Source organism: Hydra vulgaris, chromosome 12 (genome assembly GCF_038396675.1).
Source record: "Hydra vulgaris chromosome 12, alternate assembly HydraT2T_AEP".
Lineage (NCBI taxonomy): Eukaryota > Metazoa > Cnidaria > Hydrozoa > Anthoathecata > Hydridae > Hydra > Hydra vulgaris.
Window position 1 is genome coordinate 79777094 of NC_088931.1, and position 72089 is coordinate 79849182.

The 72089-nt window shown below is 27.7% G+C and overlaps 1 protein-coding gene and 3 long non-coding RNA genes across 6 annotated transcripts; 1 reads left to right on the plus strand and 3 right to left on the minus strand.

Moving 5' to 3' along the window:
- Nucleotides 1-14325: 14325 nt before the first annotated feature.
- On the minus strand, nt 14326-21394 carry LOC136089051 (uncharacterized). Of its 3 annotated transcripts, none has more exons than XR_010642747.1 (3): nt 21295-21394; nt 14773-18842; nt 14326-14508 (listed from the first exon to the last, which is right to left on the minus strand). It is a non-coding gene; the product is annotated as an uncharacterized LOC136089051 (long non-coding RNA). The 3 variants fall into 3 exon arrangements; XR_010642746.1 differs by lacking the exon at nt 21295-21394 and having other exon boundaries at nt 14773-14841; nt 14911-19940; XR_010642745.1 differs by lacking the exon at nt 21295-21394 and having other exon boundaries at nt 14773-19990.
- Nucleotides 21395-24358: 2964 nt separating this feature from the next.
- On the plus strand, nt 24359-39921 carry LOC100205937 (guanine nucleotide-binding protein subunit gamma). The gene is made up of 3 exons (XM_065814596.1): nt 24359-24470; nt 24612-24770; nt 39289-39921. The coding sequence occupies exons 2-3, from the start codon at nt 24646-24648 to the stop codon at nt 39395-39397; spliced, it is 234 nt and encodes a 77-aa protein (XP_065670668.1). The 5' UTR covers nt 24359-24470; nt 24612-24645; the 3' UTR covers nt 39398-39921.
- Nucleotides 37037-39293, minus strand: LOC136089052 (uncharacterized). The gene is made up of 4 exons (XR_010642748.1): nt 38990-39293; nt 38026-38104; nt 37823-37907; nt 37037-37631 (listed from the first exon to the last, which is right to left on the minus strand). It is a non-coding gene; the product is annotated as an uncharacterized LOC136089052 (long non-coding RNA).
- Nucleotides 39922-41724: 1803 nt separating the features above from the next.
- LOC124816713 (uncharacterized) lies at nt 41725-43641 on the minus strand. Its single transcript, XR_010642749.1, has 2 exons — nt 43505-43641; nt 41725-42137 (listed from the first exon to the last, which is right to left on the minus strand). It is a non-coding gene; the product is annotated as an uncharacterized LOC124816713 (long non-coding RNA).
- Between the last annotated feature and the right edge of the window lie 28448 nt (nt 43642-72089).

Genomic DNA, 72089 nt, shown 5'->3' on the forward strand with positions numbered 1-72089 from the left:
AGCTAGAAGAAAAAGAGTTTATCGAAAAATTTGCATTTCTAGTAGACTTGACCCAACATTACAATATACTTAACAAAGAACTCCAAGGAAAAGATCAATTGACCCAACATTACAATATACTTAACAAAGAACTCCAAGGAAAAGATCAATTGACCCAACATTACAATATACTTAACAAAGAACTCCAAGGAAAAGATCAATTGACCCAACATTACAATATACTTAACAAAGAACTCCAACGAAAAGATCAATTGACCCAACATTACAATATACTTAACAAAGAACTCCAACGAAAAGATCAATTGACCCAACATTACAATATACTTAACAAAGAACTCCAACGAAAAGATCTTATTCAAAGAACCTTATTTTAGCTTTTCAGTTGAAATTAACTTTGTGGGAGGAGCAGTTAAGAACTTGAAATTTCAATCATTTTCCAACTTTCGATGAGCTGAATCCTAACAACACAGCAAAATTTGTTACCTGTATTGCTGAATTGAAAACAAGATTTTCAAAAAGGTTTGCAGATGTTAAGAATCATGCAGACAAAATCCAATTGTTCACAGTGCCATTCTCTGCTGATATTGAAACTGTACCAGATAAATTCCAAATGGAGTTAATTGATCTTCAATGCAGCGATGCTTTGAGAGAAGCATGTAATAAACAAAATTTATTGTTATTTTACAAAAATCTTGACCAAACTAAGTACACCAACTTAGTCAACAATGCAAAAATGATGGGTGTCTTGTTTGGTAGCAAATATTTGTGTTTTTTCTCGTATGAAATTTGCAAAATCCAAAACAAGATCTGTACTGACAGATAATAACTTGCAGAATACATTAAGAATCGCAACCAGTCAGTTGCCTATTGACATTAATATATATTGTGAAAAAAAGGCAGATTCGTGATTACCAATAAACTATAATTTGTATTATACCTAATAGCCTTGTGACCAGCATATGTTGTTAGCTAGTAAATATGAGTGTTTGAGTGTTATTCCTTTGCAAATCAATATTTTTAAAGCGAGAGGTTCCGAGATCGATCCCTGCCACGTCCCTGGTAGTACAGCGCTCAACTTGTTTCTCCACGCAGCGGCCTTGTTCGTCAAGGTTCGTGTTTTGGAGTAATAGAGTTGAGAGAGGGTTATAACCACAATTAATTAGCCTCCTCATCTGTAGTGGCCTTCTCGGCCTTCAGGAGGTAAATAAAAAAAAAATAAAAAAAAATATTAAAAAAAAACTATATTATTAAAAATCTGCGGCCCCATTTAACAGTTGAAAAGCTTACTTTGGCCCTTATCAAAAAAGTTGTGGCCACCCCTGTAATAGAGGTGTACCGTATATTTTTTACATATCCAGCCGGATACAGATAAGCCGGATATATATTTTAATATCCAGATTTGCCGGATATAATGAATATTGTAGGGAATAGGAGGGCGGGGTCTAGTGGTGCCCCCTCCCCTTCTAGAGATAAGCTGTTACCGTGGCCGATATTCTTAAATATCACTTATGTTTAAGTTTACCCAGTAAGTTTTATCTGAACTTAAGGAGTTGTTTTAAAATGTCTCTTTGTAAAAGGCATTTTTAAAATACACGAATCTCAATATGGCTGTAAGGGATCGTCCATAAATTACGCACGTTAAAATTTACTAATAAACAAAACAAAAAAGATCAAAAGTTTTTTCTCGCACAGCCTTGCACAAGTTAAATAAAAAAATCAAAACAGCGCATTAAGTTTAATAAAAATCACCGCGTAAAAGAGCTTAAGATCTCCTATTTCTGTTTTTAAATAAATTTAGCGTTGTGTAATTTATGGACGATCCCTAACTAAAGTAGCGTTTGCTACTTTAGTTAGGCATAAAAAACTTTTTTATTTAAAACAATTTAATTGAAGATTTTAATAAGCTTTAGGTTGCACTTATTTTTTTCTTTGCAAAGTTTTTTTTTTTTTTTTTGTTCTTTATTACAATATTTATGATACAGATACAAAAATATATATATAAAAAAAATAGATAAGTTAACAAGTCAAGATATCGTTAAGAAATAAATAATAAAAATAAATATAAAGAACGCGGATACTCAAAGAAGACCATCAGGTCTTGTCACAGAGAAACCGCTATCGAAAAAATTAGAGCGTTTTATTTTTTATTTTTTTTTATTTTTCAATCCAATCCACGAATTACAAACCCCACTTTGAATGCTTGTTCAGGATCATTGATACTTTTATCAGCAGCGGTCTTCCCTGGCATAAGTTCTGTCTTTCTGAATCTTTTTGGTTTGAAGTTGGTGTCAATATTACGGAAGATACAAAATTCTATTGCGGATTTTTTAATGTCACGGTAGAGATCATCAACATTATTTCCCATATTTGTCAGTTTTTTTACACAAGTATTAATTAACTGTAGTTGAGAGACTGACTTGGCAAAAATACGAGAAACTGACCTAGTTACATCAAATATTGATTTCAAAAAATACATACACATTATACAGCTTATATCTTCTACTTTACATAGCAGCTCATTTGCTGAATTTGTTGTCTCTGAGTCCTGACTGTTTGTTGAGAAAATTTCCGAAACATCAACAATGCAGTAATAACAATCAAGCATGGTTTTAATGCCGTCTTCTGCTGATCTCCACTTTTGGATAACAATATATTTATAATGTTGAAGTAATTTTTGAAATAAATACATCCTTACATTACCATATTGTATGGAATATATTAAAAATATTATTTATTACTAACCTTCCAAATTTGTATGTGTGTTTCATTTTGCAGTGACCTTTCCATTTATCAGAACAAACTAAGGCATTACGCATAATCTCCTGACATTGGTACTGGTATCGCATTTTTTCTCTCGGCATTATTTTCAAAACTTATAACCCAAAATTTATAATTCATTTATTTTTTTAGGTCCGATAGTAAATGTATACTGTATAATAAGATATTATATTATAAGAAAACGTGCATCCAATGCACTAAGTAATAGTAAATACTGTCAATTATATACATTTTATCCCCACGAAAAGTATGTACCTGAACAAACATTTTCCCCGTAAAATATATTTTCGAATAAACAATCCGGTGGGATACAATATTTCTTCCCCTCCATAAATGTTCCCCCTATAAAAAGTTACTAAAATTTTTGCTTTTTAAAAAAATTACGAGAATTAGAAGGAGAAGAAATCAAAAAATCGTTTTTTGAGAAAACATTTTTATTTATTGTAACGCTATTTTGACAATTAACAAGCATAAATGATAATTATTCCCTATACCAGGGGTCGGAAACTTATTTTAAGAAGAGAGCCATTTTTCCTAAAATAATTTTGAAAATCCTCGAAAAAGTCAAAAGGATAATAGTTTAATGTGTTTTAATGACATCTCTGGATATATAATTAGGACAGCCTGGAGAGACGCAAAGTTTAGATAAAAGAACAACGTGCGGCTCGCGAGCCGCGGGTTGCATACTTTGAAACCCTATACAAGCTCAGAATAGGTAGAGATAAGCGCAACCTGATTCACTGATTTTGAAAGAGAGGCTGTTGCGCATATGTTTAAATCAAAACAAATATCAAAAAACGTATTGAATAATAAAAATTGAATAATAAAAATTGAAATTGAGTAACTGCATAAAAAACCAAATAATAATAACAAACAAAAGTATGATTTTTTCTATCCAGTTTTGTACAACATAGTATTATTATTTTTACAAAACTTTACAACTCAAAACATTCGTAACTTTCATAATATTTTCTAAAAAAATAAAGATTTAAAAAGGTTAGTTTGTTTCGTAATGGTTTTTATAACTCCAAGATATATAAAAAACAACCATTGTAACAAACTATAAACCAGATCTTAAAACTTGACTATGCTGTGATTCTCATATGATAGATTTTTCAAAACAGTTTTAAAATTTATTTATTAATATTAATAGACTATTATTAACTTGGTATAATTTTTTTCAAATTAAGTTCCAATTGATTCTATCATTTAACAAGAAAAGTATTTTGAAAAAATTACCAAATATCTTTTCAGAACTTTACACTTATTACTCCCATATATAAATTATATACAACACTAAAACATTAAAGTTGTTATAGCTAGACCAGAGAATTTGCAACACTCGAAAATTAAAAGCAATTGTAAGCAAGAGCTGATTTAGATTGCCTTTGGTAATGTTTAATAATAATAGATTACAAATCATTGTAGCATAATAAGCAATAAGAAAAAATCTATAACCTTATGTCTACAAGTGTGTTTTGATATTGTAAACTGATTACCAAAAGAAATAACTCTTAACTTACCACACCTTTATGAAAAACTATGTGTAAAAAGGTAGAACCAAGAAAAATTGTTAACATCCAAGAACATGTTGTTGTTTATTCCAATTTCAAAAGTCAATACATGTAAAGCACATGTTTGTTGATATATAGCTTTTAACCTGAACAAAATATTGGTTATTGTATTCTATAAATGGTATAAAATGTTTACCTTTTAATAGCAACTGATGGTAAATAATACTAAATAAAGCAACAAACTTTGATAAATTTTATACTTATTATGCTAATAATATATTTTACATTATATACTCCTGAAAAAGAAAAAAAATTTCTGCTCTAGAAAAATGAAAAAAAAAAAACTTAAATAAAACGTATTCCATATTTTAAAATTTTATGAATAGCTTCTTTATGTAAATTTTGGTACAACCAATAAAATCATTTGAATTTCTATGAATATCTTTTGTATAATAATATAAAAATAAATTTTTTTATTATTATACAAGAGATATTCACTTTTTTAAATGTAAAAGCTTGTTTTGATGAAGTTTTTTTCATTACAATAATTCATCTTCACTTGGTTAAATTTCTTGACTTCAATACTCTTTGATAGCTTTTTATATCAACGCTTATATGTAACTGTTCAAAAGAACTGTTCAGTAGAAAAACAAATATCACTTTTTTGTTAAACTTTTCCGTAGATTATTAATACCCAATTTTCATCCTATTTATATATAAATTAAAATAACCTGACAAACTTTTTTTTAATTTTTCACATGTTTGAATGTGTAAGAGTTATTTATTTTTTATTAAAGTTAAGTAAAGAAAAATATTGATGTACAAGGAGTACATCAGTCTTCTCAAAATTTAGGTTAAACAGCAACTTCTTCAGAGCTTGAAGATTTACATGGAACATGTAAGCAAGTTTGATAAAACGTCTGTAAAACTTTTCTTATTCCAAAAACTTAAAAGTTTAACTATTTATAATTAACAAGTTGGTAATAAGAAGCAGTAAATAGCTTAGAACAACCTCTGCCTCAGTTTAAAATTTACACTTGGCATACTTTAAGTACTGTGCAATATATACATACTTTAAGTCTGATGCAACCGCCTATAAACTTTGTATCAAGCATGCTTTATAGAACATGGACATTACATTTGACAAGAAACACATTTAGAAATCTTGCAAAATTGCAAACATGCAAATTCAAGTTAAATATTTCAAGAGTTTATACATACAAAACACATTTTATAATATAACAAAAATACTCATAGCATGACAACTAATTTTGTTCTTTTTTTTTGTTGTTGATAATTTTATCGTCTTTCCTTTAATATTCTTTTTTCATTAAAACGTTTAATTTTAACTACTCAATTTGGTTTTTTTAAATCTTGATTTGAAAAAAATGCCACAATTGTTTGCATTTTTTTGATGCCATAATCCACTTTTATTTGGTTACCTTATTTGATTTCAATACTTTTTCTTGCTTTAAATGCCAGTGTTTATATGTCGATGTACAAAAAATTTATGTTTGTTAGACATACATAAACTTTACTTCCTTTGTTAAATTTTCAAATAAATTATTTAATATTAAGGTGACTTTACGTACGCGTTTGGCGTGTACAGTATGCGTTTGACGGTAGTTTTGCGTGCTTTGGGTTTGTAAGCGTTTGTGTACGCGTTTATATATTAAAAAAAAAGTAAATAAAATTCTTCCAAAAAAAACTATTTGAAAGACTTTTAATGAATGAATTTTCTAAAATATAGTTAAAAAACAAAATGAATAAAATTCCAATATTAAAACTTAACTATAAAACACGAAACTAAATGAATTAAATTCCCGTAAACATTTATAATAAGAAGTTTTTCAAATTCCCATTAGAGAAGAAAAAAAGTTACCTCAAAAGATTTTTCAACTACGACAAAGAAAATGCGCTCGTTTTACGCAAATTTTGTTTGCATTGGAATGTATTTGTTCCCTAATTATTGTAAATAACGCTTTGCGCTTTATTTTAATAAGAAGTTCATAAAAATAAAATAAAAAAAGTGTTCATAAAAAAGTAGTTTAAGGTTTTTATAACTATCTATACATCAAATTCAAAAAATGTAGGGCTACCATAGTCCTGATTTTTACGGAGCCCAGCGCTAAACAAGTTAAAATTAAAACTTTTATCGCACTTTCCTGCGAAAAGATCAGGACAATGGCAGCCCTAAAAAAATGAATAGTAAGAAGAGAAGGTTAAACACATTTAATGATAATTTTAAAAAAATGCTTCCTTTTTTAACGCAGAGCAAATTCCTCAAATGCACTATTTGTCAAAGCCTATTTGACATTAGCAGTTGTGAACGGTCTGCAATTGAAGATCATTGCAAATTTATCAAGCACAAAATGGCATTGGGTGCTTCTTCATCGTCAAACAAAATCACAAAGTTGATGAAGAGTCAGAGCTTTGGTCAAAATGAAAAAATATTAGCCATTCAAGAAAGAACAACTCATTCCACACAATCAAACACAATCATAGCTTTAGAAGTGCTGATTGTACATCAAAGCTAATTAAGAAATTTTATAATCCAAGATTTGCTTGTGCGCGTACAAAATGTGAAGCAATAATTGTAAACGTGTTCAAGAAATATTGTGAAACCAATTTAGAAAATGCTTTATTAAAAGAATCATATGTGTCAACTCTTTTTGATGCATCAAACTACAAGGATGTTAAAATGTGTCCAATTTTAGCTCGTTATTTTGATGTTAAAGAGGGAGTACAAATTCAGCTGATTAACATGGATTGAGTAAATGGAGAAACATCAGGTATTTTATCAAAAGTTATCTTTAAACGCATTAGTGATAACAATATTTCTTCATAAGTTTTGGCTATTTCTGCAGACAACACCAATACCAATTTCGGAGATTTAAAACGAAACGGTAATAACAATATTCACAAAATGTTAATAGTTAAGCTAAACCGTGAAATCATTGATATCGGTTGCAATGTTCATATTTTATCAAATGCAATAAACAACGCATCTGGTTGTTTATCTATTGATGTGGAGATAATTATTCCGCAAATTTATTCATTTTTTTACCGTTTTACTGTTCGAGTTTCTAGTTTAAAAAATTTCTGCGATAAGGACAGTGTGGAATATCAAAAATTTCTAGGATTCTTAAAAGTTCGTTGGTTGGCCTTACTTCCAGTAATCGAAAAAGTGCATAAATTAAATCAACCACTAAGATCATACACTTTTTAAGCTTTTTGTCACTTTTTAAGCTTAGAAAATTGTCCTAAACTTTTATTTGACTTTTTCAATAACGAAATGGGTGAAATAGTATTGTTTTTTGTTCACAGTCAAGCCAATGTTTTTTATAACACGGTAAAAAAAATTGAGAAGGATGATATTTCTGCTGCTGAAGTTGCCGTAGTATTAAAAGATTTGAAAGACCAGATAAAATCTAGAAAAGAAGAAAAATTTCTACCGTTCATAGCAAGTCAGCATTTGCAAGTAACCGAAGAAAGTAGTCATTATTTGAAAAACCAATTTCTGAAAGAAGTATACATTTTTTACAGTTTCTGTCTAGAGTATATAGATAAGTGGACGCGTCACTTTAATCAGGTTGAAGTTTTTAAATGGTCTTTACTGGATTGAAATTATTAAAACTATAACTTTTTTGAAAAAATCAATAGAAATCACATTCGATGACAATGAATTGTTTGACTAAATTCGGAGAACTAATTTATATTGCACAAAGGAAAAGTTTTCCTCTTTACAGTCTGTTGAATGTGACAAGCGATAGGTTAAAATTTTTTCTCATTTCGAAAATAATCACGTTCCTTATAACAATTTGTTAAAATTGGTGGAAGCCGCTTAATGTTTGCCAGGTACAAACGCTTCCGTAGAGCGATTATTTTCGATTGCCAATGATATTTGGACGGAAGTATTTATGTACAAGGCCAATTTGGCATGTATGTATTTATACATGCCAAATTGGCCTTGTACGCGTTTGGTATTTTTCAAATATGGTCACCTTATTAATATCTAATTGTCATCTTATATATATAAGTTAATGTAGCCTGTCAAACATTTTTCTAAATTTTTAAAAAGTGTTCAATGGTTTAAGACAACGGAATTATGTAATAAAAATATATACTAGTCTCCTCAAAACTACGGTTGAAGCAAAGCATGAAAACAAAATCTCCTCAGAGCTCATTATTGGCATGGAACATATAAACTAGTTTTGCAATCAGTACAATTTTTTTTTAAACTCTAATGTTCAACTCTTTATAATTAACAGTAGTCTGTTAAAACTGCATATAAACTTTTTATGCAAAAATACTTCACCAGTAGTTTCGTACGACTGTATATAAACTTTTTATTTGAGTATGCTTCAAGGCCAAGGACATATTTTACGAGAAACACATTTTTAGATCTTTTCGAATTTACTTCAGCACATACATTTTTTTCCATTTTTTAAAATTAACAACAGATAAAATCTTCATCACCAAGATAAACTTTATTGAAATTTTGAGATTTTTACGAGTGAAAATTATCTTGTACAAATAGATTTTGACACCTTTTAAATACTCTGAAGAGTACTAAAATAAAATGAATTTCCTGTGTTAATAGTAACACTATGTAACACTAAACTTTATTTTGAAAAAGCTAGTTGCTTTGATTTTAATTACATTTTTCTCTTGCCTCTTTTTCAAAATCAGCAAATCAGATTGCGTATATTTCTGCCTATTCTGAGCCTATACAAAATATGTCTGCGTGTTGCCGAACCTATACCAAGGAACGTTGATATGCATGACAGATCATAATGCAGAGTTTTCAGAGTTTTGTATTTTAAATAAATTAATAAAAAGCAGAACAAAATAAATAAAAAACCTAATTTAGAACAAAAAATGCACTTGAAAATAATAAGTAACATGTTCTAAATGTTTATAATTTACTTCTCTTTCTTTTTTTCCTGGGATATATAACCAGAACGTCGCTTTCTTCTTTTTTTCATACTTTTTTTTTAAATAGTTAAACAAAATTAAAACAATTTATATTTGCAAGTTTGTACTTCTAAATAAGAAGTTGAATAATAAACATTCGCAAATATTCTTGTCGTTACTGAAAGCAAATAACTATAATAAATATAAAATGCAAGTTGTTTCATAAAAATTATTCGCAATTTTATCAAATTATTTTAGTAAGCTTAACAAAAGACATCCATAAAAAAATTGAAAAACGTTCTAAACTTGCACGTGGTGTATTTTTTTAACAATTAAAAGTATAGTTTTAGCAATTTGTTTTCAACTTTTTAAAGAAACCGAGTAGGGATGGTAAAAATCCCGGAAATTTTCAATCTAGAGATTTCGGGATTAAAAAAGTGTTCCCCGAGAAATCCCAGTATGTCCAGGGATTGAATAGAAAAAAACGCAATTGTAGAAAGAGAAGCATAAGAAGAACTAATGTTTTAAGTACTTATCAAATACTTAAAAGTGATTAATTTAATTATGATATAAATAAAGTACTTCATTCGTTAATGAACCTAAGTAATTTAAATTATAAAACAATACTTCAGAATGATAACACAGTATGAATAAAAATAATAACTAAAAATAATATAGACATGCATGAATATACATGAGTTATATTTGTTTTTAAAAGTACTACCCTAAAAAATCAAAGTGTCAATCATTTCATTGCTTAATCATAGAATATATTATAGATAATCTGAGAATGCTTTTTCGGAATTCATACTTGTTGGCCATATAGATAATATATAATCTTTTTTTTTTAAGGTGATCTAATCATAAGCAACAACTTTCAAACAAAAGTATTTCTTTTTGAATAATATAAGTTATTTTTTACCTTTATATTTTGTGTTCGTATTGCTGCCAATCTTTTTTCGATCATTTCATTTAATTTGTTCATTTTAATTGTTTTGACATTATTCTACTCAAGTCTGCTGCTGTTATTATATTTGTCAAGTAACAACACTTTATCAGGTTTATCATAATTATTTTATTTTTGGTACTTGTATTTGGTAGAAAAACTTCTGGAGATTTTTATAAAGTGACCTGGCCACGAAGATATACTAAACTCCTTAACAGTGTTCTCCACTCATAAATTCGGTAACTCAAAGCATTATACAATTGTTTTCCGATTTTAGATTGTTGTTCATTTATTTTTGTCAACATAAACTTTTATGCATTGTCAGAAGGAATTAAAGTTACGTCTTGTCGACAAAGTGCTACCACAGTTGCTTTATTGGGAGTAAAAGTACTACTAAATCAGATATCGTTCTACATTCTTTCTTGTTCATCTTAATTGAATCATCGATGTTGGAATCTAGTTTTAAATTTAGAAGTGCCTTTTTAGCACAATATTTTTTTTAATTTTAAGTTCTCATTTAAGCTGCTACATCGGATTTTGCAATCCGATGTAGCAGCTTAATGGATTATCTTTCTAGACTCATTTTTTACGTACTTTTGTAAATAATTTTCATTTCTGTTTGGGAACTTTTTAAACATTTTTACAATTTTTCTGACGTTTTTGTTTTCTTCAACTTCAGATGTTTCATCAATTAACAATGAATCATTTGAATCTCAAATATAATCTTTCTCTTCAAAAACAATTTCTACTTAAAATAACGATAACTAAAGTTTCTTTAATAAACCTTATGTATTTGGATAACTTCATCAGTTGAATGGACGTTAAGTAAACTTTTGTAGTTTAATAAACCTTCCATATTTTGATAACTTCATTAATTAAACTTTTTTAAATCACGCACATATTTGTAATTAAATTGAGTGGACATAAAAATGAAATTAAAATCACGCAAACATTGGAATTAAAATGAATTAGAAAATTCAAAATAAAAAGGTATTCCTTTTATTAAAAATGTTTAATTTTCCAATTAGCAAATGCTAAAATTTTATTTATTTTTAATAATATATTAGTTTTAATATTATACTATATATACATTTTTTATATGTTTAATCGTACAAAATATGTACGATTAAACATATAAAAAATGTATATATAGTATAATATTGAAAATAAGCAATAATGTTTTTAGTTTGCATTTTCTATAAAATACAGAAAAAGGGAGAATAAAAAAACATTGCAAAGAGGATAAACAACTACAAAACCAAGCAGCTATAATTCCAAAGCCTATATTTACATTTTATGTCTAAATTTCTTAATTACAAATAAAGCTGAAACTTTTTGTACTTTTACTTTTTTAAGACAATCCCGAAATCCCGGGAAATTTCGGAGACTAATCCCGGGATTTTGGGACGAACAATTTGTACGGAATCCCGGGATTTCGGGTTCCCGGGATCCCGGTATTGCTATCCCTAAAACCGAGTAAAGAACTTTGACATTCGATTTTTTAATGGTTTATTTTCTACATTGACTGACATTTGACTTTTTTATGATTGGTGTGTTTGATTCAAGTGAACTTTTTTTTTATGTAGATTAATTTAGCCTTTAAACTGATTGCATATTTATTTAACCCCCCCCCCCTCCCCGAGTTTTGAGTAAAATTTCAATTTCCCCCCTGTTTTGATTTTCATGAAGCAGCTGCCTCTTGAGCAAACAGTGGTAGACGCCCATGTGACTAGTATATTATTATAAGTTATAATTATTTTGTAATTTATAATAAGCTTACATATTTAGATACACATTAAAGTTGTTATTTGAACTTATGCATTTATTTTATTTATGTTAAGGTTGTTATTGGTATGTATAATATTAGAGCTGCTATTGGTGAAAATTATATTAAACAAAAAAAAAATTAGAATTTTTTATGTTGTTATTATACTTTGTTTTTACGTATTCAGTTAGTGTTATACAAAATATTAAGTTCTTTGGTGTCTTATTTGGTGTCTTATTGATGATGGCGATGAAGGCAAAAATAGCGACAAAGAATTCAGATAAGTAAAACTAACCTAATTGAAAGTTTATAGGTATGTAGTACGTGTCTTACTTTAAACTGATTGCATGCATTCAGTTTCAAGTATGAATTTTTTGTTTGTTTAAATTAGTTTCCTTTTTTCTAATATAAATTTGTTAAATTTTGAAGAACTATCGAAAAACATCCGAAGTATTGTATGTCTTTGAAATCATCCTTCTTTATGATGTATGACCGAATGCGAATGTAGTCAAAACTTTCAATAAATTGATTGCAATTGTTTATCTAATAATGTAATTTTTGAATATTACGTTGTATAGTGTATTTTAGTTGTATAAACAGTTATAAATTGTAAAAAATAACACATTTTTATAATACCAGGTAAATAATACATTCGTATATTCTGAGGGTTATAGAACAATTTTCTTTTTATAAAATTAATATAAAATCCATGATTTATTATATTATAAAAACCATAAAATATATGTGCATATTAAAAACGTAACAATATAGTTTAACGAAATTTTTAAGTATAAATTTGTTGTTATTATTTTTAGAGTCAAAACTTTCAATAAATTGATTGCAATTGTTTATCTAATAATGTAATTTTTGAATATTACGTTGTATAGTGTATTTTAGTTGTATAGATGTAGTTTTAGCTGAAATTTCATTGATGTCTAATAACATCTGCGCAAAAATTAAAGATATATTACAGATGTAGTTAAATCTTTTAAATTATCAAAGTGTAATAACACCTGTACAACTACATCTGTGGATACTACAGATGTAGTTACATCTTTTAAATTATCAAAGTGTTATAATATATGTGCAGCTACATCTTTAGATTTTACAGACGTAGTTACATCTTTTAAAATATCAAAGTGTAATAACATCTGTGCAACTACATCTGTAGATTAAGATAACTTTATTTAAGATAAAGTTATTTTTAAGATAAATTATCTATTAATGCATTATTTTAACCATATCTAGTTACATACAGGATTTCTTTCAGATTTAATTACATCTGGAAAATTTTTTTAACTAATATTGCATTATTTTAACCAGATGTTATTACATATAGGATTTTTTTCAGATGTAACTACATCTGAAGAAAATTCGTCCAGATGTTATTGGACTTGGAGAAAAATTATCAGATTTAGTTACATCTTTCTGAAGATGTTGTTAGGGGTCATTGAATTTTCAGATGGTATTGGACAGATGTTATTCGAGTAAAAGAAAAATACAGATGATCTTGGACAAAAGTGTACAGTTGATCTTGGACTACTCCACAGATGTTGTTGGACAGATGAAGTAATCTTTTACCCATTTTTATATGTTTCTAAAACATATTTCTGATACGTGTTCTACTCAGTAAAATGGCTAACATATATTTGTAAAAAACGCGTAATATGGAAAGTTTTAAATGCGCATTTAATACCAAGAAAACATTGTACTGAATAACATCTAATTACTGTGATTTATGCGTATTTCAAAGAGTTTTAAATGTGGGTTTGATACTCTGTATAAGTCGTTTTGCACATTAGTTTTTAAATGCATATGAAGCGTATTCCCAGTGAAAAAGCGCACATGGGATACGCGTGGATTTTTTCCATATGTAACCCATGTGGGGATTATTATTTTGTCCCATGTGGGTTTCATATGGTAAATCCCACATGGATTCCATATGGTAAATCCCATATGGGATACGCGTGGGTTTTTACCATATGTAACCCATATGGGGATTATTATTTTGTCCCATGTGGGTTTCATATGGTAAATCCCACATGGGTTTTATGTGGTAAATCCTACATGGGATATAGGTGGAAAATACTACATGTTATAGATCTTAAATGCCACATATTTTAATCCAAATGGTATAAAAGTAGTCAATACTAGACAAATGAAAGTCCGAATGCTTCTATGATTTTTAAAAATCTTTTAATTTAAAAATAACTTAAATAGTAATTTAAAATTAATCATCGAAGCTTTCAGAGAGGCTTAACTTAACCTGGTATTTGCTACTTTATCCCATTTGGTATTCAAAATGTGCAGCATTTTTGATCTTTTACATGTGATGTTTTCCACCTATAACCTATGTGGGATTTACCTTAAACTATTGTGACGAAATTTTATAAAATTAAAAATCGTGTTGCAAAATGAATTTATTTAAAAATAAATGCTATTAATCAATACATCCAAAATGAATATTAAAAATATTATTTTTTCTTTTGCGATTTACACGCCGTTTTTTGTCGATTGAATTAATTAAATCACTTCGGCTTGCATAATACCAAGGTTTTTAGTATCTTCTAACTTTCTTCAAACATTTTCTAAAAAAAAAAATATAAATACAAATATATATAAATATAAATATATATATATACATATTTATATAAATATATATATATATATATATATATATATATATATAGAGAGAGAGAGAGAGAGAGAGAGAGAGAGTGAGTGAGAGAGAGAGAGAGAGAGCAATTTTAATAAGAAACCTTATTAGTCGAGCAATTTTAATTATTAGCCAGGTTGAAGTCATTAATGACTACAATATTACACAAATAATTATTTCCTAATTTATTACTTACAATGACTAACGTATTATGGGTAATTGAACACATATTATGCGTAATGACCTTGAACCCATGAGGAGAATCCTGAAAAAAAGTGATCAATTAGAATAAGTTGTTAAACAAAAAAACAAAAACAAAAATGTAAAAACCTACTTTTTCAATGATGTAGACGTTGGGTGCAATAGCCACTGGATGCAAAAGTATCCTTACTTTTTCGTCACACACACGGCCTTCTATAATAACAGGCCTTGACATCGCGCATAATGCCGTAAAAACTGAAGGCCGATTAAACTTTCACTTTTACTTATATTGATATATTTTTATATTAGGTAGGGTGTAATGGCAGTCTATGTTTTCTAATAATAATCTCTAGTAAAGTCGGAAATATAAAAAGAAAACCAAAAAATTGTTAACAGATAATCATATTTTTCGTATTTCAAATTTCATTAAGAATATTTATGTAATATTAAATAGTATCAATAACAAGCAGAACCATATCAAAGTATATATCTATATATTAGAAAGATAACTGTATTTTTAATTTTTTTGCTAAAAATGGTAACAATAAAAATCACCAACAATAAAAAACACCAACAAAAGTTGATTCAAGCGAAAAAAAAGTTTTATCAATATATCTCAACAGGGTAAATATTTACAAATCCAAACATTGAGAGACATATAGGCTAATGAGAAAATAAAAAACATTACAAGTAAATAGCATAATAAATTACAAAACTAATTTTCACATAAATTATGATAGCTTTAGTATTTTGGGAGTGGTAATTAGTGAGTAAATCTTTAGCAGATATTAGAATATACTCTGCATTGTTTTTTTGTGATTTTAAATTTATTTAGCAGCAATGAACTGAAACTGAGTAACACAAAATGTTCTGCATAAAGGGTCAGTAGCACCTTGAAAAAAAGCAAAATATTGACCATTAGAAAAGAGTATCAGAAGGAATTTCAAGTCCGCCTCTGTTTAGGCTATACAGATAACTTCCATATTTATAATAATAATTGGTAGAATTATCATAAATTTTTATTTCCCTTTTTTGCACATAGCCAGCTATGTAAACTATAACCACTAATGTAGATTTATTAACTGAGCTTTCAAGATCATGTATATTATCCAGAAGTTCTTTTTCATCAGTAGAAATATCTCTAAAACATATGTCACAAGTATGACCATCGATACCATCAACAGGAATGTCAAGTTGTAATATCAATTTAGTATGTTGAATATTAATTTTTTCAATTACAGATTTAGCGTTTATAAAGTAAGTACCTCCAGATCCCTGTTGAAGCTTAGAAAAAGCTTTTTTCAAGTGGATCTGTTGAAAACCAACCTAATAAGACATACTTTGTTCCTTTTCTCAACAAAGTTTCTACGAGATCAATAAAGCCATAACATGAATGCGCTATTGCCTGTAGGTTTTATAAAACTTGACAGTTCAGCAATATCTCGTAGCAGTTGTAACTGTTGATCACCAACTGAGTCGATTTCTCCGCATAATTCATTTCTAAACCGAATGCCAGCACCAGGTGCTTTGACATTAACAACATTCGAAAAAAAATTATTTTTTCAATAAATACAGCAGTACCTTCAAATGCTTTATTTTCAATCTCTGGATGCGTTCTTAATGAAGCTACTGTTTCTTTGCAAAAAACAGACAAACAAAACTTTACAGATTGTCTCTCTATTGGTTTTGGATAAACTGATTTAGCTGTAAATTTAGAGAGTTTAAAAAGACTATTGCACTCAGTTTTATATAAAGTTTCTAAATCACTCCACTTAGCCAAAGCCAGTTCTTTATTGTTCAAAAATTGAAGTTCCCCAGTCTTTTTTGTCAACCAATTGTTTCGTATAGATTTTAAGAGATGCACATAATCATACAATAAATATACAGGGTGACCACAAAGTATCCGCACAGATAAAGAGCTTAATATAAAGCATGTAGAAAGTATTTGGAACACAAATTTTATTTTAAAACATTTATTGAACTATAACAATTATGATTCAAAGATTGAATTCGAATTTTCCTCCATCAGCAAAATAACAGGCCTGTAGGCGTCTCAGGAATGCTTCGACGGTGGCGAGCAAGTAGGCAGGGTCCAGAGAATCCCAAGCTTTCAGTAGTGATTTTTTTAAACTTTCAATATTTTTATGCGGCTTTTGGCATGCCTTTCCTTCTAGGACGCTCCAGACTGAGAAATCCATCGGGTTAAGATCGGGGCTCGATGGCGGCCATTGAGAAAAGTTGATAAAATCAGGAAAAGTTGCCGCACAAAGGAGAAACGCGCACCATTCTAAAAAAACCAATTTAACATAGTTTACAAAGTATATAAAGTAAAGTATATAAAGTTTATGACATAATATTAACTAAAAACAACAAATAAATAAGAAAATACATAAGTGCTTTTATGCTTATATTTTCACAAGATGAAACCGTCTCGTGTGCGGATACTTTGTGGTCACCCTGTATACCTGATGTTGATAACCATGGTTTACTATCAACTGTTTTAAAAATTCTAAAAAATCTTTGATTTACACGGTTACCATCAGTAATTATTACCAGTGTCTTACTACTTTCAATATTATTTATCGTATCAACAATTTGTTGACATTGAGCAAACTGAAATTCAGAGGAAAGACTTGAAACAGGTTGAGCTCTACATATAAATTCTGGACCTCCAAAAAGACATTTAATCATAAATGATAAAATTGTTTTAGCTAACTTTTCAGGGTAGTTTACTACTTGACCAAACAAAGCACCTCTTTGGTAAAGTAATGAAGCTTTGACATAGACCTAATCAATTATTAGTATGAAAGTTCTTTTCAATGGATTTAAATTCATAAAAATACTATTTATGAAACTTAGGTCCTCCATTGAGCTTATTTTTGAACTCAATCGTGTTAAAATCCTTATACTTGGTAACTTGTAGTCAATACACAAATAATCATATAAACTTCGTTGCATAGCAAAATACTCATATGCTCTACATATATTATCTGAAGTATATAAAACTTCACCAACATTAACTTTTCTCATAGCATTAAGGTGTTCGAATAGAATATTTGACTGAAGTGAACTTTCTTTATTTTTAAAAAATCTAACTGCTTCAAATAAAGCTGATTTTGTTTTTATTAACTTTAATTTGTTTATAGCTTAAGATGAAATATTACAAGTTGTGCGATTATGGTTAGCTACAAATGAATAATCATTGAAAATTACTAAAATAAATAATGGAACACCAAGTTTGTACATTTTTGATTGTATGTGTAAACTTTTTTTATTAAGCTGGAAAACAATAACATCATTATTATCACTTAACAAAGATTGAATATCGTCAAATATAAGTTCATCCTCTTTTAGAAAATCATTTAACTCATCTGGTAAAATGCTTCGAAAACCGCTTGAAGTTACAGTTTTTCTAACTTTACTTGCTGGTGTGGCTAAACAACTAGGTGGAATATTTTTTTAAAAACAGATGGTGGGTTTAAAGGTCGTTGCTTCCCATATTTGCTTTCAAAAGGTGCTTCATTTGGCCAATGCAGTTGACATACTGCTGTATAGTCTGTAACAATAAAACCAGTTCTTGGGATAGCTTCACTACATCTTTTTCTCTCCTCTAGATTCTTTGGGAATTTATAAATTGATTATTTTGTTGTAGTTGAGTATTGATATTTTTGTTGTAGTTGCAATTGATATTGTAGTTGTAGTTGTATAAATTGATATTTTTGTTGTAGTTGAAATAGTTCGACTTGCAAAGAGTTACACAGCATTTTAAAGGCATTTTAATTATTAAAAAAACTTATCGTTAGCTTGACAATATTATTACCTTACAATGTTAACCCCTTGAACCTTACAACGTTATCGTCTTGAAGTTGCGCTATCTAATTTATAAACCAATCAAATTTTAAAGATTTATTAAAAAAGCGTGAACACAAACTTTCGTCTAATGTTAAAAGATGAAAATGTAAACACAGTATTAGGAATTGGCCTTCAGTTTAACAACTTTGTTGCGCGATGTCAAGGTCTGTTATTATAGAAGGTCGCGGTCACACATAATATAATATTCTGAAACTAATAAACAAACATCTAAATTTCTATAAGTAAATTTATTCTTTGATCATTACCTTCATATCCTATCTTATTTTCATATCATAATCTATTATGGTATTATTTATATAACATATCACAACAATATTATTAAATTTGTGATGTTCAAATATCATATGAACATTCTCTAACATGTTCATATGATATTTGAATATAGTTCTTGAGTATATTATCTGCAAACAATTGACTGATGCAAGTTCAAATGTTGTCAAAAACCAAGCATGCATGCATGGGACACTGCAGTGTCCCACAAAGAAATGCTGGTTTGAAAGTCAAATTTTCTTTATTAAAAAAAAATATTAAAATAGGGGGGAGATAGGGGAGGTTTCTGTAACTTTTTTTAGGCTCCAAAACTTTTAACTTTATATATAATAAGGTTCGTAAAACTTACTGGACTTACGAAGTACATTGAGAAACAAAAACAGGATATTTACATAAACTTTTCAATTTTTAATCTGGAGTACCACAGTGTAATTGGGAAAAAAGCAGGGATGCGGAGTCCCAAAAGAACTCTGGCTTTATATCTTTACATTTTCCAAGTCTGTAGTGTCCAGAAGCTCTAAACATGTTTGTTGACTTATTATCTACTATTATAAAAAAAATCATGAGATTTAATGACTTGAAACTTATTATTTTTAAGCCCGGAGTCCTGGTGTCCCGGAGTCCTTGCCGCCATTATGCCTAAGGACTCCGGGCTCAAAAAAAAATTGTTCCTCTAACCTAAAAGTCTTAACTTTTTTTCCTAATAGTAGTCCATAGACTTATTTATATTTTTAGAGCTCCTGGATACCAAAAACTAGGATAAAGTAATCTTTTTGTGAATTTCAAATCCGTAGTCTTTTTTGGGACTCCGCATCCCTGGAAAAAAGTCTCTGGGTCCAGTATTCAAAGTAATACGATCTAAAGTAATATATAAATTGAAAAAAATGCTTTAAAATGCATGCAGTTATACATATAACTCCTGATAGTTAACTATAAGTATAACTAGTTATACATAAAATTTATTATATAAACTTATTTTTTAAGGTTATGCTTGAACAAATTAGTACCAATTAATTCAAATTCAAGATTTAGTTCAAGTTCAAGTTCTTATTTTTTCATTGTTTTTTCACTATTTTATATTTATTTGTTCAAATTTGTTAACTAGTACTAATTCTTACTACAGTAAGAATATTTATCATTGTTGAATGTGATTTTATAAGTAACTTAATTTTACTTTCAACATATTTTGACAACACCCTTTACATTTTAAATGATGACAGCTTTACATTTCTATTGATGTTAAATTTACTACGTTTCAATAACTGAGATTGAATTTTAACTGAATTTTTGTAAGCTTTGTAAGGGTTTATTGTATATCAAATGGTGTTGTAAATAAAGTAAAAATAATATATATATATATATATATATATATATATATATATATATATATATATATATATATATATATATATATATATATATATAATTTTTACTTTATTTACAACACCATTTGATATACAACAAACCCCAACAAAGCTTACAATAATTCAGTTAAGATTCAATCTGAGTTATTGAAACGTAATAAATTTAACATCAATAGAAAAGTAAAGCTGTCATCATTTAAAATATAAAGGGTGTTGTCAAAATATGTTGAAAATAAAATTAAGTTACTAATAAAATCACGTTCAACAATGATAAACATTCTTACTGTAGTAAAAAATAGTACTAACTGATAAATTTGAACAAATAAATATAAAACTAACAAAAACAACGAATAAGAACTTTAACTTGAACTTAACCTAAATCTTGAATTTGAATTAATTGGTACTAATTTGTTCAAGCATAACCTTAAAAAATAAGTTTTTATAACAAATTATATGTATAACTAGTTATACATATAATTAACTATGAGGAGTTATATGTATAACTATATGCATTTTAAAGCATATTATTTTATTCAAACATTACTTTAGATCATATTACTTTGAAAACTGGACCCTGAGGCTTTATTCTCAATAACACTGTGGTACTCCAGATTAAAAATTGAAAAGTTTCTGTAAATATCCTGTTTTTGTTCCTCAATGTAGTTCGTAAGTCCCTTAAGTCTTAAGGACCTTATTATATCTAAAGTTAAAAGTTTTGGAGCATAAAAAAAGTTACAGAAACCCATCTCCAACCTATTTTTTTCTTTTTTTAATAAAGAAAATTGGAAATTCTTCGACTTTCAAACCTGCATTTCTTTGTGGGACACTGCAGTGTCCCATGCATGCAAGATTGGTTTTTGACAACATTTCAACTTGCATCAGTTGTTTGCAAATAATTTACTCAAGATCTATATTCAAATAACTATTATATTATCCTAATAATAAGTCTATTTGCAAAAATTTTAATCTCATTTCTATAAATTAAGATAAACATTATTCGTGGTACTTACATACTCGCTTGCCATTCTCTATATTAATATAAAATATTTTCACACAATATAAACGTAACGCAATGCAATGTCGATTTAAAAATTTTTTTTTTAGTTCTTAAAAAAAAAAATTATTTTTAGTTTCCAGCTTTCAAATTAATTCCCATGCAAATCCCACATGAAACCCACGTGGGATTTCCCATGTGTGTAAATACCATATGGTTCCCACATGTAACCCATGTGGGATTACCCACATGGGTTTAAGGTGACAAATTTTCATACGGATACCACATGGGAAAAACCGTCCCACATAAATCCCATCAATCCCACACGGAACCCACGCGTAACCCATGTGGGACGCGGTTTTATTTTTCACTGGGTTACTCAGACCATTACTTTTTTGGATAAAAAACTTTCTGGAAAACCGTCGAAAAAATATTGTTGTAAATAGCACTTACTCAAACTTAGTTTCCATTGAAAGTGGAGTTCCCCAAGGCTCCGTCCTTTCTGCGTTACTTCTTATTATATATATATATATATATGTATATATATATATATATATATATATATATATATATATATATATATATATATATATATTTTAACATAAAAGTTATATTCTATAAACTCTGATATTATTTAAAGTTTATAAAAATAATCTAATCACGTAGATCAGAAAAATTATAAATATATATATTTTTTTTGTTCAAAAGTAATTTCACTCCATTTAAATTTATTTCAGCGGGTAAATTAGGGGACTTTTAAACTTCATATGGTCATAAAATTTAAACTAAAGGTGAATTTTTGATGAAACTTGATCAAATAGGATAGAACTTTAAAAAAATTACAATCTTACAAAACGAAGATCAAGGAAGGGGACAATAAAGGTTCAGATTGGGGTCGGGTCAGGTCTAATTAGCTGAATCTATTAAGACTATCCTTTTTTGAGGCCAGTATCAACATACTAAAATTTTGATTATGCTACACGCTTTTTAGTTACCTATCTTTAAATGCCTGTACCAACATCACTATGGATTTCGAAGCAAACATTCCACAACCCTCGCACTCATTGAAATTACTGAGGTTTACTAAGCTCTAGATAATAAGCAGTTTGCAAATGGGATGTTTATAGATTTGCAAAAAGCTTTAGAAACTGTGGACCACTTCATCATTCTCACAAAATTGGAATACTATGGAATCAGAGGCATCACACTAAAATGATTTACTTCATATCCCCAAAACAGGAAACAGTTTGTTTCCATTAATGACACTAAATCTGATTTAAAGAATTGCTCAAATGGAGTCCCACAAGGTCAGTTTTAGGACCACTTCTTTTTCTTCTTTTTATTAATGACTTAAATACTTCCTTTAAATTTGCAACTGCTTACTATTTTGTTGATAATACTAACATGCTACTGGTTGACAAATCACTTGAAAAAATCAACAAAACAAAATATTAATCATGATCTTGGAAATCTTGTTCAGTGGCTTCGTTCTAATAAACTTTTTCTCAGCAAAGCAGAGCTGACTATCTTTAAATCCAATCTTGCATCAATTAATAAGCACTTAAATTTCAGACTAAGCGGATAAAAAGTTTATCCTCTAGACTCAATTTAATATCTTGGGATTAAAATTGATTATAATTTTTCTTTTCAAGGCTATCTAAATAACTTAGCAATGAAACTCAGCAGATCTAATGGAATGTTAACCAAAGTCCGCCATTATGTAAATTTAGAAACTCTGCTAAATATATATCATACTATTTTTGGGTCCCATCTAAGATATGCATGTCAAGTATGGGGATAATCCCATAAACAAATCATTTTAAGGTTGTCCCATCTTCAAAATAAAGCATTAAAATTAATATACTTTCAGTATAATAAATTTAAGTCTAATGTACTATACCTAATCTTGTCTTTATTTGTGAAATTCTCCGTTTATTATAATTGTTATCATTTTGTTACTATTACTATTATTATTATTATTACTATTATTATTGTTATTATTACTATTATTATTAATGTTTTTGTTGTTGCTGTTGTTATAACTGTTCTTATTATAATTATTTTTTTATTATTGCTATTATTATTATTGTAATAATTAGTATTATTGATACCAGTTATTATTACTATTTTCATCATTGACTATAAAGTTTTGTTGTAAACTCAGATATTTACTTTATATTATTACTTGTACTGTTGTAAATTTCCTTGAAATGTTATAACTTATTTCGAAATATATTTGATTTGATTTGAATAACTAAGTTTTTAAGCACTCGCCAAAAATACGTAATTTCTCTTCAGGCTCCCGGTGAAAAAAAGTTACTTTATACATTTTTAGAACGAGGAAGAGTTTTCTAATGATTTAAAAAAAATGAAAAATTCTGGGGATCCGTTACAAGAGCTTTGTGCATGTTCCTATGCACTGTGTACCCTTGACCTACTCTCAGGGCGTTGATAAATATTTATTGTCAATCATGGTGCATATTATAAAGATTAGTTGTGGAATTAATGATAAATAATAGAAAAAAATTTTTTCAATTATTTTTTAGGTAAACCGATGTATAAAGCTTCATCAAGTTATATATATATATATACTAGCATGAGTTACCCGGCGTTGCCCGGGCCAATATTTAAACTGGCTTACCTGATATCTGTACACAAAAATGGGCCCAAAAATGGGCCTAAAAAATCGGCCCAAAAAATGGTCCCCCCTGACCCCGGGGTCAGGGGGACCATTTTTGGGCCCCCTTGACCCCGGGGATCGGGGTACGGGGTCAAAACCCAGCTAAGAACCTTCTCCCCCTCAAGGACTACCCCCATGCCAAATTTCATCGAGATCGGTCCGGCGGTTTGGATTTCTATAGAGAACAAACAAACAAACAAACACACACACACACACACATTGCCCTTTATATATATAGAAGATATATATATATATATATATATATATATATATATATATATATATATATATATATATATATATATATATATTCAATTTAAAGCCTGAAAATTCACCGGTGGAGCATAAATGAGGTTGGAGGGTCACAAGGAGTGACTCTCACCCTGCTATACCCAACTAATGGAAATATTTCACTGCGGCCGTGTGGATTTTGATAAATATAAACGACAACGCTGTATCGCGTTAATCAAAAAAAGAAAAACTTACATTACAATAAATTCTGTTAAAATAAGGCATCGTTTTTTTTTTTTTACAAGTTATGCTTAAAGTATATTTTCCTTCACTAATACTAATAGTAATACTATTACAAATAGTATTAGTAATATTGCTTACTACTAAAAGCTATTTAATATTATTAATTTTTATTACAATAGGATTGTTACGATAAATTTATTGTGCTTGTTTATAATGCCGCCTGTTGCTGTTGCAAATGCTGGAATGAATGCTCAATTTGAAAGTATTAAATTAGAAAACGAACAACTTCGAAGGGAAGCACGAATTCAGCGACTCAAACTCTCTGAGTGTGCCAAAGAGTAAGTAGTTGAAGTTCTGTTTTAATTCTTTTTTTAATGCTCTTTTTTCCTATTGAATTTGAAGTCACTTTTTTTTCAAATGTAATCTTTAAATATGATTTGTCAACTCATTGAAAAGTATAATTATTTCTGTCGATATTAAATTTTTTTTTTGGGAAGTTACCAAATGTAAAAAGATAAAAACTATTTCACTGATTTTTTTGCTTATTTAATCAAAAAGTTAATGATGTTTATGCAGAGCTGTCAAGTTTTAAAAATGAATATAAGGGAGACTTAATGATATTGTCCCACGATGACATATTTGCCTACTATTTATCTTTGACACAATCTTGGTGGCAGATAGGAAGATAGGAATACTACTAGAACAAAAAATCAGACAAACAAAAACACAAATCAGACCAAAAAACCATTTTTAAAATGAAAAAAGTTAAAATCTAGTTGTTTATAACTTGCTAATTAAAAACAAGAGATTTTTCAAAATATATTTATATGTAATTGTGGGAGGGAGATGAATCAATCTTTAAAATTTGGGAGACTCGCCAAATTGGGGAGACTTGACAGGTTTGTTTATGTGAACTCTACCTGGTAATAAATAGTAATATTTTTCATACACCTCTTTACCGTATTTTCTAACAACAATAAAATTTGTTGATGAATAATAAATGATTAAAGGTTTTAAAAACTTATTCATCTAGTTTTTCTCTTTGCACATCGATACCTAGAATTTTCTTCTGTGATCATATTTTCCTCATTTGTACAATTGGCAGTTTTAATGTCTTCTGTGAACCATTTTATTTCTCTTTTTCTCTTTTTGTTAACTTTTAATTTAAATAGCGGATCATTTGCAGCCTTGTTAAAAATGATTATTTTGAGAAATAATTTTTTTTCTATAGTATAGATAACTTAAATATTTAATATATGTTTAGTGAGCTGATAAATAGTTTTACAGCATATTTCGTACAAGTACTTATGTGCTGAATTTTTTATAATGATGGTTTATAATAAGTTAGTAAGTGCTTAAAAATGTTTAACTGTTATATTTATGTATGCGTAAGTTCGTTATTTGTAATAAAAAAGTAAGCCAAAAACTGTGACCTAACTTTTGTATTAGGCTAAGACATGTGTTAGACCAAACAACACTGTGCTGATATGCGTGATTTTTTGAAATTTTTTGAATTTTAGCAGGTAATCAGTACAAAGGTCATTCTAAATTTTGATATATTTGTATCAAATCTTTATTTTGTAATTTTGTAAATAAAGAAATATGGAAACAAATCCATTAAATATCTATGTGAAACAAACTACCTCCTGATCTAAATTCTCTTAATTCAATCTCTGAATTCAAATCAAGCTTTTTAATTATTTTTTTTAAAAAAATACAGTTAAATATTTCTACAAATTAATATTTAAATTTTTTATTTTATATATCAGTTCGTGATACTTTGGTGTTTGGTTTGATATTTTAAACATTTTGGGGTTCTTTATTTATCCATTTGCATTTATCTAGCTCCTCTGGTTTTCAATTTGCAATTTTAATACTTTTGTTAAATTTTTCATTCTTATTTATCTTTTTGTTTATTTCTTTTCATTCAACTATCGTATTAAATTTTTGTTGTTGCTGTCATTATTTAATAAATTTTTGTTGCTGATTTTATGTCTTTATTATTGAAATTCTTTTTTCTATTATTATTGTTATTATTATTATAATTAGTATTATTGATATCAGTTACTATTACTATTACTATTTTCATCATCGTCTATATTGTTATGTTCGGGGGCTATTCTAGAAAAATAATTTGGACAGTGATCTTCCCTGTGTCGGTGCCTGCCCTAGGAAAATTTCGCAGAAACATAGACAATTTTCACAAAAAAAAAAACAATTGTCAATATTTGTCAATTATCTCAATTTCTAAATTTGGGCAGCAATCAAATATGGTTGGTGCTGTTGAAAACGGTCTATAATTGCCCATGATTATCTGGTATTTACTTTATATTTTCCTTGAAATTTTATAACTTATTTCAAAATATATCTGATTTGATTTGTAGATTATTTGCAAAAAACAAAAATAAATCTTTAAAATGTAAAATACCACATTTTTCTATGACTTGCAGCTCTGTAAATTATGGCAGGGTTTTAATGAAAATTTAAGGGATTAAAGATAACTTATCTAGTATTGGTACAAATTTTAAGTAAATCTGATGATGTGCACATTGATTTTGAAATTTCCTGAGGTTTGGTATTTCAATGAAATGACAGATTTTTTAACCTTGTTATGTCATGTTCGCATAATTTCATTTCCGGTGATCACAAGGTATTATAAAGTTTCGATTGGTGCAAAATGAATGTTAATAACTCGCTTTTTTTCAATAAGCAACCTTGTGACATTTATAAAGTTCTTAAAAAGAATTCTTTTAAGAATCTTTTGATTCTTTTTGATGATTTATAATTTTTTTATTATATTTTTAGTTGTGTTTTTAAATAGTGTTTCAAAATGTTAAACTATTTTTATTGTATATTAGCATCTTAAATTACTAATTATTAATGTCATTAATAAGGTACAATCAATCAAAGAATTATTATTATTTGTTTACTAGATAAGTAATATACCACAATAAAATTTATCAACAGAATAGCATAACAACAGTAATAAGCAATATACCAGTAACTAGAGTTTATACTATATAATGTATTATATAATCATCACATTTACTCAACAATCACAATATTATATTGTGTTATGTTTAATATTATATTCAATTTATTATCATAATTGTAATAACTTATTCAATATAGCACATTTTTTATTCTATACTGTATGGATTAATAAATATGTTTATATTATATTAACTTTGTTACTCAACAACTCAAGAATAACCATTGCTACATGAATAATCATTTAAATTTAAAAAGCAATAAAAATAAGGAACTAATGATTTTGAGGTCATAAATTTTCTTTAAATAAGTGCTTTTAAGACTTGAGTCTCACTTGCCACAACCTTGCTAGGGCAACATTTACCTTTTATAAAGATACTTTAAATGCAATGTTTCTACATAAAAATCTTCCTATATTTTTTAAAATTTTATATGCAATCTTTACACATAAAAAATCTTTTTTCTTTATTACACTCTACAAAAATAATACACAATAAATCTTGTAAATCTAAAAAAGATTTTATACCTTGTGTTTTATGAACATTGTAGTTGAAAGAAGTAAAAGCTAGACATTTTTTATACAGTAGCTCAAAAGACTCAGAAAACATTTTATTTTTTTGTTTGTTTTTGTTTTGTTTCACTAAAGTTATATACACAAAAACATATAACAACTTGAGCATTTTAGGAGTCGTCCATAAATTACCTCATGCAATTTTCAACCATTTTTGACCCCTCTTTGCTTGATGACCCCTTCTTGCTTTTTTAAAAAAATGTGCGTTTCTTAAATTGATAAACTTGATTATAAAAATTTGATTAAAATATTTGTATTTTTCTCTTGTGGGGTCTTTATTATTTTATATTTTTTGTTGAAATATATAAAGAATACCCAAATACTATGATGATAAAATGAATTTTTTTTGAAACAAAGAAATTAATTTTATAAAGCTATATAAGTTTGTTGTAATAAATTTTTTTTTTATTGCAACAAATTTTAGCACTTTTATGGAAATTTTCAACCCTACTTATAAGTTACCATTTTGCATAATCAAGTTTCTGATAAAAAAAATTCTGTAGTTCAAATTTTTCAAAACAAATTGCTGATTTTAAAGGAGGAAGTGGAGCATATTCAGCACAGTGAGCAGAATACCAGATATACCAAAGTCTACTTAACTGATATTAGGGCATAAATATTCGACATACTTGTTGTATGTGCCTACTCACAATTTGACCATTACTGCACCATAAAATTGGAGAGTGTACTGGCTATCAGTTTACTGAAATTCCAATTGTACAATTGTGGAGTATACTGGCTATCAGTTTACTGAAATTCCAATTGTACAATTGTGGAGCAAATAGTACATGAACTTGGTGTTTTTCAGATCTAGAGACTGTTGAAATAACAATTGCAACAGAAAATCTGACATTAGGCTTTGTTGACCAACCTGCTGGGGGTACAGCTAATGATTATTAGAATAATAGTCTGTAGATCACTTGGCCAAGCAGATTTTTTTGGGTTAGGGAGGAGGGGAGGGGTTATGCACCCCATTTTTTAACTTATATGTCATTAATATATGTAATTTAATGAATACCATTTTTTTTTTTTTACTAGTTTCACTCATTTTAATAAAAATATTTATAAGAATGAAACAACTTTGATACCAGGATATTTTTTTCTCATCACCATCACATCCATCCTCTTTTTAAAATACACCTCTAATATTTGCTTGTGAACTGGAATAATAAAATAAAACTTTGTGTATATAAAATTACAAATTATAATAAAAATAAAACACTATTTTATGGAAGAATACACATTTTTAATATTAAAAATGGTGGTTTGGTTCCCCTTTAATCCCATGAATAGTCTTGGTTGCTAGATGCAAATGAAAACTTGTAGACCATTCACAAATGTATTTCTTGATACCAAATTATAGGAATATAAATAAAAATTGACAATATTTGGGGTAGTTGAAGTTACAAAATCTTTATAAATAGTTCATAGATTTGTTAGAGAAATCCTTGTAATAAAGTTTTATCACCATGATGCTTTCAAATTTTTTTGTAGAATCAAAAAATTTTGATAAAATTCTCAATTTTGTAATATTTTTTCAAAGCTATGAATAAAACAATCTAGTACTTAATTAATTTGAAATTTTACACACATACTTAATGTATATACACTACCGTTCATATGCGTCCACGCTATATACACTACCGTCCATAGTTATTCGAATGGTCGTTCTTTTAGTTTTTGACATTACTTTTAAATTCTCTCATAAAAATCCAATAGGAGGGAGATCTTGTGATTGGGGAAGATAAATCTCTCAATCAAGTATTTAATAAAATTCAATATTTGATTGTTCTCAAACTCAGTCAAATAACTTATACAATTTTTTGAAAAATATGTTTTGGATTTAAGCTTTAAGTCATTTTCTTCTGAAAAAATAGATGACTTCCCTTTAACCTATCTTTCTGAAAGTGTTCCATGATTTTTTAAGTGTACAAGGAAACTACTTTTGTCATTACTCCCTCTATTTTTACAAAGTCACCTATGGCATTTCAACCAAAACAGCCCCATACCTTAACACTGCATCCACCATGTTTTACAGTCGATAATACATACTATTTGATCATAGATTCAACAGGGTTTTTTTCCAGGCAAAAAATCTTATCTTGTAACCAAATATTTAAAACTTTGACACGTTGGTCCACTTTTGGTGTCATTGATAGTCCATTTTTATGTAGTTTTGCCCGCTTGAGCATTATTATTATTCTTATGATTTTTATCAAAGCATTTTAATCAAATTACTTTTAAATTATCTAATAGTGCAAAAATAAACATAAAAAATAGCATTTAAAAAAAAAGTTAATGTCATTCAAATAATTATGAACGGTAATGTATATGTGTGATATTAATATATATATATATACACTCAAATATATACATATACATATATATATATATATATATATATATATATATATATATATATATATATATATATATATATATATATATATATGTATATATATATATATATATATATATATATATATATATGTATATATATATATATATGTATATATATATATATGTATATATATATATATATATATATATATATATATATATATATATATATATATATATATATATATATACATACAGTGTCCGACAAAAAAAAGCTTAGGTAATTCTCAAAAAATTACAACAAAAAAGATTGTCAATCAAATATTCTTTACAATATATATATTTTTTAATACTATTTCGGAGGAAATAATTTATTTCAATAGTGTATCTTTAATATTCTAGAAATATCTTTGAGCAAACTACAACAACATGTTTACGTCATTTTATTATTAGTCAATTAGAGCTTTAGATTTCGAATTCCAGACAAATTTTTGGGGAGTTGTGAATAAAATATTTATTGTGAGCGAAAAAAGTAGTTCTAAATTATTTTTCTTGCTTCAATTGTCGGTTTTTCATCAAAGCACCCAACTCAAAAAAAGATAAGAAAACAACTCACTCAGTTTGAAAAGAGCCAAATTATGGCATGGCACGAAAGTGGATACACTGACCATGAAATTGGAAAAAAATTGAATCAATGGTGCACTACAATTCGAAGATTTTTGTTCAAGTATTATTTGACGGTAAGTTTTAAACGCAAAGAAGGGAGCGGAAGAAGGCGTAAAACAACTGCCAGAGAGGACAGATTAATTATAAGAGAGGTTCAAAAGAATAGAAAGATAACAGCGGCTGAAATAATGAGAAATTTTAAACTAAATGTTAACGTACGGACAGTTTTTCGAAGGATCCATTATATTGGGAAATTTAAATCTTACTGGAGCGTTAAAAAACCATTTATTTCTGAAAGTAACCGGAAAAAAAGACATCAATGGGCAAAGTAATATCAGAATTGGACAATCGAACAATAGAAAAATGTTTTATGGAGTGATGAGTCGCCATTTTGTTTGCGCTTCAGTGGACGGTTGCGTGTTTGGCGGTTACATAATGTTACGATCCATTAGTAACACAGCCAACAGTAATGCACGATAAAAAAGTGAATGTATGGGGATGTTTTACTTCATCGGGTGTTGGTCGTTTGTATAAAATTCCTGGTATTATGGACAGTAAAATGTACAAACAAATCTTAATTCATCAACTGATACCTAGTGCAAATGAGCTCTTTAAAGATAAAAGTTGGGTCTTTCAGCAAGATAGTGACCCGAAACATACGGCAAAAAATGGGAAAAATTATTTGAAGAATAAAAAATTAGTGGTTCTTTCTTGGCCAGCTCAAAGTCCTGATCTGAACCCTATCGAGAATCTCTGGAGTATATTGGATCATGGAATCAAGACAAGAGCTCCAAAAAATAAAGAAGAGTTGTTTTAAATTCTTCAAAATCAATGGAAGAACATTTCTGTGGAACTCTTACAATCACTTGTTGAGAGTGTGCCTCGTCGGTGCAAGGCAGTGATGAAAAGCCGTGGCTTCACAACAAAGTATTAGTTTGGTCTATTTCGTTATTTTTATAAAAATTCTTAAATTTTCGTCATTTTTTTCTTGTTTTTTTTCTATCTATGAATCAATGCACCAAATTAAAAAAAAAAAATTTTTTTTTCTATATAAGTTGTAGAAATTTAGTTGAGTTCTCTTGCATGTCTATCTAAGCTTTTTTTTTTGTCGGGCACTGTATATATATATATATATATATATATATACTAGCTGGAGTTACCCGGCGTTGCCCGGGCCAATATTTAAACTGGCTTACCTGATATCTGTACACAAAAATGGGCCCAAAAAATGGTCCCCCTGACCCCGGGGGTCGGGGTACGGGGTCAAAACCCAGCTAAGAACCTTCTCCCCCTCGAGGACTACCCCCATGCCAAATTTCATTGAGATCGGTCCGGCGGTTTGGATTTCTATAGAGAACAAACAAACAAACACACACACAAACACACATTGCCCTTTATATATATTAAGATAGCTGGAGTTACCCGGCGTTGCCCGGGCCAATATTTAAAAGTAAATGAGCATCTGGAACTTTGTTATACTAATTTTGGGCTATGCACAGTAAGATTGTGCAATATTTTTTAGTGTTGCACAATAATACCACAAAATGTGACCCTGTTGGTTGAAGCTATGAAATAACTGAAAGACATTAAGGAAGAAAAAGACATTTTGTTTATTTTCCACTTAAAAACAACAAATTAAGAATTTCCAAAAGAACATTTACTCAAATTTTTCAATTAAATTGTTCTCTCACACTGGAAAAAAAAGTTGAACATGTTACAAAAGTTAAATCATGGGTAATTTCTTCACATTGTTATTGTTTTCTTTTAATAGGACTTCTTTAAAGAGGATTTCTTTCACTGAAGAGCCTTCTAATAGACAATGTTCTTGGTTTTTTCTTCTGGAGTCAAAATGAAAAGATTTCGTGGAGATCCAACTCTGGAGCATGCAACATAGAGCTGGCCGTGAGAAAAGCAGGGCTGTTCCAAATTGATGCCAGCCACTTTGAGTGACTGTCCCTGTGCTTTGTTAATGGTCATGGCAAAAGCCAGCCTGACTGGAAACTGGAGGCGCTTGAAACTGAATGGGAGGTCATTGGGAATCATTGGAATCCTTGGAATGAAGACATTCTCACCTTTGCCACATCCAGTCAGTATAGTTGCTTCAATCAAGTTTGAAAGGATAGCTTTGATGATGAGTCGAGTTCCATTGCAGAGCTTGGGACTGTCGAGGTTGTGAAGGAGAATGATTGGTGCTCCAACTTTCAGGTGAAGAATGTGAGGAGGACATCCAGATGGTTCTAAAGAGTTCAGAAATTCTGTTGGATAGTTGACAGCTTCACTGGGGTCCATAACCATGTCAATGGAGTTGTAGGACTTTTCATTGCCTGGGAGCATTTTCTGGATCTGCATATTGATCTTGGTGACAGACTCATTTTTGGGAGCCAGAATAGCTCTCTCACAGATCCAGTCATGTCTGGTGAAACTCTGCTGGATGTTGGGAAACACCTTGACAATGAGTTCCTCTGCAGAATCCACCAGTGTGCAAAAGTTGGCAAGGAATTTAATGAGCCCTGTCTGCACATCAACTGGTGCCTCACCATTGCCCAAGGCAAGGAGCTGATTGGAAAAGGCTCCTGCTGACAGATCACCAGACAACTTTACCCTCATGTTTGTTGTCAAAAGAAGTGTTCTGACACTCCTCCACAGGTAGGAAGCTTTTAGGTTTTGCCAAATTGCACGGCTGAGGCTGCAGAGTCACACTGGATCCCATTTTTGGGCCCCCTGACCCCGGGGGTCGGGGTACGGGGTCAAAACCCAGCTAAGAAACTTCTCCCCCTCGAGGACTACCCCCATGCCAAATTTCATCAAGATCGGTCCGGCGGTTTGGATTTCTATAGAGAACAAACAAACAAACACACACACAAACACACATTGCCCTTTATATATACCTAGCTGGAGTTACCCGGCGTTGCCCAGGCCAATATTTAAACTGGCTTACCTGATATCTGTACACAAAAATGGGCCCAAAAAATGGTCCCCCCTGACCCCGGGGGTCGGGGTACGGGGTCAAAACCCAGCTAAGAACTTCTCCCCCTCGAGGACTACCCCCATGCCAAATTTCATCGAGATCAGTCCAGCGGTTTGGATTTCTATAGAGAACAAACAAACACACACACACATTGCCCTTTATATATATAGTAGATATATATATATATATATATATATATATATATATATATAATTTTATATTGTATATATCGGCCCACGGAATTAGGGTAGGCATACCACCAATGAGGTCAACAGTTTTTTTGAGACCTCAGAATTTTAATATTAGTTTTAGCTGCTGTGACAAATAAATACAAAACAGCAAAACAAACACTTTTTTTAAATTTTAAATACAATAATTAAAATAAAAACCAAAAAATGTACTTTTTATTTAAATTCTAAATGAAGCCAAAATAAAAGCTAAAAAGGCAAACATTTTATTTGAATTTTGGATGGAATAATTAAAATAAAAGCAGCAAAATATATTTTTTATTTAAGCTTTAAATAAAATTATAACAGAAAAAGATAGTGTATTCTTTAAATTCTAAATAAAATTATTAAAATAAAAGCAGCAAGACAAACTTCTTATTAAATTCTGGACGAATTAATTTAAAAAGCACATCATTAAAAAGATTGTTTTATTTAATTAAATAAATCTTTCGTTTTAATGTTTTATTATTTAATTTAATATTTTTATTTTTAATTACTTTATTTAGAATTTAATTATAAATAAAATAGTTAAAATAAAATTTTACTAAATTTTTGGTTAAATAGTTAAAAATAAAAACGATAGTATCTAAGCTGCTTTCTTTTAAATGATAAAACAAACAAATGTTTTACTCAAATTAAAAACAATACCATTAAAAATAATTTCTAAATAAAATTAAGTAAAATCAGCGAAACTAATTATTTGTCAAATTTTTAAGTAAATGCTAACGCTTGATAAAAAAGTCAGCAAACTCTACATTTTCTTTATCTAATAAATGTTCGCAAGTTTTTCAATTTATCAAAGCCTCTTTCTAAATTTTTTGGTGAAGTGATGCCAACCTAAAACAGTTTTAGGTTGGCTATTTTTTGCCAGCTTTGTTTTTCCTAATTCCGAAAGCTGATATATATATATATATATATATATATATATATATATATATATATATATATATATATATATATATATATATATATATATATATATATATATATATATATATATAGTCCAAGATCATCTGTACACTTTTGTCCAAGATCATCTGTATTTTTCTTTTACTCTAATAAAATTTGTCAAATATTATCTAAAAATTCAATGACCTCTAACAACATCTTTAGAAAGATGTAACTACATCTGGTAATTTTTCTCCAAGTCCAATAATATCTGGAAGAATTTTCTCCAGATGTAGTTACATCTGAAAAAATATCTATATGTAACTACATATGGTTAAAATAATGCATTAATAGTTAATTTTTTTTCAGATGTAGTTACATCTGAAAAAATTTCTATATGTAATAACATCTGGTTGAAATAATTAGCATGATTAGTTAATTCATCTTAAAAATAAGTTTATCTTAAAATCTACAAATGTAGTTGCACAGATGTTATTACATTTTGATAGTTTAAAAAATGTAACTACATCTGTAAAATCTAAAGATGTAGTTGCACATACCTTATTACACTTTGATAATTTAAAAGATGTAGCTACATCTGCAGTACCCACAGATGTAGTTGCACAGTTGTTATTACATTTTGATATTTTAAAGATGTCGCTACATATTTTTTTTATATTTAATTTTTGCATAGACGTTATTAGACATCAATGAAATTTCAGATGTTGTTGGACAGATGTTATAAGACTGATGTTGTTACCCTGACCCTTATTTGACACTTGGCAAATGTTTTTTTGCATACATTAATAATTGCTGTGTTTTTATAAATTATGCTGAAAAACCCAAACTAGCTTGAAGAAAAAGTTAAAAATAAATGAACCATAAACTGAAATGAGAAATAAACTTAACTAATTATTAAAAAAATAAAAAGTAAACCAGAGAAAATAAAAGCATGTAAATAATTTATTTTTTAATTTAGAATCATCTCAATTTATAGTTAAAACTTAGTTTAATTTAAAAGTTTAAAGCTAATAATTTTTCCTTTATTTCCTCAATGGTGTTTTAAAGTTTAAATCTTGTTTATTACAAGTTTAATGGTGTTTTAAAGTTTAAATCTTGTTTTTATAAACATAATTATAAATAATTTTCTATTAGAGTTTTAGTTTTTCAGTTTTATATTAATTGACCTTTATTTTTTTAGAACTATAGTTTTTTTTCCTTAAATTTCTTTCCTTATATATAGTTTAGCTTGTTTATTTATCTATATATTTTTTGTCTGTTTTTTCAGCATATTTTGAAAATGTTTCTCAAACATCTTTTAAGATATTTAAAAAAAAATTAAAACATAAAAAACTGTGGTCAGACTTTCAAAAAGAATAATTTATGGTTAGAAATCGAGTGTGACGCTACGAGGGGAAACTGAAGCTCTGTAGCGCTACAAGGGACTTAGTAAGGATTGAACATGGAACTTCTTGTTTACAAAGCGAGTGCTCTACCACATTACTACTGATTAAGGACATTTTCATAGTTTTTTTTAAGCAATATATGATTCAGTGATTAACTTAAAAAAAAGATTATAAAGCATGTTTAAATATGTTAAAGTTATGGTAATGACAAAGTTAAGGGCAGGTGTGACACTTTAGCCACTGTGCCATTTAATCAATTTAGACAATTTACTTAGAAGGTAGAAGGCAATTAACCTAAGAGGTAAGAAACTTTGATATAAAACCCCAAAATGTAAATTAGAATAATAACTAATTAAATTACTTTTTTTTAAAGTTGTTTTATTTAGAGAATTAATCTAAATATTTATTTTAAATGTTTAAAAATGAAACTGCTGCAACAAAGATTTGTTTTACATAATAGTATATAATAATATTTACAGAACAATTTATGTATTTAGGATTATTACCAATTAAGTCGAGTAGTATATCTTATATAGTATCATATTATTATATCTTAATAATTAAATCAGTAACAAAAAGGTTAACACATTCTCATTTAAAAAGTTGCATATGCTTTATATAGCTTTTAAACTTTGTATTAGGATTTTAGAAAGTTTGTAATAGAATGTTATTAAGTATAGAGGAAGAAACATGATCAGCAAAATGCAATCACCAGTAAGCTTGTAGGATTTCTGCACACTGTTTTTGTATAAAGTTTTATCTAAGGCTGGTAGCTTCTGGTGTATGAATAGTTTTTTTTTGTTTTCAAGTTTTCATGTTTTCTGGTATTATGATGTCAATTTTAACTGCATATTGATATGTTGCTTTGTTTCTTTAGCATCAAATTGATAATTCATAGCAAATGCTTGACAAAGATATATGGAAAGTTATCTTCCTTATAAAAATTATAGTTATTTCATTATTTTTTGTCAAAAACTGTGATGAGAAGTTGCTTTATTTTACTCTGTAAACTTGATTTCAATATTTTATACTCTTTTGTATATGCTCATAGTGATAATATGCTAGGTTCGAAAACCATCACAGTGGCTTTTATTGTATTAGCATCAGGCTTAAATCAATTTGTCATATAATTGTAGTTTCATCTAAAGAAAAATATTAAATATATTAATCACAAAAAGGAAAAAAGTAAATTATAAAGAAATTATGTTTTATTTAATTGCACTAACAGAAATTTAGATTTAGCTGTTTAAAATCTGGATTTCTGTTAAATAGCTATTTTCATTAAAGAAAGTTAATAAAAAGATTAAAATAAAAAAAAAGTAATAATGAATACCCTATTGCAAGTAAAGTTGCGCCACTTCACTCCATTACTGGTATTTATAAGAAAATATTTTTCTTTGTAATTGTCTCAGCCTAATCTGAACCATATTTTCTCAATAAATAAGAGGTTAACAATAGTATTTATAATAGTATTTAATTTTTAATGGTTTTAAGATTCAGTGCTATAAAAATATTTCGGCATTGAACAATACTTACTGTTAAAGTTGTCTTCTATAATCTGGGTAAAATTCCGAGTTATATAATCTGGGTAAAATTCCGAGTAATAAATTTTTTTCTATAATAAAAGTACATTAACACAAAGAAAACATTGAAATTTTGTCTTTAAGTACTTTAAAAATAATTTCAAATTGTGTCATGATATCATAAAATATCTGAAAAGTGAGAAAAGAAAAGAAGAGTGCTATAAAAATTAAGGTTGTATTTCGATTAAAATATTTAAAAGTCTCTTCTTTGTTTGATAATGCTTGTGGGCATTCATTCATTGAAACAGAATTTATCTGTGTACTTGCTTTATTAAAAAAAAAAAAAAAAATTTATAACTAAAAATGTAGTAAATTAAAATAGTATTGAATTTAGGCAGTGTCATTTAACCTCCTGTCCCAAATCACCGCATCACTAGTAGTTATAAAAAGTCTTTGTTTTGAAAATTTCCTTAACCAAATACTACCCATATTTCTTCAGCAAATAAATAAGACAGAAATTTTTACGAAAATTTGTAATGTTTATAAAACGAAAGAATTTTTTTTAGTTTACTTTTTAGATTATTATATTATAATATCATATTCTACTTTAAATTTTCTTTTTTTTCATCTTGAAACAGTTTTGAGTAACCCAAAAATAGTTCCGTACATTATTTCTAAAAACTCAACCATTTAACGAATCATGGAAATCTTCACGGAAATAAAACCTTTCCATGATGTTTCACTTGTTATGTTGCTTACCACCTATTATTTGTCAAGCAACTTTCTTCTCTGCTCTTACATCTATTAAAATTTTAAGTTTGTATTTACTATATATTATGTATTAAATTTTTTTAAACGTTAAAAAAACCACATGCGTAATGGGGCTCCATCATAAGACAACTTGTCTTTTTGCTCCCGCCAGCTTTTGTATTATTGTAATTTTAACAAGCGGAAAATAAATTAATAAAATGACAAACCTCTTTCTAATGTATTTTAAAGCTTATAATTTCTAATGTTAGTGCTAGCAGTGCATGTCTCCTCACTTCTTGTATTTTTACATTCAAAAAATGTCTGCATCAGAAGAGTTTCAAAGTATATAAAAAACGTGAAAATAATTTTTTGTTTTGTTTTGTTCTTATTGCTTATATATTCTATTTTATATAATAAACAAAAAGGTTGTTGTTAATGGCCGTTTTGCACTTTATGTTTAGCTCTACGTTTTTATTGATAGCGCTAATCACATTTGTTATTTTATTATTGAATAATTTCTTTTTAGCATCGTATCTTTTTGTGAAAAAGAATCGAAAGTAGATCCTTTAATAATGAAAGTTCCTGCTTCAGCAAATCCTTTTATTGTTCGTGGTCCCGCTTGTTCTTTGATTTAATTTGAGGAATCGTTATGTTACGTTTTTTATGATTTCGTACATGGTAACGGATATTTTGATACATAGTAACGAATTCTTTAAGCATTATAGAAGATGTAGTTTTTTTTTGTTTTTCTTTATTTTTGATAATTGTTTTGGTGATTTTTTTATAAGGCGCAAGATTATAAATTTTTTTTTTTTTAATTTTATTATTACTTGTTTTAAACTCAACTTTTTTTTCATCCAAGGGTTTGTTGAAATTTGAACAGCTCGTTTGTTTTTTTGGTTTATTTTTTTTCTTTCATTTTGTTCTTGAAATTTGTATTCCCTGATTTTTTTAAAAATTTTTAAATCAATATTACACTAATATTTGTAAGGAAAATTTATTAAAAAATAATTTCCTAAATTGAACTATATTTTTTCATGTTTTAGAAAATCTTCTAATAAGTTTATATATTATTATTTAATGTCAACATAAAGTATAATCGTTTTAACTTATATTAGAAAAAATTAATTATATAATGAATAATTATTGTAATCGTGTATGCTTTTTTTATTTATTTATTTACCTCACCAAGGCCACGACCTACAGTCGACCATTAGATCAAATAAAGTACCCTCTCTCAACTCTTTAACTCAGAAACACGAATCTTGACAAACAAGACCGCTGCGCGGAGAAACAAATTAAGTTAAACATTCGATTTGTCCTGGATTTACTGGCCTGGGTTAACTGCTGTTTCCTATCATATTCTGCATCACCTGCACTTATCTACCTAACTGCTTTGTTTTCCAGTGTAATTTTGATTTGATCATAATTTTCAATGTTAAATATAGATATTATTTCGCGTAAATTTCTTTATTAATATTAAACTTACTAACTTTGGCCTGATGTCTAACAAGACATCGAATGACCAAATCTAAATTACACTGGAAAACAAAGCAGTTAGGTAGATAAGTGCAGGTGATGCAGAATATGATAGGAAACAGCAGTTAACCCAGGCCAGTAAATCCAGGACAAATCGAATGTTTAACTTAATTTGTTTCTCCGCGCAGCGGTTTTATATTATTGATGGTTTTTTAGTTTTGTAATTCGTTATAAATTATATTTATTATTTGTTTTATAATTGCTCTCTATAAAACGGTATCATTTTATTGATGCATTTTTTTATGAATTAGTTTTAATTAAAGTTAACGTTAAATTAATTTTTTTTTTTCCGAAACCTGTTAATAGATTTACGGGTAAAATATAATATTGTAAAACCTTTAATAAATAATAGTGCTAACCGATAAAAAATCACAATCATAGAACAGGAAATACGAGAAGTTGAAGACGGACAATCCGTTACTACCGAAACCATTGGTTCAATAAACGCGTTGCAATATCGGTCAACTTCAAAATTTAAAACCAATAACAAACTAAGAATTGTTAGTTCAATTAAATTAGTTTTATTAAACTTTAGTAAAAATATAATTAGAAACTTAGAAAAATGCCCTTAATGCTTGAACTTTGAAAAAATCCCCTTTAAACAATTGTAAATATTGTTACTTGATAATCATAAAAGTTTATTATTTTATAAATTTTATTCGTAATAATTTTTTTATAAAATTAAAACGTGTTAAGAAAATAGAATTATAACTGTTTTACAAAATAAGATATATTAATATTACAATAATACAATCAAGTTATATAATATTACACTATGGTAATAATACAATCAAGTTATATAATATTACACTATGGTGTATGTGGCTTTAAAAAGGATCTGATCTCGAACATACTTTCGACAGTTTAATGCTGATTCCTTTTTTTAAGTTTTTATTATAATAACACATTGTTTTCATACAACAAATGGCATGTCTGTTATCTCTTTCCATTAAAATTGAATATTGTTTTTCGCTACTTGTACCTAGTCATATCAGTAGTCATATAGCGTTATAACCCCTTAAAGAGTGGAGCTTTTTTACGCTGTGACTCTTTCCTAATCGAATCGTTATTTTGAATGCTGTTTATAGTACTTTTCGTTCAGGTAGGGAAAACTTTTAACATAAAATCTATTTAGTTTTATCTAAGTTAAAAGACTTAAGTAAAAAAGCATAGTCAACGAAAGCTATATCTGTCACAATTTATCTTTGACGGTTATAACCGTCATTCATTGCTATGGGGTTAAGCTTTTTTCAGACTGTTACTTAATAAGGTATTTTGAGCAGCAACATTGTTTGCATATGTTAATGGCTAACACTAAGCGCTTTTAAACGTACAAATGGGGAAAGTTAAATATGCGTAGCGTAATGATATATAAAAGTTACTCATTTACATTTTTTTTCCCGCTATATTATATTGAAAGGAATTATTATTAATTTAATTAATTTAAAATAATTTATTTTACAATGTTTAAAAATTAGAAATAACTAAGTTCTCCGTAAAACGGTGTTTCATGCCATTTTTATGTGTCCAAAAATGTTTTTATTATGAGATAGAAGTTTGCTTTTGTTATTTAATAGTGTTTTAACATCTTTCGAATACCGCATTTAAATTTACACTGCATCGAAGCATATAAACATATATGTTTTTCATTTATACCAAATGAGTCAGAGAGAATGCTTTCAACAATAGATAAACATTGTTCATAGTCGGATTCGCAGTCTCTGAGACATTTTCTAGTAGGTATATTATCGTCTCTATTTTCCATAACACTGCCGTGCACACTTAAGACTTCTTTTAATCCAATAATAAGAAAAATCGCTGTCCAACAAGTGATTCCTACCATAAATGAAACAAATTGCAGCATATCAAAATGTTGGGGAAAAAAAAAAATACTTACATTTAATTTTGTAATTCAGTGTTAATTTATTGCATTCAGTAGTTGAATTTTTTTTTTCTTTTTTTTCCTTCCTTGTTAATCTAATTATTTATAAAAACTTCATATTACACAAAGTATTAAACTAATCTCATAACGGAATAAGCATGACTGTCCAATATTGACAGAATATAACTTAATTTTTCCAGTTTGTTTAAACTTTGCGTTTAATTTTTAGTACAAAAAAAGAGTCTTGTTCAGGAGAAATACACATTTTTATTACAAGTTAGATATAGATAATTAAGTAAACTAAACCTAATATAAATTAAATAACTGTAAGCATAATTCGGACACAGCAATAAAAAAGTCTACGGTTTCCATGGTACGGATAATTAATTAAGCTGTTTTACTGTCGGAAAGAAATACCGAATTCTTAAGAGCTTTGAGATTATGAATATTTTTATATCACACTTTTTTTTAATACTTTTTATCGAGTCTATTTCATCTTTATTTATCTAAAAACAACTTTTTTTTTTAATTAAATATAGTTGTTGAAAACCTTTTTAGTTATTTCAAAGTTATTAGGCTTTTCAGAGATCTCCTAAAGTTACAGAAAATGTAGGTAAATTATTGAAAAGATAACTGTAACTTACACAGTTCTCCCGATTTCCTAAAATTTACGCGTTCTTACAACACTTTAGATAATATATACTTTAGATAATATGTTTACCTCACTTTAGATAATATGTTTACCTCAAGAAATTTTTTTTACATGATATTTATAAATTCTCCGAGATGGTGGTTTCACAGATCCGTACGCTTAAAATACCTTACGTCTTTTATATTTTTATTTTAGTATTCGCAATTTATAATATTTTAAAACATTCTTACGAAAAATTGAAAATTTTACGAAATGGTTCTTTTAATCAATCAACATTAGAATTTTTGCATTCTTAAGCTGTGTATAATATTTTTTGACGTTGGATTTGTTATTGACTTTTGACGAGTTTATAATTTCTAAAGATTATTTAATTGATAATTACAATTTCCCTAATACAAATAATAGTTTTGAAAAATCAAAAATGTTTTTTATTTTATTTTATTTGTTCCTAAACTAAAAAATATTTTTTGACTAAAAACTATTTGAAAAAAGTATTTTGTTAGTGCGGCAAACTAATGAAAAAGAACAAAAACAGAAACGAATTTCAAATAATATGAAAACAGATATTCTAAGAAATAATATATTTATAAAAAATATTTTTATACATTTACACTGACATTGAATATAATGTACGTAAAATGCTTCAGAAAAAAATTCAGAAAAACTTACTTTTAGCTATCCACGCCATGATCTCAACCTTACTTCAGTTTAATCGCAACCTTTGACGAAAAAAATCACTAATACAAAATTTGATTACAAAGGAATTTTTTAATTACTGATCATATTTAAAAATTGTAATTGTTAATAGTTGATTAATAGTAAATAAGTTCGTGTTACAAGACTATTTGAAGCAAAGTTTCGTGACAATATTTTTTTCTTGAAAAAATCGGTTAAAAAGATTTAGTAATGAATTATAATAAAACAAAAATTTTAAAAAAAGTTTTTTTTAATGTTAGTAACAAATAATTTTTTTTTTAATGTTAGTTACAAATAATTGTTTTCATAAAATCACTTCCGATTGTTTATGGGATAGTATTGTTTATTTTTAGGAAAGAATGTAAGCTTCACGCAAATTTGCGCTGGCGCGTACTTTAAATTCAATTAATTTTTGATGTAAAATATGGGGCCCAAAATTAAGTCGAAGTGAGTATTAAAAATATTAACAAAAGAGGCTCTTTGATCTTCATTTTTTTTTACTCGTTCCTTTTTTTTCACTTTTGCGGTAGACTTCTGGTTTATCAAAATGGTATTTATTAGTAGTTTCCGCTATTTCCATGAGTTTTCTAAATAAACTCATAGAAATATCCTTTGATTAATTGTACCTGAACTTATGTAAGACTCCTTTCATCTAAAATGATTTTCTGCTCCCTTTAATAAAAAATATGTTAGAAACTCAATGCATTTCTCAATAAAACTCGATGCTTCTATCTAAACGCATTAGAAACTTTAAAGAAACAGTGATATTTACTCAATAGCAGCCGTTTCTATAATTTTTAAAATATTTATAACCTTCTTTACAATTGAGAATTGTGATAGATAAGACTTGGTCAACCAAAACTTTCCTATAATTTTAATACGATTTATATTCAAGAAATCAGTTCATACATGGCCTACTGTTATTATACGGCCTTATTTGTTGCATTTTCCGTTAAAAATTAAGAGGCCAGTTTTTTTACGGCTTATTTCTAAATTTTATATTACGTATGAAAAGGTTTATTAACAACAGCAGCGATAACAATATATTTACCAGTGAATATTAATCAAAGGTGTTGAATAAAATATTGAATTATAATGTTGTAACAATTACTATCATTTAATATGTAATATATTCTGAACTGAATATTATTTCATTATATTTCATTAGAGAGTGGAATAATGAAATAGACACGCAGACAGTCTATTATTATTACTGTATATAGCCGAACTGCTTTTTTATGCGGTGTTATGTATATGCGGTATTTATTTAGGTGGAGATAATTCCAATAATAAATGTAAGTGAACTTCATATTTAAAAATAACTGTGTTACATTTTTTTGATTTGTTTTAGTAATAAAATGTTTAATAAATTTGTTGTTACAAACTGTAAAACTGGTTACTCTAATGGTCCAAAAAAGTCAACATTTCATTTTCCTGAAGAATTTGATTTGCGAGAACGATGGATATACTTTGTTAATAGAAAAGATTGGGCTCCATCAAAATATTCAGCTATTTGTGTGAATCATTTTGATGAAAATTTTATTAATTACGGAAAAAGATGCACCTTGAAATGGAATCTTCTTCCCGTTCCAACTATTCAAACTGATGAAATAAGTGGATCGTCGACTCTAAGGGTTCCAAAATTGCACTGAAAAGAACCAACTTTAAGATATTTAGGAAACGATGAGTTTAAAGATTTTCAAAGTGCTGATAAAATAATTAATCTTGATTTTTTGACAGAACAACATTCTCCGCCAGGCTTTACATTCAAAAAAATTCATGATAGTGTTGTTTATTATAAACTATGTTTTGATGAAAAATCAGGCATACCAACTGTTTTTGAGTCAATAACTGTAAATAAAGATCTTTATGTTTCATTGTCATATAAAGGCTATCATATTTCTTTACCTGAATGGTTTCGTAGTGGTCATAATTGCAAATTAACAAACTGTAGTATGTTAGAAAATTTTACTGTCTACATTAGAAATAAAGCCAATGATATGAATTCAATTTTGACAGAGTTAAACGAAATTAGATACTATTCTTCTCAAGGCAGACCTCCATATTCTGCATCCATTATACGTTATGCGCTAATTTTACGTCACACTTCAGCACAGTCTTATAAGTTATTGTTAGAACAACTAGCTTTGCCATCTTTTAGTTTACTTAGATAAATCCAAAGTGGTGGTATAAATGCGTATAAAGCTATAACAGTTTTGTTACAAAAACATTGTGTATCATATGATTGTGTGCTTCTTGTGGATGAAATGTATCTGCAGAAATCAGCCCAATATCAAAGTGGGAAATATATTGGTCAAGATTCAGAAAGTAATCTTTATAAAGGTGTTGTTGTTTTTATGATTGTAGGGCTTCAAAAAGCTATTCCTTTTGTTGTGAGATCATCACCTGAAGTTTGCACAACAGGATCATGGTTGAAAAAAGAAATTGATGAGTGCATTACCTCATTGCACCAATCAGGTTTTAAAATAAGAGCTATTGTTACAGATAATCATTCTAGAATGTTAATGCATTTACAGAGTTACATAAATCATATACTGGAGATGGAAAACTATTTATTTATCATCCAGCTTATAATGGAGTTTTAAAAACATATCTATTATATGATATAATCCATTTAATAAAAAATGTTAGGAATAACTTGTTGAATGGAAAAAAATTTGTTTTTCCTTCTTTTTCGTTTGATTTCTTCAGAGACAAAGTTGAAGTTCCAGCTGGTTTCATTACTTGGGATTTATTTCATAAAGTTTATAAAAAAAGACCAATTATTAAATGGAAACTTGAAAAAATCGAAGAAAATTAATTATCATGTCACTCATCCTAGAAACAATAAACAAGATGTTAACCTTGCATTAGCAATTTTTGATGAAACAAGTACAGCTGTGATACTAAGTTATTTTCCTGAAAGAAATGATGCAGCACAATTTTTATCATTGTTTTATAAGTTATTCATCACACTTAATTCAAAGCAGATGTTTAATACATCCAATCAGCTCGGCAATGCTGCTGTTAAAGGAGATAAAAAAACCCACATTTTATAGAGAAATAGCAAATTGGAATGAAAATTGATCAACATGTGAATATTTTACTTTAACCAAACAAACTTCTTATGCTCTTATCACTAACTCTTATGCTAATAAAAGATTTTTTCTCAAATCCTTAATACATATAAAATTACAAACCTTTGATCACAGTATTTTACTTTCCAAGCTAAAATATTATGGCATAATAGGCTCAACATTTAAGTGGATTCAAAGCTACTTGTCTAACAGAAAGCAATTTGTACTACTAGAAAAGTCAGGACTATCAACTAGGAAAAATTAACGACTATCAACTAGGAAAAATTAAATCGCAGCAGTCAAGTTTTCTAATTACAAACCGTGGTCCATCTATATGGAATCGTTTCCAAAATAAAAATATTAAAAACCTAAAAAGCATTTTTTTTCTTCTTCTTATGTGTTTTAATTTTTTTTTTTTTTTGTGTTTTCAATTTTTTACACACACACACACACACAAAATGAGTTTTGCTTTATTAAATTTTTTATTTTACTTTAAAAATTAAAGTGTTTTTTTATTTTTATTTCAATGAGTGACTAAAGGGGGCTCTATGAAAAGGTTGTGATGATAAACGCATCATCCTTACTTTCTTTGAGTCCCTGACTGATTATAACAGTATATATATATTATAAATTAAAAAGATTAAAAACGTTTTTTATAAAGATTTTTTATGTTTACGATGTTATTTATTTTATATGAAAAATTGTAATATTGTTTAATCAGCGAAATAAAAGTTAAAATAATAAAATAAATAGATCAATAGCTGGTCTATTTTTGACAACAGTGGCGGCAAGATCAGACAATCACTAAGAAATCCTATATCTTTAAAAAATAAAAGCAACGGAAAATGAACAAATTTTTCAAAAAAATGTATATTTTTTGTATTATTTTAAGCATAGAGGAATTAATGCCTGCGTAATATTAAAATAGGCAGACATTTATTGCAAATGCCACCTTTTTTATTTATTCAGATTATTCAGTTATTTATTCAGTTTTGTGAAAACCTGGCTATATAAAAGCAAGTCCGATTTTTTAAAAAACAAGTGATATTATTATCGATATTAAAAAATTTAAATCTATTGATAAAAATATCTTATGTGTATAATTTTAGCCGCTCGTGAAATTTTTTTTTTTTCGTTTATTTGAAGTAAATTCTTATTTCCCGTGTAATTAGAGTTTACTTCAAATAATTGAACAAATATATTACCATTTTATATTTGGTATAACTAAATATAAAATGGTAACATAAGGTTATATAACAAACACACACTGCTAAAAAAATAAAACTTTTAAATATAGGATTATATATAAATATATATATATATATATATATATATATATATATATATATAATATATATATATAATATATATATGTATATATATATATAATATATATATATATATAATATATATATATATATAATATATATATATATATATATATATATATATATATATATATATATATATAAATATATATATATATATATATATATATATATATATATATATATAATCCTATATTGCAAATTCATATTTCGTTATATCCGAATATAAAATGGTTTTAAAAAGTCTGAAACTTTTGTATGCCAAAAAATAAAATCTTTGTCAAAGAAACTTTTATTTATAAAAATGATAACTTTATTTCCTTAAAAATGCTGCAAGTTTTATTTTTCTAGCAGTGTCAGATTGCTATATGCTAGCATCTTTAAGCATTTGGGAAATAATTTTATTATCTTTATAAATAAAAATTGTTTTTTTTGACAAACAAAAATAACAAAAGGTATACGAATTAGATCAAAACACACCCACTATGACCAAATTTCATCAATGCGCATTAAGTATGAACCTATTTTCAGCAATTATAAAAAAACAAGTCACCAATGCTTTTATGAGTTAGCATTTTAAGTATTTAAAATGTATTATTAAGATTTGAATCATTAATTTCTTTAAAGGCTAAATGTATTATTAAGATTTGAATCATTAATTTCTTTAAACTCTAAAAATTAGCCGGTTGAAAGCTAAACCATAGGTAAAACATTTTCAAGTTTCCTATGTCATGTTCATAAATATTTCAAGTTATGTGTCATATTCATAAATATCCCCAAAAAGCAACTGTTTTACTTAATAAATAGCATTTATCAAAAAACTGTATTGCTTGCAATGGATGCCTAAAATTGTAAAAGATATTTTTAGGGAATGTTTGGCACCTCCTTGGTTATAGGTAAGATTAAAAAAATGTACACGTGTTGATAACAAATGAAGTATTGTTTTATAATACAAATAAAAATGTAATAAAAACACAAAACTAGGCTTAACGTTTATAGAAAGAATCAATTATGTGTCAAACTAAATATTCATTGTCAATATAATAATCAAGACAGTTATGTATTTTACATAGAATGCAATATTTATAATTATAAAACAATAATGCAGAAAACTCTACAAAAGACTTTTTATACACAGTTAGAATTAAAATATTTTAACAAATAAATAAAGTTAACACAAATTATTCATAAGAATCTTTCAGGTGACTTAACAATTTTTCGTGTGATTAAGTAAGATTGTCTTTGTTTTATCATATTGTCTTAGAATTTTTCATTCCGTGTGTTTAAATGTATTTAAACAATTTGTGGATAACTAAAAAGGCAAATTTAATTTCGCCACTGCTTAGCTCTGAGGAGGCATAGAGGATGAATAGAAAGGGGAAAAGAATGGATAGTTTGAAAAGACTATAAAACTTAAAAATAAAGCAAGCAAATACTAAAGTCAAAAAGAATAATTCAAGAAAAAATGTTGCAATAAAAATGTGCCGAAAAAAGTATAAAAAAACAAAATGTAGTTTGACCATATAACCAAGTTACATGATTTGATTATATAATCACACTTGACATTATGTTGAAACTCTAAAGTCAATTGAATGCTGATTAATTAATTGCCCACCGTCAGAGTCTAATATAACTGTTAAACCGTTTCAAAACGTACTTGTTAACACAGCTTTATTACTTTCACCTTAGTGTTTTCCATCTAACATGCAATGGATTCGTGTTTAATAAGTTATTCCCTTTTAGTAGACAGAACTTTAAATATCGTAGCTGTCGTTTTTCAATGAGATTTTTCATCACAATTGAACACAGCTATTTTGTAGAAGTTCTCGTATTATTATTGCTTTTATTACATCCACGGCAAACTGCAATAGCAGATATTGGATCACTTTCGAAAGCTTTTGACACCGTAAATTACGACATTCTAAAAAAACTTGAAGTTTATGGAGTAAAAAATAATGACTTACTTTGGTTTAAAGATTATTTATCAAACAGAAAGCTATACATTCAGTATGATAAAACAACAAAAATAAAAAAAAGTACCATAACTTGCGTGGTTCCCCAAGGCTCCATCTTGTTACCGTTATTATTTTTACTCTATATAAATGGTTTATATTCAACATCAAACTTATTAAACTTAATCTTATTCGCGGATGACTCCAACTTGTTTTATTCACATAAAGACATTAAGACACTTTCAAAAATATTTAACAAAGAATTACAAAAAAAAATAAACAAATGGTTCATGTGTAAACTCACTTTGATTGTCCAAAAGACTAAATTCAAATTTCCTTTTAAACTTAAATTTTACCTAATCTAAAAATAAATAATACTAATATAAAAAGAGAAACTTTCATGAACTTTCTAGGTGTGGTCTTGGATAAAAATTTGCCGTGGAATACCCTACTAGATTCACATATAATAACTTTGTCATCCCAAAATTTACATTAAAGCTAAATTCATACTCGGTCCGACAGCGCCAACCTTATGTGCAGAAATTTTTCCCCCAGATTGATATTATCAAGAAGAATACACTTAAATAGTTCAAATCTGAATCAAAGCGTCGTTTATGATTTACGGACTTAAATTTTCTTTTTTAGTAAAACAATTTTTTACTTACTTTTTTTTACATTTGTTGATCGTAATACAGTTATATATTGTTAAAAATGAAAATAATAAACTTTCACAAATTTAAAATAAGGTATCTGAAAAGAGATCAAAGGATTTTGTCGTCAGAGCCTTAAATAAGTTCAAATAAGCATTTAATAAAAGTAACAACAATAATATTAAACTTCTACAAATTTCCAAAGTATATAGTATATAATCAAGAGAGATAGCGCGGATCTAGAAACCAATATTTTATATAAACGTATACGTACCAAAATATAATAAAATGTTAAGTAAAAAATATAAAAATTAACAAAATAAGTAAGAATAAACTTTTTATCAATGTAAATTAGTAAAGGCAAAGTTAATAATTCATATTAATAATAATAACATAATATGTCATCTACTAAAAAAATTAGGGTTTTTAATTTACTTTTAAAAAAATGGGTGAAGAATGGTTTTCCAATAGAAATTGAAATCCCATGAAATTTCCATTGATTGATTTTCTCCCACTTGTTATGGTTTACGAGATTTTTGGAAACGGACGCACAGTAGGACGAAATCCCGATTTTGTGGCCAAAATTCCCAAATTACCTACATGAGGGTTTTCGAGGTCGCTGATTACGAATCTGAGGTCAGATTTAAAAAATTCAAAACGGTGGTTACAATATGGCGGCCTAAACTGTTCATACATTGAAAATATGAAATCTCATGTAGTTTGGTTTTCGAGGTCATTGCTTATGATTCAGGAGTTAAATTAGAGCAAAAACATTGTAAAATTGTTTCCAAACTTATACTATAATTAAAAAAACAGAAATTTGTAATTTTAATTTTATTAATTTTTTTAAATTGATAAAAGATTAAGTCACATATATGTAAAAAAAATTGTTTATTTAATCTTAGTAACAAAAATCATGTATGCCAAATTCATCAATGTTCGAATCATTCGATTCGGAATCTGATGTTGAACCATTTGTGTCTAAATAGGAATCGTTCCTTGTCTCTTGTCTGGTGACTTCAGGTTGTTTTAAAAGTTGTATAGCTTGTTGATGTAGAGATTTTTCCGGTCTCTGGGATAATTTCCTGATGCTTGAGAGAAATGGATCTGATGTTAATAAGAGCCTATTAAAAATGTCTCTCATATTCGATTTTCTTGACCATTTTCTTAAATAATGTAATCTGAGGTTTTTAATGTCCTTATTGCGTGACTCTTGGACATCTTCAGAAAGTTGTCCAATCGGTAAAAAGGCATATTTTACAATTTCTGCTACATGGATCAACACTTTATGTACAGATGTAGGCATGTAATACCACTGATATAAAGCAACAAATAAATGGGCAGTATATACACAAAAGTCTTTGAATTTTTCATTATCTATATCAAACCCGCTCGAAATTACCTGCAAAATAACATGAAATCAGTGAATTAAATTTTCATCGATTCCTGTTATTTTAGCAGATATAGCAGCATTTTAAAAAAAGCGGCGCGCGGTATTTCCATCGTTAAAGCTTCCATATTCTGGCTTTGGTCGATCAACGATAAGCCCCAGTTTTATCCTAAATTGAGTCTGTATTTCTTCCTTACGTATTTTCACATTCTTTTTATCTTCCTCTCGACGAGCTTGCCACTTTTCAGTTGTTAGCTTATACGACACATGCAAACAGCACTTGAAAAAACGAATGCATGCATGCATGCCAAATCTTAAATTATCTGTATTAATGTCCATTTTTATAATGTTGTTGATGTCATTAAATTCTTTAGAGGAAGCTTTGCACAGGAAGCAGCGTTGTGCAGAAGTGGTACCAGTTACTGCATTACAGACTTTACCGTCTATCATCGTAAAGGACATACAGTAAGTTACTGAAATGAATTTTCCATTTTTTTCATTAGCATATGGTGCAAGACCCTCAATCTGCAGTTCAATGTTGGTAACTTCTTTCAATGTTGACTGTACATCTTCATGTACAAACTGCAATCGTATTGGTCTGTAGAATCGCAGAGTCGATGGTCTAGGATTTTTCTACACAATAGTTGCTTCACCCGCCTCGTCATTGTTGTGTATTAATTGTAAAGGTACAAGAGAAGTATAAAAAATGCTTTCATCAGATTTTCCAGTTTCAGTAAATTTTTGTTTATAAACACTTTGACCGCTGCTTCCATCACATCCCCATTTACAGTGAAGCACTAATTTTTGCAGAATTTCCGGAATTAGAGTATGAATGACATTAGCCTGAAGTTGTATAATTCTAGATGTGGTATGATCAAGTAAAGCTTGGAGTTTAATTTGTGTGCACGACTCACTAACAGTTGTGTACACAACTGATGGACAACAACGTTTTTTTGTTTTTTCTACTTCAAAGTATGATGGGTATAATTTGCATTTATGTGCTCTAGCTACATTTCCTGATAGTTGATAAGAGCGCTTTAATTCTTCTTTCTTGATCATTAAAGAAAGTGCTTCGTCTGTGGTTAAAGGTACTTCATTTTGTGAATGAACAGCGGATATATGTTTTGAGGCTCTTGTTAGGGTGTTAACGTGACATCTTTAACAATTTGAGCAGCATGTACTTGACCAGAAGTCTTTAAACTTATTTGAGCAGCATATGCCAATTCTTCTGTAGAAAAAGTAGAACGTACTTCTTGAGTCTTTTGCCTCTTTGATCTATCACTAGATGAATCAAAAGGTTACGAAGGTCGCCCTCATGTTCCTTTTTTTTTTATCATTCTTCACAATCTTCTCAGGTGCTGTGCATTCAGTATTGGATAACTTTGAAATTGTACGGTGCCCTTCAACCATTCTTTCTTTTTTTCAGAAAAAATTCTTCCTATCTTCCTGCTGCTCTCCATCTCGATCGAAAATTTGCAAATAACCGTGATAATGACATTTCATCCTCACCTACTTGTATCACATATTCCATTTTTTTGAAAATTGCATCTGTCAAAACATAAATGATGAATTTATATTCATTTTTTAAACTGTATTTCACCATAAAGAATATATCTTTTCTTGACAATTCCATATTTGAAGATTTGGAAGGCTCTGTAAAAAAAAATACGGTTATAACTGCTGAGAGTTCTTTGAAGGATGTTTTATAAAATTTTGAGATTATTATAAACGGAACGAGAAGTAACTTGTAAAGCATATACTTAAAATAATAAATAATTGTATTAAAATGTAATTAGTGTCATTAAATAATGTTAATTCACTAATTTCCATGACCATTATAAGACATTAATCTATGTTAATAGATTAATATCGCACCACGCATTCCTCCATAAAATCTAGTCTAGTAAGACTAGTTTTGGATTGTTTTTAGAGTGTAGTGACACTCTAAAAACAATCCGTTAGAAAAAGCAATCGATTTCTTTTTTTCGAAGTAGTTTGTAACCAAAAATCACAAAATTAACGGAGTAAATCAAACTATTAACCGATTCTTCGAAATTTTGTTAATTCAACGGATTAAATATTCAAATCCGTCGAAAAACAACTGAAATTTTTATTAAAAAGAGTTATATAAGAAATTCTGAAGTGTTTTTTCTGTAGATTATATTTTCAAGTCTTGTTTGTTTGATTTAGATTTGTCAATATATTATAGTTATAAAGTTTTAAATTATAATGATAAAGTTTTAAAAGGCGTTTTTCTTAAACCACATTTAAGTTGTAGATAAAGGTTTGTTGCAGTAAGTTTAATTTGCCATTTTTTGAATTGCTTCACATTTCGACTAAATGTGAAACTATTTGAAAAAAGCGTAATTTAAATTGTGTTTATTCATTTGCTTTTTTTACTAAATTTTAGTAGATTCGAAGATATGTAAGATATGTAATTTCGAAGGTTGTTAAACTTATTTTATAATTTGCAATTTTAGACACGTGCCATGCAATATCACACTGTAAGTTTCATCAGTTGTAAAATGTTTACTTGGATTTTTTTATGAGTGTTTATTTAGTTTATATAGGGATTGTTTAATTTGAATATTTAAGTTTGTATACGCTATTATGATTTGCTATTTTAGACATGTGTGATGCTATATCACACTGTAAGTTTAAATTAGTAGTAAAACTATTATTTTTTTTACTTGCAATTTTTTATGTTAGTTGCAACTAAGTTTATATATTGCTTTTTTATATTTGTATAGAACTTACTACTTTAGACATGGTTCATTGAGGTATCAAATTTAAATGTTTACTTGCATTTATTTTAATGGGTATATTTATTTAGACTATTTACATATTATAAATCAGTTTACATATAATTTGTTTATATGCTTTTATAAATGACTATTTTAAACACGTGGCATGCAATATCACGCTGTAAGTTTAATCAGTTGTAAAATGTTTACTTGCATTTTTTTTATGGGTATTTATTTAGGCTAGTTACAGGAAAGTTTTCTTTATGGATTGTTATAGTATGTATATTTAAGTTTGTATATGCTTTTATAATTTGCTATTTTAGACACGTGTCATGCTATATCACACATTAAGTTTAAATTAGTTGTAAAACTATTTTTTCTTTCTTGCAATTTTTTTATGTTAGTTACAAATAAGTTTATATATTGCTTGTTTATATTTGTATAGAACTTGTTACTTAAGACATGTGGCATTCAGGCATGAGGTATCAAATTTAAATTCTAATATTAATACTTTTAACGTGTTTATTATTACTAAATAAAATTTAATTTAATACATTGAAATATAGAACAAATAAAATAACATAATTTTTATTGGCAATTCAGAAATAAAGAACTTGCAACAAATGTTTCTTACAGGGTTATTAGTAAAAATTTATTTCCATTTTGTATTATGGTATATCATTTAATTCAATATATTCTCTATTGTATTTTAAAGTATGTTTATCTTTAAATAACCGACAACAGGTTGCTGGAATTGAAATGTGCACACACATGAATTTACAACAGTATTAAAAATTGAAATCTAGAATAGTAACAATTGAATACATGCCAGTGTTTTTTATATAAATGTTTTTTGACCTTGAATATAATAACTGTATTAATAAAATATATATTAAGAAACTTTTTATAACTTCATTTAAATTTTTTATTTTTTGTTGTAATTGAAAGTTTCTATATTACATTAAATTATTATAAATATTTAATAAGCTTTCAATTAAAAAGTTAAAAAGTTGCTAAAATATCTTTCCCGATCAAGTTAGTTTGTATAAGTAATACTGCTTGTATCAGATGTTGAATATCATAATAAAATAATCTATATACTAAAAATAAGGACTATTTTGTAATGAAATTTCAGTTTTATCTGGCTTAATTCCTTTTAAATTTTAATAAAGGGAATAATAAATTATTCAATACGATGACGTAGTAAATTCTTCATTTTACCAAAACAGCATAAGCCGCCCAGCATAATAATTCCTTTTTTTTAAGGAATTGTTTGTTGTACGAACGGAATAAATCTGTAATTTCAACGGACTAATATCGACGAACTTCAATCCGTTAAAATTTTAATTAGTTAACATAACGGAAAACCCGTTGGTGCAATAGCGACAGATGCAGTTCGTTGTATATAACTGATTTTTTCTTAGAGTGTATCAAAATGGCACTCAATGGCAGCCAGTTTTTCAATATGTTATATTTAACACTATACACTATCAATTCCTTGTCGAAAGAAGGTGGATAACCATATAGGGCAAAACCATTTTTAAATCTAAGTTGTTTAAAACTCTTATATTTTTCCTTTATTCATTCCTATCTTAATTACACTAGCATTGCATGGTGTAGTACCAATAAAAATAAATTGAAAAAACTCTTTAATATGCAAAAACATGCTATCAGAATTATATCCAATAAAAGCCGCTATACACCCTCTCGACCCTTATTTATTAACTTAAATATACTAAATATCTACCAAACAAATATTTATCATCTCCTAATTTTTATGTTCAAAATTAATAAAAGTATCATTCCAAAAGTATTTAACCCGTTATTCAAATACATGAAAAGTTTTTCAGTTATCCTTTTCAACATCAAGAGTAGCATGGCGTGCTTCAATGATTAGATTTGTTTGATGAATCATTGTGAGTAGCTTCATCCAGATAGACATCAAAATGCAATAATATTTGGAAATATATCATTGAATAGCATTGAGTTCCATTTTAGCCTGGACTGTTAAATGTAGCACCCCAAGTTCATTTAAAGCACCTCTTATTGAATTCAAATGTTGTGCAACTAGTTTAACACCATCAATCCGTGCTGACCATCTTGTTTTGGTACTTCCATGCAACGAAATAGGAAGATGTTGTTTAAGAATTTGCCACCTTTGAGGACTGCTGCTGAATAAATTGTACATTTGCTGAATTGTTCCGAAGTACGTTACTGCTTCTTTGCATGATTCAGCGCAATCAACACCAACTAATTTTAATGTGTGATTTCCGCAGCTAGAAAACATACAGTTTGAATTTTGTTCTAACAGAACCGCTTGCACACCGTTATACTTTCCAGCTATATTAGCACCGTTGTCATAAGCTTGACCTATGCAGGCTTCGAAATCCAGCTTCAAAGTTTTCAAGATTTCTAGTGTTCGATCAGCATTTTCTCTTCCAGTTTTTTTTTGAAAAATTTTCAAATAAAATAAATCTTTCTTCAACTAAAAAGTTTGAATTGTGTTCACATGTTCAAACAGCAATCCTCCATGAAATTTCACAATTTCATGGAGGATTGCTGTTTGAACATGTGAACAACAAATATCTATAAATTCGTTCTGAATTCGTGTTGAAAGATAATGAAAGTACATTCGCTGCTTACACTGTTGTGATTCTCAAACACTTTTAACATGCTCAGCTAAAAGTGGGTCATATTTGCTAAGAAGTTCGATAATATTTAAAAAGTTTACATTCGCTCGATCACTTATTTGTTGATTTGAACCAAAAAGTGCTAATCCACGTTCTGAAGGAAAAAGAATATCATTAGGAATACGTTTGAATAATTTTTTCCAATTTTCAGTTTCAGTCTTGAGTTCAGATAAAAGTAAATTATCAATTGAAATTTCACATAATGCTGCTCTGCTAGCAGATTTCCATACAACATTGTTATTTTTATGGTAAATTGAATTTTCAATCTTCTCTAACCTCTACTAATTTCCCATCCGGCAGAACCTGTGAAAAATGACACATTTGCAGCATTTTTGTTTAAAAGAAAACAAGGTACACAATACAAAGATTGTTTATCAATACTCCAGCACAACCAGTCTCTTTTGCATATTTCTCCATTTGCAAGAGTTTCTTTTAATAAACGATAAGGAAATGTATGATGATTAGAGTCTTGAACAATATTATTTGGAATTTCAAAGCAAGTAATCTTAGGAAAAGACCTCACTTGACTAGAACTGTTCTTGTTTAAAATCTTAATGTCAATAAAATTGACCGGATTATCTTGATGAGTCTGATCTGTTATCTCTGGTTTCATATCTCAAATTTTATTTGCACTTTCATCTTCCTGTAATGAGATTTCGGGTTCAACCGGTTCCTGGTTTACAATATTTAAATTTTCTGCTGGTTGTTGTTCCGAATTTGGGTCTTCTGCAATTGGAACGATTTCATCTTCAATATTACTACTGTCACTCACACTTTGAGACTGGTTTACTGGTTCAACATGATCTGTATTTTGTGATTTTTTTAAAAGCGAATATGTTTTCTTCGAGTTGGTGCATGCTTCTTTGGCCAACTCCTTTCTCCGCCGCCTTTTACTTACATCGCTATCAAATTTTCTCTTCATATTAATGTTACCTGAAAATATTGAAATTTGCAAACATAATAAATTTATACATCTATCAAACTTATACAAATTCATATATTGAACCATGTTTAAAAAATTAAAAAGTTATTTACTAGAACAAAAAAAAATTACTTTTCTCAAAGTTACAAAATGTAACGTTCAAAGGTTAACGTACAAAACGTAACGAACAAAACGTCACGTACAAAACGTCACGTACAAAGGCGCAATATATCAGTTTGAACAAAGTTTTAAGAAACAATTTAAAACAAATTAATTTAATCCCGTTTGATAAAATACAACTAAAAAAAAAGAGAAAAAATAAAGATACTAAAAAGCAGAACTTTAAGTCATAACTCAAAACTTCGTACGAGATAAAAATAAATGACTTGTATCAATGTATCAAGCACGCCCGACAGAGGGTTAATTGTATCATTACACGACGTATTCTTTATCATGTCGGATTTAAGTTAAGAAATTTGTAATTATAAAAAAGAAATTAATTTATTAACTTAAGTTAACTTTAAGTTAAATTATTTAGAGTAACGGGTGATGCGGAAGTTATCGGACAAAATAAAAACGTCAATAACTTATTTATAAATAAAAAAACAAACTACTATTATATTTTTTTTAAATAATGCATTTATCTTTTAATAAAAATATTTTATTTTTTATATGAAAAAACACCACCATCTGCAATTGATCTCAATTTTGCTCTGACGCCTTTCATATGCGACTGTAAAAAGTTTAAATCAATTTCTTGTAGTTTTAGTTTAATGCGATCAATCAAAACTTGCTCTGTTGAAGCTTGCCAATCTCCCTCGTAAACCTTCTGTGCCAAATTAGAGTCTTTTCACGTTTTCTATATTTAATATTCATTTTTTTTAACTGACGACCAATTGTCGATTGATTTACACCGAATTTAATACCTATTTTTCTCTGACTGAACCCTTTTCGATTGTTGACAAGTCTCGTTAATTCGGCTTTCTTTTCTCTAGTCCAGGATATCGGACGACCAGGGTGCTTTCTATCAGAAAACGATTGAACGGTTTCAAGTCTTTTTAGGTTATCATATATTGCACTTCGAGCAAATCCTTCCTTTTCAAAATGATTTACGATTTATTTATTTTTTATATTAGGTTTATTTACAAAAAACGTTTTTGGTCACTTTCGAAAAGATTCTCGTTCAGCTGCATTTAACCTCATTTTAAATAATTGTGTTTCAAATAATAAAGTTTATATTTTATAGAACGTTTATGCCTACACATAAAACCACAAAAACTAATTATTATGCTCGAATAATGAAATTAGGATTTGTCCGAGCAAACAATTTGTTTTTTGTATAGCATTTCTCATTTTGAATTCAAATATGTAACTCTTTTTTTACCATCAGGTCAAGTTGTAAAGATATTTAGGTTCAAATCTTAAGTATTTAGGGTAAAGTCCCTAATATTGTTGAAAAAAAAGTTATTCAAAAGTATGTCAACCTGGGTCTCAAAAGAAGCGTATTTTCATAGAGATTTTAAAAATGTTATTCATTTGTAATAAAAATAAGTATTTTGTGTATTTTTGGTGAATAACATTCTGTTGACTTTTTTTTAAGAGTCTTTAGCATTTTTTCACATAATTTTTTGTCAATAAATTTTAAGGAAAAATATTTATGTTTTCTAAAATCTCTATGAAAATACGCTTCTTTTGAGACCCAGGTTGACATACTTTTGAATAACTTTTTTTTCGACAATATTAGGGACTTTACCCTAAATACTTAAGATTTGAACCTAAATATCTTTACAACTTGACCTGATGGTAAAAAAAGAGTTACATATTTGAAATCAAAATGAGAAATGCTATACAAAAAACAAATTGTTTGCTCGGCACCAGAAAAAAATTTTTTTTTTGTTGACCTGTGTAAACAAAGTATGACAAAAAACTCTTTCCGATGCCGATAAAAAAACCACTTTTAGATGTCAATATAAAAGAGGAAGCATTTTCTACATCTTTTATGTGTTTAAACCTAGGAGAATAATTTATGAATAAAACAGCAGTATTGTTCAACAGAATATTTTTTCATCTTTCTCTTTCTCTTCTGTTTCTTGAGCGAGATCTGTTTTTTTGCAACAGATGAAATACAAATAAACAAAAATATAGACTAGAAAGCTGCAATAATGTTTAGCAATAAGAAAGTGTACCTTTCCAGTATCATTTTCACTTGGTTTTTTGTATCCAAACCAAAAGTTTTGTAGACAATTCTAAAGATAAATCTGTTGTCATTATGTGCATTTTTTACCTGCTTTTTTAACGACAGACAATAGTTAACAAGGAAATAACAACTTTAACATAAAAGTTAAAGAGCCAACCTTTTGTCTTAACAATTTCATCATTCAACTAAATACAAACACCAAAATTGACCAGATCATTTAAAAACATAAAAAAATAAATAAATTGCAAGCTTACAGAATGCTTATCCTTTTCTATTGTTCGTTTCACTGGCACTTGAACAAGTAAGTGCAGACAGAAATTGTTTACAGGTTTTATTTTTCGTCTGGAAATAAATATTTTAATATAATATGTAATAAACAACGTTCTTTAAGCACAAAATATTAAAAAATCAGTCCAAATATAAACGGTAAAACTTTTTAAAACACTTGCCTCGCAATTTATTCAATTGAAACTTAATCATATTGATACCATAGCTCTTTGTTTGGTGGAGAATTTTTGTACTTCAGTACATTTATGCTTTGTGGCCAATACAATTTTTTCTCTGCCTTGTTTTACCATCTTACTGGCACCACGCCATTCACTTTTTGCTTCTTCCCATTAACATTTTCTAGCTAAACAACTGCAGCCCATCTTTTTTAAAAATCCATTTAAGCAAAGTGTTTTAAAGATACAAAAGCACTATATTTAAAATCAATGGTAAAAAAATGAATTTTTAATAAAAAAAAAAACATAAAAAAAATAATAATGTAATAAGTATAGATTTGCAAGTAAAGTGTTTAAAGATACAAACAAGTTCTCATAGATACATTTAAAATATATATATATATATATATATATATATATATATATATATATATAACAATAATAATACATATATATATATATATAATAATACACATATATATAATAATACATACATATATGCATACATATATATATATAGATATATATATATATGTATATATATGTATATATATATATATATATACATATATATATATATATATATATATATATATATATATATATATATATATATATATATATATATATATATTATATCATCCCAGATAAAAGCACTGGGCTTATAATGCATTGTAAGCCTTTTTTAGGCTGATAATCGGGTGAGCATATACCTGGGTGTATAGCAAATCGTTGAATTTTTCAGCAATCGTATTGTTGTCACTGTACTCTATATTATCTATGACTATTTAAGCAGGTAAACTATTTTATTTAACTTTTTTGTTCCCAATTATTTCTTTTATAGTATTCCTTATTTTTTTAATGTCCCCAATTTTTGTTCGAACTTTTTTTTATTTTTTCAAATAAATTTTTGTATTGTTTGTAAATATTTAGATTTTTTCATTTCTATTTTTTAAATATTTGATGTAAAGTTTTTTTAGCATAATGTTAATTTTACATAAATTAGATAATTATATAATTATATAAAATTTAAAAAAATTTTCGATACGGCACTTGTATTCTGAGCTGACGGTTTGTATTTGCATTATTTGAAGCAATTTAAATGCTGTTTATGCATTTCTTAGTTTCAAACTAGATTAAAAAGAAGTTTGTTATAACTGTAGTAACACTACATATAAGTGTTTTCTATGATTTACTTCGGTAATATGTCTTAAAAACAGAAGTTGTCTGGTGTGGAAAGAAAGCGCCTGAAACGGCTAAAGAAAAGATGGGAAAGAAAAAATAGAAATTGCACTTTTTTCCAAGCAAGAACTGTTGTCTTATCAACTTCTCTTAGCTCTGCTTATGCTGTTAAGAATACATTTCTTGCTAGCCATGCAACTACCGCTACTACTGCAATTATTAGATACTATTTCAACTTCAAGTGGTTTTGACTGTACTTTTAATCGCGTATCTCTTGCTGATTAAGTCACTACTGCAAATAGTTCTTCTTTTTTTGGGTCTGCATCTACCGTTACTTTGGAAATCTTGAGTTTGCTATAATTTCTTATAAGGTCTTATACTATTTAAGACTTGTTTTTCAAAACAAACCTTGTTTGCCGTTCCTTATTTTCTTTAATTTTCCGCATCACTTTGGCATTTAAAAATATTAATTTGTAAGCCATATTTTACTTCATGTCATAAAAAACATTTTAAAATAATAAACTGGCACTAAAACCTCATGTGAAATAATGAGAAGTTACGTGAAAAAATAGAAATTAGGCTAGAAATCTGTTTAAGTAACTTAAATAGAGATGTTCTAAAAACTATTTGGTTTATGTCATCATATTTATAATATTTAAGCGATGTGCATTCTATGTACAACGTACCTATGCATCGGGCCGTAGATAATTTGATCTGTCTTAATTTGAATAAGATAATTTGATCTGTCTTAATTTGCCCCAGATGGCGGATAACTCCGGACTTGATATACAGCTTAAACTAAAGAAACTATGTGATTTTAAATACTATAAAAACATTATTCGAGTGAAAATATGGCATATGCAAAATATTCACATGTTCATATACCTAATTTTTATGTAAACTCTTAACTTTTTATTGATTAAAGATTTTTATTTACAATAGTTATTATTTACTGGTTTTAAAACAAGTATTTGTGAATGAGGTCGGGTGGTATCGGACACATGTTTGGAGGGCGGTTCCAGACAACTTGATCCGTTTACGTATTAAAAATGAGCAACTTTTTTTATTTAAATATTAATAAATTTAATATAAAACACAAACCTATAATATTTATTCATTAACTTCAATAAAAAGACCTTAGGTTTGAAAAAAGTGATTATAAAGTGTTTATTTTCATTTGGGGTCGTCCATAAATTACGTCACGCAATTTTTGACCGTTTTTGACCTCCTTCGCCCCCTGGTCACATAACCGTAACTTTAGTCGTAAGTTTTGTATGAATGGTCACCAAACCATTTACCCCCAACCCCTATAGACTTTAGACCGTGACATAATTTATGGACGACCCTTTAGTAAAAAGCTAATATTTATATTTCTATATGATAACATTTTCATTTCCATTCTTTATATATCAGAAGCAAATTTTTGAAGGCGATTTTTTTTAAATGTGTTGAAAACAGTTCAATGCTAAATAATTATATATTATATTTGTATCACATTAGTAAAAAAGAGTTAAAATTATAGTTAAACTATTTGTCCTGGGCTACCCTCCAATTTTGAAACATTTTTTTTTTTCTAATATTTTTTCTTTTATGTTTTGTATATTTTTAAGGTAATTAATAATAGTTATTTTGTTTTTATTTCGAAAGATAAATGTTTATATTTTTTAAAAAGACGTTGTTTACTGTTATTACATGTGTACAATCTATTTTTCCTTTAAGTGTCCAACTTTTCTCTAAAGGTAAATTAATAAAACTTTTAAAAATATGCCATATCGCTCTATGCATAAGATGTAGGTATTACAACAGAAAAATAAAAAGTTTTATTGTTAAGAAACATATTGCTTGTGCCGATCCTTTTTATAGTCCCCCCAATTTAAAAAAGTTGTCTACGGCCATTGATGTTTATTCAAAATGTTATTTTGTTTCCTTGCTGTTTTTCCACTTTAATTTCAAACTCAGCATCTTTTAAAAATAAAAAACAATTTTTTTCTTCTTACACATAGCTCTTGTAATGTTTCGTCTTCTTATTTAAAGGAAAGAGAATTGCTTTAATATTTGTTTAACATTTATTTCTCTATCTATATATTAAACTGTTAAAACTAAATATTATATTAGTTGTGTTTAGTCTTCTCGTGTCGTTATTTTAACCTCTATTGAGTTTAGCGCTACGGCTTTTAAAAATGCATGTCGTAGTCAATCTAATGTTTAGGTTTCTTCAAAATTATTCCCAATTTTGTGATAGTTATGTTGCAGTTTGTTAATTTATCGTGATCTACCTATCTATCTATTTATCGTTGATCGTTGTTTGTGTTTTTTGACAGGATTCTTTTACCCATAAATACGCGCGTACTGGTGCACCGGGATACCGGAAAACTCCTGGTTGGCCCTCTTAAAAATTATAAGACCTGGGCCCCTACCAAATAGGTACCTGTAGTTTCAGTTAAATTCAGTAACTTCATTTCATTACCTTTTTTTTTTTTTTTAATTTCTGAAATATTACATTTCTTTAGTACTACAAACTATTAAAATAATAATTTGAATAAATTGAAAATAGTATAAAATGTTAAAATTATTTTAGATTTGGTTTGGTGAACCTAACTAATGTTATATACTTATATGTAATAAATCAATAATATTAAGACAAGACTTTGAAATTAGTACACAGAAAAGTCAATGTAAAAGTGGCCTACTATTGGAATAATGAGATATGGTTATGAGCAGCCGTGGCGCACTTGTCTAAGAAACAAAAGTCCGTGGTTTAAACCCTACCTCTGGGCAAGTTATGTACTCATCTGCGGTGCTCTGTGATAAGACCGTAACGACTTTTTGGGGCACCTAAGTAAAATTAAAAAAAAAAAAAAAAGTAGTAGTGGAGAAAGTATAACTATTAAAACTTCAATAATTATTACGTAGTACGTACCAGTCCTTGTCGTGTTTTGTATGTATTATTATGAATCTTTTTTTTGTTTAATACATAATAATTTATTTAAAAACTATAATTGCCATTAGTACTTATATTATCTATTAATTCAGCATTGAACATTGTAATTAATAATATAATTATTTATTTAATTTAATTGAACCAAGAATAATAACAAAAGCAATTTGTATATGTGCAAATTGTATTTGCACTTAATGAAATTTCTGTTACTAATGATTTTTCAAACAGCGTAAGAAGTATAGCTCAAAGTTTACTAGCTCAACCCGTTAGGAAACAGTATAACAGCAATGCTGTTTTTGCAAATATTTAAGTTTACTACTGCTCTATCTGATTACCTACAATCATCTGGTCTAGTTTATATTCAAGCATGAAAAAAAATTATGGAACAATAAAGTCTTTGAAAGAAAACCAAAGAGAATATTTACCAGTCAGTACAGGAGCAAAAATATTCATTGAATTTGTATCCAGTGTAATTTGGGAAGATGATTCAGACATTGATATAAAAAAAAGAGCTTCGTGAAAAGAGAAAAAATACCAATCCAAAACGTTATGGAGAAAATTCAAGTACTCACCAAAATATTGGAGATGGAGAAAATGTTTATAAAATCAAAACATTTAACGTAGTTATGGATAGTGTTTTTGCTCGAATGGGAATATAATAGACTTGAATTAGAATGTAGATTGCCTTGCTCAGAATGTAGATTTTTGGGCAGTAAAAAACTTTTTTGTGATCTTGAATTATTTGATCCTAAAAGTTTTGAAGAAATTGCGAAAAATGGAATTCATTCTAAAGCTATTCATAAAACTTGTGAACTTTTACCTCATATCGATAAACATAAATTAGGAGAACAATTATTATCGTTTGTGAAATTCTGGCCTCAAATATCCAAAACTGATATTAGAGATGTATATGATGTATACCAAAAGCAATTTGAATGAAGATTCAAACTTTGAAGATTTTGAATACTCTCAGGAAAATGATAATAATAAGTATACAAAAAAAAAAAAATGCAACTCATGTATTATATGCGTAACAAATGTTATTTCTCAATTCAATACGTATTTTTTAGAATTTTATAAATTATTTGAAGTATACAAGTTTCGTTTAAAAATTTCTTTTATTAAAGTAACGTGTGAACGATTGTTTTCAAAATTTAAAATTATAAAAAAAAGTTTAAGAAGTTATTTAACACAGGAGAATTCAGTATCATTATTTTTGATGAACTGTGAAAAGGAATTGTTGGCAGACATTACACCATATCAAGTCATCAACTTAATTTGTGAAATAAGAACCGAAATTTTAAGATTCTTAAAATTTTAGCTTTTTAAACATTTTATTGAACTATTTCATTTATTTGTATATTGTTTCCTCAGTTTTGAACTATTTTTAATTACATACTATTCATATTTTATAATTTATACTACGCAATCAAGATCACTTACATAAAAATAATTTTGTTAATATTGTTGTGTATTTATTTTTATAGAACTTAATTTAAGATATAGATTTGGTTTATTATTTACGTTTTTACGTTATTTGGGAAAATGGAACCAGTACGCGCCTGCCCATGAACATGTTTTTTGATTCATTAGTATTCAATAGAAGTATTTTTTATAGTTAGTAGAGCTATGTACAGATCTTGTACTTATCTTTTGGTTAGTTTTTTTTCTATTTTCTCAAGTCTCTCAGTCATTCCGTTTAATTTTTAATGCTGTGGGCTACTAGTTATACGTTTCAACACCCACTCTATACTAAATTTTCGGAATTCTGAAGATGTGAATTGTGTGACGTTGTCGCTCTGAAGTATCTGCAATATGCCAAGTCTGGAAAATATCATTTTTAGTTTCTTTATCACAAGTCTGGAAAATATCATTTTTAGTTTCTTTATCACAAATCTGGAAAATATCATTTTTAGTTTCTTTATCGTTTTCGATTAGATGTTAAGTAATCTTTTGATTTCCTAATAACAACGAGTTGACCACTATCATAAAATCCTGATTATTCAAGTAAAATCAGTTCCTACAATTTGAATTGGATGATTTGGTATTTCACTTGATATCATTAATTCCTTTTTTTTTTTTTTTTTGAGTATTCTTCTTTTAACTCTTTTCTAATATTTTCTTTCAATCCGTTTTATTTTGTTTAGAGTAGATATTTCTTTTTGCTGTCGGGACTTAGGTTTGTTTATGTCTACAGTTTTTACTTCATTTAGTAGTTTGGTTGCTTGTAAGTCTTGGGAAGTTTGTAAGCTAAGAACAAATTTGCTTGTTGTCTCCACTACTTGTGTTCTTACGTTACTCCAAACAACATTAGTGTTATGTCTAACCTTAAACTTACGCAAAAAGAATTATTAGACGCAGTCTCTTTGTTAAAGCCCAATAAAAGCGTAGTTTTCGATGCTATAAGTAGTAATGTTGTATAATAAAACACATCACAATTTTATTATTACATATTTTTAATTTATCTTTAAAACATGGTGTTTTTCCAGAAAACCTAAAAATCACAAAAATCATTCCAACTATAAAATCAGGCGATCCTTCTGAAGTTGCAAACTATTGTCCAATATCAATTCTTACTTGTTTTTCTAAAATATTGGAGTAAGTTATGTATAATAGGCTTTATTCTTTTTTTAATGTAAATAATATTTTTTACCATAAACAATTTGGAATCAAATCTGGCCATTCTACCAATTATGCAATCATTCACCTTGTTTAGGACATATTTAAATTGTTTGATGAAAGCAAGTATACCCTAGGTCTTTTTACTGATTTAAGTAAAGCTTTCGATACAATCAATCATCAAATCCTTCTTTCGAAACTAAATAGTTATGATATTAAAAATACTAACTTGTCCTAGTTCGAGAGCTATTTGACTAATAGGAAGCAGTATATATATATGATGAAGGAAAAACTAATTATGAGACAATTAAATCTGGTGTTCCTCAATGATCAATTTTAGAGTAACTTCTATTTCTCCTTTATATAAACGGTTTAAATAAATTTTCTAACATTTTAAATACAACTTTGTTTGCAGATGATACCAGGCTGTTTCATTCCAACAAAGATATCCATACATTATTTCAAACAGTAAACAAAGAGTTAGACAAACTAATCCAATGGTTTAAATCAAACAAACTATCTTTAAGAATACATAAAAAAACAGTTATTCTCTTAGAACTTCCGGACCTTTTTATTGAAAATAAATTAATAAAGAGAGAGCAATCAATAAAGTTTTTAGGCGTGTTTCTAGACGAAAATGTAACCGTGAGGGAACATATAGGTGTAGTTGAAGATAAAATATGATGTATATGGTACAAAGCTAAGCAGTTGTTAAATCAATTTTGTTTAAAAAATATTTACTTTTCTTTTATACATTGCAACTTCAGTTATGCGAACATTGCTTAGTGCAGCACTAACGCGACGAAAATAAAAAAATTGCTTAGCAAACAAAAACAGGCTATAAAGATAGTTTCAAACTTAGATCGTTAACATTTAGGATAATGAACTCAATATCCTAAATGTATACAAACTAAACCTCTATCATATTCTTATTTTCATGATCAAACTTGATAAAAATATATTACCAATCTTATTTTATTTAATTTTTGAAAAAATAAATCACATATACCATATTAGATTTTCAAAATACAATTACATTCAGTCCAAAACTTATTATTCCGCTACTAAATTCTCTATTGAAAACCGAGGACCAAAGTTGTGGAACATAATATTAAATAATGAACTGAAAACTAATTATTCTCTCAAAAAATTTAAAATAAAACTTAAGCAATTACTTTCTTTAAGTGAAAATGTAATAAATTTCTTCTAATAAAGCTTCTTTAAATTAGAAATCAATAATAATAGTTAATTAATTAACTAATTACTGTAGATTACTAATACATAAATAATCAACATATGTACATATATTTTATTATTTTAAATGATAATCTTCTTTTTGAGAAATTTATTTTTATTTTTGCGTTGTTTACTTTTACAGTTTATTTGTTTTTAATAAATTGGCAATAAAAAATATTATAAATTTAATTAAATAAGTTAAACTATAAATTGCTCTAACAATAAAATGTGTTTTATGTGAAATCATATCTTCTTATTTTTTCAAACCTATTTTTAAATGTTATTTTTGTCATTTTAATATTTTATTAAATTTTGTTTCTTTTATTTTACAAAACAATTCTTAAATTTTTTTTTTGAAAAACTTTAATTTTTAAACGCTAAGAGATATATTTCCTTTTTCCTTTATATGATTAATTCAGAGTTATATGCATTGAAACTATGTTTTATTGTTAAACTATATTTTATCTAGTAACGACGCATTTTTTGGGGCTTGGTGATAAGACTAAGTTTGTCTTCTTCTTGCCCCGTCAGGTAATTATTTTTTACAAGTTACGGCTGTAAATTGTTTTTATTGGCAAAAGTGTAAATAAAATGGTTGACCCAGATTTTTTAAAAGTCACAAAAGATTCAATGATTCATTGACACCTTAATTTCGTAAGAAAAACTTTCTTTTTTCCAAAACCATATTTCTTTTTGGCAAACAGTATTCTTCGAATTTTTTAAACAGTTCTATTAACGCGATGCCTTCAATTTCATCATCGTTTTTTTCTACTTTATTCCAAGTCCAAGTGTTAAATACTTCTCTTCCTTTTTCACCGAAAACAAATAAGAATGTTGAGTATTTTTCTTCTTCAGATTTATTTGACATTGCTGCTTTTAGATACAACTGCATAGATTGTTTCCGGATTTTTTCATGTAACAGAAATATTGGATTCATTGAAATTCATTTCGTTCAGCTTTAGTAATAAGTGATCCATTTTCTTCTTTCTTTTTTTTTTTATAAACAAGCACTTTCCACATCTTTTTGTAAAATTCTTCAGTCCTTTTCTGGTACCATGTAATGTTTCGTCTAATTATTATAAAAAGAAAGAGAATGGCTTTAATTTTTGTTTGGCATTTATATCTTTATATTTTAAATTGTTACAACTAATTATTATACTATTAGTAACATTTCATTTAATTATTATTTTTATTGCTATTCTGAACGATTGTTAGAAATTACTTTCAAAATTTTCGAAAAATATGAGTTTTGGCCGCTTTACGTCATTTCGCTTCACTTTTCGGTCATTTCGCTTCAGTGTGCGTCAGCTTGGAGCTTTAAATATTTATAAGATTATTATTTATCAAATAACATTATTTATGTTTAAAGCAAAAAGTAAGCAAAAGTGGGTTATCTCTGGTAACATCTAGTAACACAACATAAATACCCTTCATATTTTCAGTGAACAACTTTATCATTCCCATCAGCCATCTTAAATAAAGCTCGTACCAAATAGGGTACCGTTTTTGCTTTCGTCACGCGTGTATTGAATAAATTAAATCTAAGGGTTCTGGGATCGAAATGCGGACAAACAACTCAAAAATGTATAACAACAACAATACAAGTTATTCAGTTTTCAATACAAACTCTTAATTATTTTTCGAATTCTTGTGTTTGTGAATTATTAAGTGCTGGTTACAATGAAAGTTTTTATTTTGATCATTCAGTTTAAATTTGACATTTTAAAGCCTGATTACTTCGAGTTTTTATTTTTATCAGTAGATAGTTTTCTTTGGCAATAAGTGAAATTTCACAAACAAATGAGTTTAATAAATTTTAATACGCTCAGGGTGGGTATATTTTCCAAAAGTTAACTAATTATCCCCTCCTTCGTATTAAGCACCTGAGAGTAAACGCTTAAACAAAAAGAATTTGAATAATAATAACAATAAATATTATCCAGCTCTCTAAAACATTGGCTGTTAAGATGATATTTTTTAAATAAAAATATTAAAAATATATTTAGTTAATAAGTATATAAATTTATTTTTAAAAGTTGCGACCAAATAAAATAAGTACATATTTACAAAAATGTTTATGAATAAGTTTTGATTCATAATTCTTAAGAAAGTTTAAATTTCAACTCTGAAAAATTTGTTTAAAATGGTTTTTTATCTTTATAAATTTTTTTTTTTTTTTGTATTAGTACTTATATAAGGATTACACAAAGGAATCTTTATATACACATAAAAAAAATACGAAAAAATTGCTATTAGCAAAAAAAAATAACAAAATAAATAAACAGTTATATTTGTAAAAAACATTTTTTTTTTTTCTTTAAGAAAATTTAAAAATTGACGATTGTGCCCCCCACTTCGAAACCCGTGTCGTCTTTTTATATTAATTAGTTTTATATTATTTCATAATGAAAAATAATTGTGTGCAAGCACACAATTATTGTCAAAAGTTTACCAATTATGAAATAATATAAACTAATTAATATGCTTGTGCCAATAAATAAAGCATTACCCCATCAAATAAACAAACTTTTGTGTGAATTGTTTATCTTAATTTAAATCTAAATAAATATGTTCATTGAATCGTTCAAAACAATTCTTTTTGATTCCATGGTCTCTTCTTTTGCAAACTTTTGGCGCACTTAAAAATAGTAAAACATAAATTATTTATCAATAAATTATCAGAAATTATCAAGAAATTATCATGAAACCAATCTTGAAAGTTAATAAACTCCATAATTCCACACTTCTGAAATAAAGCCACATCATTAATGCTACACTGATATAAAATTTGATTCATGCTTATGCTTTCTTACAGATAACTATTAAGACTTTGTTTTAACCCTCACACTCCTTGAGCTGAAATATGAAAGTTGATAATTTGCTGGTCCCAGAAAGTCATAAAAGTAGAAAATAGATATTCATTGAAGCGATAAAATTATATTTTTCATGTTCATTATAATAAAGGACTAAATGATACAAAAAATCAACAATAAAATCATTGCTATTTCCAGAATTAAAATCAACAATGCTGCATTCTGTATTTATATCAGAACTAATAAAGAGTTTACAAATTTCTTTGTTATAATGATTATACATATTCTTTTCATTCTTTTCAACAAGAAAATATACAAGAAGTAAACTTTTTGTTTAAATATATAATTTCGAAAGCTTTATTTTTTTTTTATCC

Excerpts from the sequence above, each read along its gene's own strand:
- LOC100205937 (XM_065814596.1), top strand. The coding sequence starts at position 24,646 with ATGCCGCCTGTTGCTGTTGCAAATGCTGGAATGAATGCTCAATTTGAA. Across the intron at positions 24,771-39,288 it reads CTCTCTGAGTGTGCCAAAGA|CATCGTATCTTTTTGTGAAA; the intron begins GTAAGTAGTTGA and ends ATTTCTTTTTAG.